Source organism: Tenrec ecaudatus, chromosome 11, assembly GCF_050624435.1.
Source record: "Tenrec ecaudatus isolate mTenEca1 chromosome 11, mTenEca1.hap1, whole genome shotgun sequence".
In the NCBI taxonomy this organism is placed as follows: Eukaryota; Metazoa; Chordata; class Mammalia; order Afrosoricida; family Tenrecidae; genus Tenrec; species Tenrec ecaudatus.
Window position 1 is genome coordinate 91,513,426 of NC_134540.1, and position 72,089 is coordinate 91,585,514.

Below are 72,089 nucleotides of genomic sequence, written 5' to 3' on the forward strand. Positions count from 1 at the left end.
GCTAGGGTGTCACTGCTGCTTCCTGGCTCTGCTAACTAGTTTCACCATCTCCCTAAGTATTTTGAGTTTGTTTTTACTCTCTGATAAGCTTATCTCCCTTTAGAAGAGCATTTTCTCTTTGGAGACTGCCTCGAATCTAAATAAGATTCACGAATATCCTTTTTACGTCTTCTCCTGGGAAGCCATACACAACAAGGAATTTCAAGTGTCTCCCTCAAGTGTATCTCATCCCAACCACACAAAAGCTGCTCTACAGTGATGGTATTCATTATTAATATTTCTCCCCGAGTGTGATGTTGATGTTTGTAAGAATGAAAGTGTTTCATTTAATTACTCTGGAGTATAGAGGCTGAGAGATCGTCAATGATAGTAATAACTACCATCATGTAAATGTTGGTTTTAATTCCTAACTGATTGGGTAGGTTATGTGTTGCAGATGATAATGAGGTTAAAGAAAAGTGAGGAGAGGGGCTGACTTCTCAAAGCAACCAAACCCATTGATGTTGAGTTATTTTCGACTCATGCTGTCACGCTTTATAGAGTAGAACTATGCCATTGGATTTTCTTAGCTGTAATTTTCATGGAAACAGATGGCTAGGTCTTCATTGCTTGTTTAGTTAATTCAACAGGCATATATTTTGATTATCACCTATGTCCCAAGACTCCACAGTAGGAGGAGAGATGAAACAAATGAGATTCTCCCCATATCTCAAACGAATGTAGGAGAAAAGAGTAAACAATGCTTCCTAAACGGTGGACAAAATTTGTGATAAAATAGGCTTATTAGCCAAGTGGTATGGAATCACAAAGGAGAAGCTAGTTTTATCTGAGGCGCTCTGGAAACTGACTAGAACAGCCACATTAATAACTTGCACTGATATCGGTCAATATAACTTAAGCAAATAAAGTGTCTGTGGCCTATTAGGTATTGGTCAATTTGTGGCCCTCCGGAGAGGGTCTAGTCTTTGAAATTTACACAGGGTTATATTCATAAGCACTTATCCTGAGAGAGGTTTTTAAGACTAAAGACCCAGCTAGCAGGAACAGACAGTGGCAGAGGAAGAAAGAGAAGAGCGCAGGAACAGACAGTGGCAGAGGAAGAACGAGAAGAGCAGGCAGAGAGAGGGGAAGCAAGGATCATTTGATAAAGAGCTAAAGCATGCGTTAAGGGCTATCGCATTGAAAACAACATCCCTGGAAGGGACCATGCAGCAGAGCCAACAGCAGAGTGCTTGGGCAGAACAGCCAGTTCTAAGGGAACTGAGTGAGCCCTGCCCTGAGGGGGTAGAGGCACTGAGAAAGCTATTCTTCACAGAAGGGAGACGGCCAGCATGCGCCCACATCCTGATCCTGACTGGTAGTCCATTGATCCCTACCCTGCATTGTACACTGCTCGTTAATAAAGCATGCAACCCTAATTATGGTTTGTGAGTTCTATGTGGCCATTAAAATTGATCACAAAACCCAGAATAGAAGTAAAAGGTGCCCTTGAAGAGATGGTTGGTGTTAGAATTAACGACAACTTTGGAGAGTGAGGTACGTCTGACCATCACTGTGTAGGATTCAGCTTTGGGTTGATGTGAGCTTTTATCCCCCAAGAAGATAGAAAGGTTCTTAGGTAACTAAAATACTATTACCATTTTATAGGACAATAGAGTGAAGAAATGCAAAATCAGATGGCACAAAGTTCTCTCCCAAGTCTGTTGCTTATGAATACTGTGTTACCCGATAGTTCCGAGCTTTGGTCTAAGTTTGAAGTAAAAATGTGTCATAGGAATATGATGAATTAAATACATAAATAGTCAGATGTCAATAACCAGTATCTATAAACTGTGAGCATTAGTTCGGTCAGTTTCAGTTTAGGGAATGAGGAAAGAATCAATCTGTATTGATAGGGTGGAGCCCATTTGAAGGGGATCTGTCCTAGTCGTCTAAAGAGAGTGGATGTTGAGGGACAAACACTAGGCAGACATCCTCATTTCTTTGAAAAAGGAGTTACCTAATGTTCTCTGTATTTTAAGTACATAACATACTGTATGTACTTGTGTATAAACTGAGTTTTTCAGCACATTTTAATGTATTTTTTGTGATAAAATTAGGTTCCTTGGCTGATATTCGGGTTGGCTTATACTCACGTATATACGGTAATTTGCAATATGGAAAATGGCTAAGGAAAGGATGAGATTGGAGGTAAGATCATTTTGGCAGATTTTATGATTGGCCACCTAAGAAAACTGGAAGGCGCTAATTAATTATTTCCCCCATATTCTTGTCTTTATACAATATAAAAAATTTGAAGATTAGGAAACAACGAGAGAGCGGTGGTGTAGGGGAAGAACCAGCCATGGTCTCACCACCAAAACACACACACACACACACACACAATATAACTACCTTTATATAATTTGGTCAAGCCTTCTTTTCTATGATCTTTGGAGTTTGTTCTACATAGTTCTGTCTATTTCTATGTACGTTATCACACAAAAACCCCTAATATTATATCACGAGTGTGCCTCTTTGTTAATAGAATCCCTCTTACGCTTTATTTTAAAAGATTAGTAACAGTGATTTTGAATCACTAATGAATTTTGTGCTTTGAATGTTTTCCATAATTAACTGCTTTTCTTAAAGATAGATATCCAGAACTGAGATTACCAGATTAAATTAAACACACACACACAAATTTCATTAACTAATTACATTGGAGAAGTTTGGGGTTCATTTGTATGCTAATATTTTGTATGCAAATTCCACATATTGATGTATTATTCTTAATTATTTTAAACAGTAATCATTTATATATATAGCAATAAAATAAGTTGTTTTAATTGAATTTCTTTGGGATTATTCTACCATGTTCTCTCTTGGACATTTATACTTTATTTTGTAAGTGAATAATAAATCAACAATTTTTCCAAAAGTGTCTTATTGATGAAGTCCTTGGGGGTGCAGATGGTTAACGTACTTGATTGGTAATGGAAAAGTTAGTTAAAAGGCCACCCAGAGGCCACCCAAAAGTAGACTTGGCAAACTACTTCTAAAAAAACCAGTTAGTGAAAAACTTAAGGTACTTTGAACACATGTGAGGTTGTCATAAATCAACTCCGCACAACTGGATTGATTTTAGGGTTATATTACTGTGTCAGTTATAGATAGAATCTGTTGTAAATTTGAAAGGACTAAGAGTGAAGGGGTGGAGTTTAGCTTATCAGGTCCAGGTCGCAGCTTGATGACATTTGGAGGTTCTATGGAGGTAAATAACTTGCTGGAGGCAGGACGCAGGCTCACTTCCTGGGAGATATTGCAGCTGACAAGACACATGGAGCTACACTAGTGCCTGAGCTGGAGGAGCCATGTGAATACTCCTGTCAGCGCAGAGATGTTTACAATGCCACTGGATCCACAAGACTCCCCCACCTCCACTGACCTGTGATCTTCCTGCATTCAGTGTCATTGCATGTGTTGCATGAGTTTGAAAAGGACTTTATAGGTTGTTATTGGACATGGGGGCTAATATCAGACTTATGGATCTGATCTGAATGTGTTGGGATGTTTTCTTAATGTACAATTATTCTTTTATATAAAGCTCTTTCTTACACACATATGAGTGTCTGTGGATTTGTTTCTCTAGTCTACCTGGACTAACACAATTACTGAAACAGAGTATCAGGGTCTTCCCGTTCATACATTATTTCTATTACCTGTCCATCCAATTATTTTCCTCATTCATTAAACATTTTTTGAGAACCTTCTGTATGTTTGAAATGAGAAGAAACTATGAATTCTTCCATAGGTCATTCTGGCTGCTTTAGCACTAGAACATTGATTTCAGGAACAGGTGTGTAAAATGATAAGTATGTGTGTACATATGAGGTGAAGTGAAATTTCTTAATATGACTCTTGTATAGATTTCTTTCCACACTTATCTGTCAATTTGCCATACTGTGGTAACTTGTATGTTGCTGTGATGCTGGACGTTTATGTCACTGGTTCAAGTGGCAGGAGGTTCACTCAAAGTGTGCAGGTTTCAGCGGAGCTTACAAACTAAAAAACAGAAAACAATAAAGGAAGTGGCTGTTTGCTTCAGCGGAATTAGCCGCTGAGAACCATATACATAGTATAGAAACATAACAACATGGTCTGAAATAGTGCCATAGGATGGGCCCATGGATTGGAAGACACTTGACTGTGGAATTGCTGCTCTTTCAGAGTGGAGTCCACCACAGTGACATACATTGGGTAGAGCCTGAAGGATGTGTGTCTCTAGGATCTTCCTTTGCTGATGGAGAAGGACTCAAGGTAAGGAAAAACAGCTGCAAAAATATGTTAGTGACGGGAATTTGGAATTTGAAAAGTATGACTCTAGGAATATTGGAAGTTGTCAAAAATGAAAAAGTCATCAAATATATATATACATACATACATACATACATATATATATATATATATATATATATATAACAGCGCCCCAAAAGAAAAAGAAATGGAATACAAAGAAATTCTGGCCATTAGTGAGCTGGAATGGACAGATAGTGGCCATTTTGAATCAGAAAATCATAGGCTTTCCTGTGCTGAGAATGACACAATTAAGAATAGTGTGGCATGTCATGTCCAAAAAGGACATTGTAAAATTAATCTTGAAGTACAGTGCTGTCAGTGAGTGGATTATATCCATCTATTGTTAAGCAAATCTAATCAACACAACTATTATTGAAATTTATGAACCAACCATAGAGGCTAGTGAGGAAGAAATGGAAAAATTCTACCAATGACTGCAGTTGGAATTTGATCAAACAGTCAAGATACACTGATAATTTTTGGCAATTGGAATGCAAAAGTTGGGTGAGAGTGGTGATACCAGGAGGGTGGGGTAGAAAGGGGGGACCAATTACAGGGATCTACATATAGCCTCCTCTTTTGGGGATGGACAACAAAAAAGTGGGTAAAGGGAGACGTTGGACAGTATATGATATAACAAAATAATAATTTATAAATTATCAAGGGTTCATGAGGGAGGAGCGAGCAGGAAAAAATGAGGAGCTGATGCCAGGGGCTTACGTGGAGAGCAAATTTTTTGAGAATGATGAGGGTAATGAATGTACAAATGTGCTTTATACAATTAATGTATGTATGAATGATGATTAGAGTTGTATTAACCCCCAATAAAATGATTTAAAAAAAGAGAATTCAAAAGTTGGAAACATAGAAGAATGAACCATAGTTGGAATGTGTGACTTGGCGATAGAATTGAAGCAGGAATTTTGCAAAACCAACCACTTGTTCATAGCAAATAGCTTTGTCAATGCCACAAACAGGGGCTATCTATATGGACTTCCACAGATGGAATATAAAAGTCAAAGTGACTACATCTGTGGGGAGAGGTGATAGAGAAGTTCAAGCTCAGTAAACAAAGCCAAGGCTCACTGTGTAACAGGCCATCATTGCTCACATGTAAGTCCTGGTTCAAGCTGAAGAAATTAAAACAAGTCCAAAATAGCCAAAATTTGACCTTGAGTCTATGCCACCTGAATTTTGAGAACATCTCAAGAACAGATTTGATACACTGAACACAAATGACAGAAAACCTGATGAGCTGTGGGAGTTTATCAAGATCACCAATGATGAAGAAAGCAAAGGGTCATTGAAAAGACAGGAAAGAAAGAAAAAATCAAAAAGAATATCAGAAGGGACTCTGAAACTTGTTCTTAATCATAGAAATGGAAGAAAGAGTGAAGTCAAAGAACTGAATAGAAAATCTCAGAGTAGCTTTTGAAGACCAAGTCTAATATGATAATGAGATGTGAAGAGACCTAGAAAACTGGAGGAAGAGCAAATCAGCATTTTTTAAAAAGAACTCAAGGAGAATTTCAAGCTTTGAGTTGCAGAAAGATTCTATGGCAAATTATTGAGTGATGCATCTAAACAAGATGGAAAGAATTCAGTCACAATACCAAAAGGAACTAGGAGACATTGTACCGTTTCAGGAGGCAGCATAGGTGTCAAAACCAATGGCGATGAAGGAAGAAGTTCAAGCTTCACTGAAAGCATAAGCCAAAAGCCAGGTTCCAGGAGTTGATGGGACAGCAACTGAAATGTTTCAACCAGGTGATGAAACACTGGAAGCACTTACTCATCTATGGCAGGAAATCTAGAAGACAGTTATTTAGCCAACTGATTGGAAGCAGTCCCTATTTCTACCCATTCCAAAGAAAGATGATCTAACGGAATGCTCAAACTGTAGAACACTATCACTCGGATCATATGCAAGCAGAACTTTGCTGAAGATCATCTAACAATAGCCACAGCAGTGTTATTGACGGGGAGTGGCCAGAGGTAGATGCCGGATTCAGAAAAGGACGTAGAATAATCTTGGCTGAAAGCAGAGAACACTACAAAGATGTTTAATTGAGTTTTATTGGCTGTACTAAGGTGTTCAACCCTGTGTATCATAACACACAAGGGATAACCTTGTGAAGAATGAGAATTACAGAACATTTGATTTTGCTCATTCGTACTTGTAAATGGATCAGTCAGTTGCGTGTATAAAACAAGGGAATACTGTGTATTTTAAAATCAGGAAAGTTGTATGTCAGGGTTGTGCCCTGTCACCATACTTATTCAATAGGAATGCTAAGCAAATCATCAGAAAAACTGGCTTATATGAAAAAGAATGTGGCATCAGGCTTGACACCGACTGCTTGCTGAATGAGGAGGACTTGAAGCACAGGCTGATGAAAGTCAATCATTGCAGCCTTTCATGGGGATTAAGACTCAAAATCCCCACAACTGGACCAAGAGGTAACATCATGGTAAATGGAGAAAAGACCAACAGTTTCAAGGATTTCACTTTGCTTGGATCCACAATCAATGCTCTGGAAGCAGCAATCAAGAGATCAAAAGCATTGCATTGGGTTAATCTGCAGCACAAGATCTCTTTAGAATGTGGAAAAGCAAGGATGTTACTTACAGGACCAAGGTACACCTGACTCAATCCATGATATTTTCCATTGCTTCATATACATGTGAACATTTTCATGGATGAAAGAAGACAGAAGAATTGATGCATTTGAATAGTGGTGCTGGGGATGGATATTGAAAATACTATATACTGCTAAAAGGACAGACAGATAGGTCTTGAAAGAAGTAAAGTCAGAGTGCTCCTCAGAGACAAGGATGGCAAGGTTTCATCTTACATGCTTTGGAGTATATCGTCTGGAGAGCTAAGTCCCTAGAGAAGGACACCCTGCTTGGTAAAGTGGAGGGACAGGGAAAAAGAGGAAGGCTTTCAATGAGATGGATTGACAGTGTCTGCAACCATGGACTCAAGCACAGGCACAATTACGACGATGGCATCAGAACAGGCAGAGTTTCCTTCTGTTGTGCAAATGGTCTCTCTGGGTCACAACAGACTTGATGGCACCCACCAACATCCATTTCTTTGTAATGCCCATGAGATGGGTGGGACCATGCAAATAAGGTGTACAAGGGTCTAACTCAGAGGTTGGTCAATTTTGCCTTTCCTCTGGGTATACGAGACCCATTTCAGAAGCAAGAACAGCATAATTACTGTAACTGCTAAGAAAGAAGAGCCCACTGCGGATCAGTAAAATCCCTGCCTGATGTGGCAAGGCAGCAAAAGTCATAACACAGGGGTCATAAGACAGAGCAAAGGAACCAGGCCACTGAGACAATGAAGCAGTGAGGCAGAGCATCAGTCAGGCTTCTTGGACCACAGATAAAGGAGCTAAGGTATTGTGTTAGTCTGAGTAGACTAGAGAAACAAGTTCAAAGACACTCATATGTATATAAGAAAGAGGTTTATATACAGAGCAATTGAATATTGAGAAAACGTCCCAGCCCAGCTGAGATCAAGTCCATAAGTCCAATATTTGCCCATACTTTGGATACCAATCTATAAAGTCCTCTTCAGACTCATGAAATACATGCAATGGTCCAAATGCAGAAGGATCACAGGCCAATAGGTTGGAAGTCATGTGGATCCAGTGACGTTATAAGCATCTCAGCACTGACAGGGGTCTTCAACGTGGCTCCTTCAGCTCCAGGGCTCTGGCTGCATCAGTGATGCTCTATCTGGCCTGTCATCTAGAATATGAAGAAGAGAGAGTATATTCCCCCACCTCCAGGAAGGATGACAAGAATTGCCAGAATCCTCAGAAGAAAGTCATGCCCACACAGAGACATGGTTGACTGTGACCTGATTGATAGGCTAGACTTCACCCCTTCACTCAATTTGACAGGAGACTATGCAACTGCTACAGGGAATGGTTCCAGTGTCCTCAACCTTCCTTCCTCCTTACATTATTCTTACTCCTTAGTATAATTTCGGCATCTAATACAATATTATAGCAAGGAACAGAGAAGACATAATGAAAGGCTGTGGTTGGGCGGGGGGAGTCAGGTCAGTTTGTGGGTTCTCTATCAATGGGAGTAAAGGGTGTCTGGTAGCAAAAGTAATCGCTTAGAGGCTAAACATTTCCTAATCATTAATGATGATGTGTGAGCCTCTCGCTGCAACTGGAACCCTATCCTGGCCCTGAAAAGGGCCTCTCTGTAAGTAGCGTATACAGTACTTCTGATCCGGAAGAGTTTCCACAATGAACACAGGAAGCATGGATGTGTTCGGCTGGGTTCTCTAGAGAAGGAAACCCAATGGCGTTTCGATATGCATAGAAGGAGAGAAATCTCGATCAAGAGAATGGCTCACACAGGTTTAGAAGTGGGTAAATCTAATCTGGTTTCAAGTCCATGGATTAGATGTTAACCTGGAGAGGGTCTCCTGCTGGTGACGCTGATGAACTCAAAAGCTCCGGGAAGACGACAGGCCACGAGGCAGATGAACCCAAGGTCAGCAGGCCAGCCTTGTGAGTTGAGAGGCAAATGAGTCCATGGGTCAGGTGGCAGGTCAGATGGAAGATCCTGGAATTAGCAGGCAATATGGTAGAACCCTGGCTCCAGTCCAAAGAACCAGTGGTTGATGAGCCAGAGGTAGAATCCAGACCCAGCACCGAGGAACCCAACTTCCCACAGCGACTGGTTATAGAAGACCTAGGTCAAAACATGAGGAACCTTTGTCAGTCGCATCAGGGCTGTGACCCGAGTAAGGGCGTTGCACAACGCCCTCCTCTCCTTCTTTCTAACTCTTGTCTGCTCACAAAAGATCCCCTCGGAAGTTGATTGCATTATGTGAGATCACATTGTGGGAGATTACTAGGACTCAACGGCCAAACCTCTGAGAATCCTGACCCAGCTAACTACCTCAGTGGCTGACTTCTGCTTACTTACTAATTTGTAGTCAACATTCTCACTTGTAACCTGTGTGAATTGTTCAATAAAAATTAGTAAGTAAACACCAATAAGCTCTTATTTGCTGAGGTCTCTAGCCCAGTCCACCCACCACTACTTACTGTTATTAAGAAAATTCTGATTCAGTCATTTCCGACTCAGGAATCCAGGTTGGGAACAGATAATCTCAACTTTCACCTGCAGATCCACATGTGGGTGTGAACCACCGACCTTGCCGTTAGCAGTCCCCAACACTTATCAGGCAGCACCTAAAGTGCAAAAAATTCCCTAGGAAGGCAAAGATTCTTTGGGAAGGTGTTGTGGGATTGGGAATGAAACAGATACCAGCTATCCTCAGAAGCAGAACCTTTGATGTGGTGATAAATCGGCATTGTTTACTATAGATTAATAAGTAAGCACAAGAAAAGCTACACGCACCTTCCATATTGGGTACTTAACACAACCTCTGATGCAGTTTAAAGTCCAGAATAGGCTAATGTTTACAGCAGCAAACAATTATCTAAATTAATTAACCTATTATGCTTTCACATAAACATTCATGTTCTGGGCTAATTGCTTATTTAGTTAAGGCCTTTAAATTTAATAAAGAATTACCTTACATGCAATCCCCACTTACTTAAAATACATCAATTGCTTTAATTGTTATGTGTTATTACAGAGACCAGTAATAAAAAATTATTTATGGGCATAGGATAAAATGGGAGCACAGTAAACTAACTAGTCAACAATTTTTCAAAACTAATTAGATTACTTTGGGAATGTTTTCTATTATAAGAAGTGCTGGTTGCTAATCATTGGACTAGTCATATCAAGGTCAGCAGTTCAAACTCACCAGACACTCCCTGGGAGAAAGATGAGGCTGTCAGCTCCAATAAAGATTTACAGTATTGGAAAATCTAAGGAGCTTTGTCCTATAGGGTAACTATGTGTGGGAATTGAGATTAATTTATAATTTTTTGAGATTAATAATTTTAATTATTATTTTTCTCTCAAATAATTCTCCGTGAGATTCTTTCTGGCTTTGAATTCTTTTTACATACATGCTTGTGAGAGGGTAATCTATGGATAAGGAACTCTGGTAGCACAATGGTTAAAAGCTTGACTGCTAGCCAAAGGGTCAGTTGTTTGAGCCCACCCAGGAGCTCCAGGCAACAAGAGCTGGGCCTCTCCTCCTGTCAAGGTTGCAACCTTGGAAAGTCCTACCCGTCACATGAGGTCACTTTCAAAGCTGACCTAATGGCAACTGAAAACAACATCAACCTTTCAGAGCTAAGCCTGGGACTGGATTATTAGGGTTGCAGTTGATAGTCACGTGGTCTAGGGCACTGTGCATTTCTGCGGGTTTTGAGTATTTCCTAGGCGGGATGAGGATCGGAAACACACTGAGGTGGCTGCTGTGGTGTGATTGCTAAGGCTGAGAGATCATACGCTTTCACCGTCATTCGAGATATCATTAGGCTAATGAGTTTGACTTTCCTTAAACTCTCACTGCCATGAGTCCATTCCCACCCATGCTGCCCTTATAGGACAGAGTAGAGCTTCTTCTGGGTATCTGAGTTCGAAACCTTTTGAATTCTTGTTTTTTAATCTCAGCAGTTTTATGAATATATAATTCACAGCTCACACAATTCAGTGGCTTAAATGTACTAAACGAGAGTTGTGCAATCACCGCCACAATGGATTTTGGAACATTTCTTCTTTCATATATTCATTATGATTAGCTCCCCACCTCCCCCAACCTCCTCTTCCATAACTCTAGAAACGATTAACCCAGTTACTGTGTCTGTAGATTTACCTGTCCTGGATTACATAGAAAGAAAAACATACAACAACGACAACAAAATAAGCCCAACAACAATCAGAAAATACAACACAGAAAAACCTAAATAGAAAAGAAAGAAGAAAAGCATAAAAACTGGTACTAATTTTAAAGGGGTCAAAAGGGAGAACCAATGATGAGGTGGTATGTATTAACCTAACTACATCTTCATTAGTCCACTTGCCACATGACTTTCTGAGAGCCAGGTTAGTCACATCCTGAGTCAAGGGTCAGAGGCGATTCGCAGGAGGCTTAATCCATGTGGGAACCCTGCAATGGATTTGGGATTTTTATTGCCATTCATAGTCTTCTTCAAAGTAGTTGCTCCCTCAGTCTTGGATTTTATTATTTGCCATTCTTGGATCACGCAGGCTAGAGTATTTGTTCCATATGAACTGAGCTGACACCTCACTTAGATGGCTGCTTGGTTTTAAAACAAGACTGTAATCTTTATGGGAACACAAAGCCTTATCTTTCTCCCTTGGAATGATTGGTATTTTCAAGCTGCTGACACCGTGGTCTGCAGCTTAATTCATAACCCACTACAACACCCTGGTTTCTAAATGAACTTTATCCAGAATTTTCAGAGATCAAGAAGGCATAATGAACTGGCTAAAAGGAGAAAACAAACTTATTGTCTCATATAATGAAAAAGTTTATAGGTAAAAGTAATGTCAAAACTGGTTACATTTAGCGCCGAAATCAAGGTCTCACTGCCTTGACGTTCCTTTTATTCACCACGTGCAGGCAAAATGACTACTGCCAGTTCACCTATGCTCTACTCCAACCGAAAACAGAATGGCCCTTTCTCAACATGCACAGTAAAAAGTCTCATTTGTTCTGAGTGGGCCATGACCATTGTGAATCTATCACTGTCCAAGGGGAACCAAACAAGTTTATCCAACAAGAATGAGTTTCAAGCTACCAGACTCCCAGGATCTGGAGTTGGGTTCAGCTCCACTGGAAAGCCTAGGTTGAGATTAAGAAATAGAAATTGTTACCTGGAGAAAAATTATGAAGTTTAAATGAATATAGGGCAGAAAAAAATAATTTTTTTCTAGCAATAAGAATGAGATGTGTCCTAGCTCAGAAGCAACAAAGCCCACATGAAAGAAGCACATCAGCCTGTGCGATCACGAGGTGCTAAAGGGACCAGGTATAAGACATCATGCAAAAAAAATATATATATATATATATATACATACCATAGTGAATGAAGGGGGAAGTGCAGAGTGGAGACCCAAAGCCCATTTGTCAACCACTGGAGATCCCCTCACAGAGGGGTTTAGGAAAGGAGATGGGTCAGTCAGGGTGCGATGTAGTACCGATGAAGAAGACAGCTTTCCCCCAGATCCTGGATGCTTCCTCCCCCCAACTACCATGATCCGAATTCTACCTTGCAGGACTGGATAGGGTAGAGGTTGTACACTGGTGCATATGGGAGCTGGAGGCACAGGGAATCCATGGTGGATGATGCCTCAGGACCAGGGGTGTGAAGGGTGATACTGGGAGAGTAGAGGGTGAGTGGGTTGGAAAGGGGGAACCCATTACAAGGATCCACATGTAATCTCCTCCCTGGGAGATGGACGGCAGAGAAGGAGGGGGAGGGAGAGTCCGGATAAGGCAAGATATGACAAAATAACAATCTATAAATTATCAAGGGCTCATGAGGGAGTGGGGAGTGGGGAGGGAGGGGGGGAAAAAGAGGACCTGATGCAAAGGGCTTAAGTGGAGAGCAAATGCTTTGAAATTGATTAGGGCAAAGAATATACGGATGTGCTTTGTACAATTGATGTATGTATATATATGAATTGTGATAAGTGTTGTATGAGCCCCTAATAAAATGTAAAAAAAAAAGAGCAAGGATAGTGAGACTTCATCTGATGTATGTTGGACATGTTATCAAGAGAGACCAATCTCTGGAGTGCTACATAATTCTTGGTAACAAACAGGAAGACCTCTGAGAAAATGGTGTGACACAGTGGCTGTGACAATGGGCTCCCACATAATTGTCCGGATGGCATAGGACCAGGCAGTGTATATTTTACATAGAGTTGTTCTGTTGTATATAGGGTCTCTCTGAGTCAAAACCCATTCAACTGCAGCTGATGCCAGGGGCTTAAGTGGAGAGCAAATGTTTTCAGAATGATGAGGGCAATAAATGTACAAATATGCTTTACGCAAATGATGTATGTTTGGATTGTGATAAGAGTTGTATGAGCCCCTAATAAAATGATTTAAAACACCCCCCCCAAAAAATGTTAAAAAAAAAGAATGAGATGTGTGGCAAACATTGTGTAAAATAAGCAATTCAGACATGACTTTAAGGAATGCATGGTAAGCAATTGAAGAGGGTACTTTGGAGTCTTCTCTTGGACCCAAAATGGTGATTGAGATTGGTGTTAGATATCCTTTGATCCTTGGGTGTCACAAATGCTTAAGAACTTGGCCACTAGCCAGAAGATTAGTGCTTCAATCCCAGTCAAAGGCTCCTATGAAGGAAGAACTGGCTATCTACTTTTAAAAGGTTACATCTTTGAAAACCTTATATAGCAGTTCTACGCTGCACAAACGAGTCAGAGCCAGTACAGCAGCAACCTGCTGTGTGTGCATTCTACCTGTAGCTGGGCACTTGAATCCTGTCTCCTACCAGTCCAAAGAACATGGAAACTCTTAGACTTCATTTTGAGAACTGTTATCTATCCTGCCAACTTCCCAGGAATCTTTGTTGAGTACCAAACAAGAAAGTGCCTTGCTTTGTTCATAGTACATCTTATGCTCAAACCAAACCAAAGTGGGGCTCTTGAACAAGGATGTTCCAAACTCCAGACATACTGTTTCTCAAATCGTCACAGTAACATGATTTCTATTTTCCAAAATGCACTAAGCCTGGGTGCTCTGATAAACTCTGTAGAGGTAATATCAGTCACCGAGATTTAAATTTCCGAAGAGCAGCAGCCTCATCCACATGGTAACATTTGTTCTTAGTACAAATGTGTGCACTCTCTCTCAAAGTTGTAATTAAGTGGTTTTTGTTTGTTTGTTTTAACAGAATCATTGTATTACAAATGGTTCTACTGCCTTTTTAAAAAAAATAGAGTTCGGCCTCATAGGGGGAATTTTCAGTAAATATAGGCAGAGATGCCCTCTTGCCTGAAATACATTGGGTAGCTTATTAGAGAAATAGTGTTCAGTAGGTAAAAAATTAGGTTATGAAAGTTAGGCTTAGCCCTTTATACGTTTGGAAGGACTTTATAGAGAATGCTTTGTGTGAAGAGCAGGGAAAAACTCCGTCAGGTGAACTTTACAGCAGTGACAAACTGATCAAAATTAAGGAAGGCAGACTCCAGATATGCCAAAGAGGATGGACCAGAAATACGCTAGAAATGGAAGAACCCTTTTGAGTGGTCCCTTCAAACTTTTGGAGTTGAAGAATTTTGTTTCTCTTGGTCTACACTTTTTTCCCCATTAAAAATGGGGGATTCCAATTTTTAAATTTTGTCCTGATGGCTGAGGGACTAGTTGAGAAGCTGAGACTTGTACTAGATGACTTGTCACTGTATGTAGAGTGATGTGGTCACATTTCTCAAGGGAACAGATGGGGTGAATAAAAGAGAAGTGGCTTTGGAGCTAGGCGCTGATTCCTACGTATACATTTTTGACAGCTGCCTCTTTTGCTCTATAGCTGGGGCTCATTCAATTATCTGCCATCTTCCATAGTGAACTCACCAAACATTTCTCCTTGTGAAGAATAAATTAAAATGTGAGGAGTCATCATTTGTGGCCCAGTGTTTCATGGATGTACCCCACAGCACAGAAAGTCTACCTGCAGCTACCAACACATGCTGTTGTCTCAATGTTTCTGAAATACAATGTGGAAAGGCAGATGAAATCTGGGAATTTTATCTACACAGGAAAGCCACATTGCACAAACCAGTGAGACTGGAGTGTAGAATTTTGACTGATAAAATCACCGAGTTGATTTGTTCAATATGTAATGTAATTTTCCCATGATATTGTCTATGAAAGGCATTATATTTGAACATGCAGGATATGTGGTTCACTTTCTATTGAGCTCTTCTCAGTTGCCTTTGAAAACAAACGGTAGAATTTTTATTGCAACGTTGAAATGGGCACATCATCTATCAAATTTCGTATCAAAATGCTGAAGCAGAAGTGACACCATAGAAACTTGCCTCAGGTTTTTCATAAAGTAAACCTCAATGAAAATTGGTTGAAAGGATAAGACTTCTGGCAAGATGGCGACAGAGTAACACATACCAGAGGGACTCAGCAGAATTCAGCCCAGAAGAGTTGCTTAGAGGGAAATTCAACACTGCTGGAATGCAGGAGGAGCATCATAAAGATAAGTAGGCACAGACCCATGGGGTTTTGAGGGGCTGGGGGCTTTTGGCTTACCTCAGTGGAGGCTGGCTGGGGCTTGACCTTGACCGCCAGAGTTGGGACCATTTGGAGCCTGTAGGGCGGCGTGGTCTCAACGCAGCCACAGTTTGCCACCACCCGCCTCAGGGAAGGGACTGGACCCTTGCAGCTCCTCTCTGTCCCCCCCTGGTCTTGGAGGGCTGCGCAGGGGCCTTTTCTCAACACAGCCACAGCTTGCCACTGCCTCCGCGGAGCAGGGACTAAACCCCTGCAGCTCCACTGGCAGAGATCTTGACTCAGCTACATTGTTGCTTTGTTTCCATCTCTTCACTATTTCCCCTCCTCCTCGCCCCCCCCCCCCCCCAGGCTCAGCGGGCTTGCGTTTTAACTTTTTTTTCTCCTCTTTCTATCTTTCTTGGTCTCTTACACTCTACTGCTAACCTCCGGACCACTCCCCTTAGCCAAGGGCATTTACGTATGCGCCACAGCCAGCTAGGTGAGCTCCACTCTGTGTAGCTAGCAAGGCTGAGAAAGGCCCTGCTGACCTCCACCAGGGGATACTCTGCTCAACTTCTTACTGGGGAATTCCTGCCTGTGTGCCTGGGGGAATAAGGCTGCTCAGCCAACACCCCTCAATGCTCCATGCTGCTGCAGGAACCTCTGCCTAACCTCCACAACACCAAAGCAGGCAACCCTTCTGGGTCACTCCCCTCAGAGGGAAGCCACATGAGGATAAAATGGTAGGTTAATTCCATAGTGAAATAAGCTATAAGCAGTTCGAAGAAGCACTCCTACAAGTCTCCCAGAGAGAGCCAGTGCTCTTCAACTCCCAGGAAAATGGCACCTGGCTCATCTAAAACAACACAAGGCAAACAGCCATCAGCCCCAACAACCTCAACAAAAAATGGGAGAAACAAAAGACAGTGGCAGAAGATGTCCTGAACATAATGACATGCATAGAAAAAGCAGACTGAGCTGGCACAGAAAGAAATGTTCAGAATGCGACTTGGAGTCATACAGGATATGAGGGCAACAATAGAGAAAAAGGATGAAATGATAGAAGAGGTAAAAGCCATAAATCTAAAAGAAGTACAGGAGCTTAGGGAGGAGATAACAAAAACCAGTAGCATACTCACGGACCTCGAGAAGTAACTGGAGGAATCAGAGAAACACATCAGTGACTTGGAGGACAGCCAATCAGACTTTAACAAAAGTGAACAAAAATCTAATAAGATCATCAGAGAAGCTGAAGAAAACTTAAGAGCTATGTCCGGTGCTATGAAGAGGAACAGCATTAGAATTATTGGCTTACTGGAGGAAGACACAACAAAGAAGTCATCTGCAACTGCAACAATAGTGAGAGAATTCTTGGAGGAAAACTTCCCCAGCTTAATGAATGAAAATCAGGAAACCATTCAGAAGGCTGAAAGAACACCAGCTAGATTGTATCCCAAGAAGTCACCAAGGCACATGATAGTTAAGTTATCCAACTTTGAGAAAAAGGAGAAAATTATGAGAGCAGCTAGGGAAAAACAAGCAATCACATATAAAGGTTCCCAAATAAGAATATGCTCAGACCTATCAGCAGAAACTATGAAGAATAGAAGTGGAGTAACAAAAATTGAAAAACCAACAACAATGTGAACCCAAGAATACACTACCCAGCCAAATATCTATCAAGATAGATGGAGAAGTAAGAGTCTTCCCAGACAAGGACAACCTAAAAGAATACGTTAGAAGAAACCCAGCCCCGCAAAAGGTCCTTGCCAGCTCAGTATGGGCAGAAGCATAAATAAGAGACCACTACATAGAACAAACTCACCCAGAGGGCAAAGAAGAGAAAACAGACCTCAAGATAGCATTGACTTAAAGATAGAAAGACTTGAAAGGCTGCTGAAGTAAGCTTTAAAAAAAAAAAAAAAAGGGCAAAAGGGGCATAGGGAAAAAGCTACTGCATCCAAATATCCCCAGAGTGAGGACCAAGTAATATGGCAGGGACCAGACCAAATACAGGGAGGAAAGGAAAAAAATAATAATAAAAATGAAAAGGGTAGCAGGAGCACAGGAGCCCAGGGGCACTAACCCACCCAAGGGGAGTGTATTGTTTCTGTGTCCACAGGAAAAGAGAGACCAGACTTCAACCCAATGCTCCAAGATGTGAATGCAACATGCCAGTGTGGAGTAGGGAGTCAGTGGAGAGTTCTGGGGGCCAGCCCCAACACCAAATACTAAGTGAATATCTGCCCCTCCCCATAGAAGAATTTATTTAAAAGGATGGCGCTGAATCTACAGCTCCAGAAGAGGGACATTTCTGATCTGGAGCACATGGGAGCAGGTGAAGGGGGAGAAGGAGAGAGTGGAGCACATCATGACCCACCAGACCAGGAGGTCAATGGTCTCAATTAGAGCATCCAGTCAACAGAGAGGCCAGCCCTATGAGACATGACGTCCCTCACTGACCCATAGCCCTACAGACAACAACATCGGAGACACAGTATGGGAATTGCTCCTGATCGAATCCCGCCACACCAAGGCAAAACATTAAAGGGGTGCAACAGAACAGCAAGAGAATGGAACGGCGAGGTCCCCAGGGAATGCTGAAGGTGTACTTTGGGGCCAGGGCACGATGCCCCAACAGACTGGACTGGAAAACACTCCTAAAGGCCAACAAAAGATCTTTGAACTAACTACAAGCTTTTCTTTCTTGTTGTGTTTTGCTTTGTTTTTGTTATTGGTTTGCTATTATTGTTTTGTTGTATATTGTTGATTGGTTGTGCTCTGTCTTGTTTTTGTGCGTGTTATTATCTCCACAGGTCTGTCTAAATAAGATCAGCTAGATGAACAATTGGAGGAGAAAACAATGGGACTGATAGTTCCATTGGGACATGGAAGACAGGGAGATAGTGGTGTTAATAAACCCCTGGACAAAGGAACAACAAGTGATCCAAATAAGTGGTGAGGAGGGTGTGGGAGGCCTGGTTGGGCATGATTAAGGGTAATGTAACTAAGAGGAATTGCTGAAACCCTGGTGGGGACTGAGCATGGTAGTGGGATAGGAGGGAAGTCAAAGGAAATTAGGAAAGAGCTGGGAGGCAGAGGGCATTTATTGAGGTCTAGATAGACATGTACATATGCAAATATATTTATACATGAGGATGGGGAAATAGATCTATGTACATATATTTATAGGGTTAGTATTAAGGTATCAGAGAGACACTGGGCCTCCACTCAAGTACTCCCTCAATGCAAGAACATTTTCTTCTATTAAATTGGCATTCTATGATGCTCACCTTCCCAACACAATCAATGAAGACAAAGTGGGTGAACAACTAAATGTGGTGAAGAATGCTGATGGTGCCCTGCTATCAAAAGATACAGTGTCTGGGGTCTTAAAGGCTTGAAGGTAAACAAGCGGCCATCTGGCTCAGAAGCAATAAAGCCCACATGGAAGAAGCACACCAGCCTGTGTGACCACAAGGTGCTGAAGGGATCAGTTATCAGCCATCAAAGAATAAACAATCATATCATTGTGTGCTCACCTCCATGATACCACTGCTGAAGACAAATGGGCTCATATGCAAATGTGGCGAAGAAAGCTGATGGTGCCTGGCTATCAAAAGATATAGCATAGGTATTGAAGGGATCGGGTATGAGGAATCATCAGAAAGAAAAATCTTACCATAGTGAAATGGGGGCGGGTGCGGAATGGAGACCCAACACCCATTTTTAGGCCACTGGAGATCCCCTTGCAGAGGGGTCTTGGGGAGGAGATGAGCCAGACAGTGTGATATAGCAACGATGAAAAATATAACTTTCCTCTAGTTCCTAAATGCTTCCTCTCCCCCACTCCCACTGTCATGATCCGAATCCTACTTTGGAAGTCTGACTAGACCAGAGCATGTGCACTGATACAGATAGGAACTGGAAACACAGGGAATCCCCTCAGGACCAGTAGTGTGAGTGGAGATACTGGGAGGGTAGAGGGAAGGTGAGTTGGAAAGGGGGACTTGATTACAAGGATCTACATATGACCTCCTCCTTGGGGGACAGACAAAAGAAAAGTGGGGGAAGGGAGACATGGGACAGAGCAAATATGACAAAATAATAATTTATAAATTATCAAGGGTTCATGATGGAAGGGGGTGTGGGGAGTGAGGGGAAAAAATGAGGACCTGATGCCAGGAGCTTGGGTGGAGAGCAAATGTTTTGAGAATGATGAAGGTAATGAATGTACAAATGTGCTTTACACAATTCATGTATGTATGGATTGTGATAGGAGTTGTATGAGCCTCTAATAAAGTGAGTTAAAAAAAAGAGAATAACATGGGGGGGGGGAAAGTTAATCAAGCATTGGAAAATGAAAATAAATATTATACAGAACCAAAAAAAGAAAATTGGTTGAAAGAATGAAGAACAAATTTACTGAAGATGCCAGTTGCCCCTAATTAATACTAAATGATGAAACGCTTGACACTTTCAAATTTGTTACTAGCTTATCTGGAAAGACTCCAGTTAAAGCAGGGTGTGCTTTCTGTCTAAGTGGAAATACCAACAGCACTTCAAGGTAATTTCACAGGATCAAATCGATTGGTTACTTTACATTCCTTCCATCTATACACACAAAAATTAGCATTCATTTGATCATTTAATAAATAGCCTCTGTCAGACACCACCGTACAATCTTGTGGAAAGACTGTGGGCTTCTCAGATTGATAGACAACACTGTGTTTTCATCTACTTCTGCAGGTACTAGCTGTTTGGTCTTTAGGCCTGTTTCATCTGAGAAATGGTCAAACAGGTTTAGATGGGAGGATAAGTTAAACCACCTGTGGAATTGAGAGACTCAATTAAAATTCCTTTCCATTCCCTTTGAAATCTAGCCAGATCTCAAAAACAGTTCTAAGAAAACTCTAATGCTTAGCACCATTGAGTTGATTCCAGTTCACATAGTGATCATATAGTGATTCCCCTAGTGATCCCATGTGACGGAGTAGCATTCACCCTTAGGGTTTTCTCAGGTGAAATCTTTACAGAATCAGATCCTCAGGTCTTCTATAGAGTAGCTGAGTGGGTTTGAACTGCCACCTTTCTGTTAACAGCCAAACAAATGTTTAACCACTGTATCAAGAGTGTTCCTTTAAGAACAGTCTCAAGATACGTTAGTTCCTTTGTGTACTCCTCCTTGCTGTCTCAGTGTGTTGAGGTTGCTCACAAATCTTTCCTTTTTTCCTCTAGTGAAAAGTTAACAATTTGTAGTGCAACCCAAGAAGTGTTTTTTTTTTTTAGTATCCTTACCTCAAGAGGGTGTGTCAGGGTTGTATCATCTCACCATACTTACATGTTCATTCTATATGTTGAGCGATTCATCAGAGAAGGTGGAGTATATGAAGAAGAGTATGGCATCAGGATTGCAGGAAGGTTTATTAAAAATCTCTGGTATGCAGATGACACAACCTGTGTATTAGTCTGGGTAGTTTAGAGAACCAATCCACAGGAACTCATGTATAAGGGAGAGTTTTATATAAAGGTTAAGTGCAAAGCAAGGAAACATCCTAACCCAGTGCTGCCCAAACCCACAAGTCCAACATTTACCCATTAATCCATATGTACACCAGACCACAAAGTCATTCTCCATCTCACAAAACACATACTATGATGCCAACTGCAGGAGGAAAGCCAAGTCAGTGAATGTGTAAACATATCAGCACTGGCAGGGGTCTCCACACGGCTGCTCCAGCACCCAGGGCTGCATCAGGGTAGGTCCATGTGGCTTCTCCTCTGTGATCTCTTGAAAATTGAAGCAGAGAACTGGCTAAGGCAGCTGCACCCTGGTCTGACCATTAGAAAGCAAGAGACCTGAGAACTTGAAAGGCGAGGCTTACTGAGCCATTTATCCCTACGCGCTTCAATTAACCCCACCTGTGTTTATCGGCCAGGTTGGCACAATAAACTAACTACCTCAACCTGCTTGCTGAAAGTAAGGAGGAACTGACATCCTTGCTGATGAAGTTCAAAGACTGTAGCCTTCAGTATGGATTACTACGCAATGAAAGGAAGACCAAAATCCTCACACCTGGACCAATAGGAAACATTAGGATCAATGGAGGAAAGGTTTAAATTGTCAAGGATTTTGTCTTACTTAGATTCACAATCAAAGCTCACAAAAGCAGCAGACAAGATGTCGAAAGACATATTGCTTTTTCTTTATCTGCTGCACAAAATCTCTTTAGAGTATTGAAGAGCAAGGATGCTACTTTGAGGATTAAGGTGCACCTGACCCAAGTATTCTCCATCACATCATTTGCGTGTGAAAATTAGACATTGAATCAAGTAGACCGTAGAAGCATAGGCACACGTGAGTTGTGCTGAAGTGGAATACTGCAAGTCCCACGGACTGCTCAAAGGACAAACCAATCTGGATTGGAAGAAGTAAGGTCAGTGTGCTTCTTAGAGGCAAGGATGGTGGGAGTCCGCTCTACAAACTTTGGACCTATTGTCAGCAGAGACCAGTCCCTGGAGAAGGACATCATGTTTGGTAAAGTGGAGGGGTGGTGAAAAAGGGGAAGCCCGCAATGAGGTAGATCGACATAGCGGCTGCAACAATGGGCTTCGGCATAGGATCAATGGTGAGGATAGTGCGGGATCTTCCAGAGCTTCGTTCGGTTGTGCATAGGGTCGTTAGGGGTCAAAGCTGGCTTGATGGTAACTACCATAGCAACAGCCTCTAGAAGATGCGTCAGCACTGGGCCCAGACGTCTGCAGATTTTCGTCAGCAGAGAAAGCGTTGGAAAGGATGTGCTGTGATGAATCTCTTTCTGAGTAAATAACGAAGTCATGGAATCCCCCCACCACCAATTAATCCATTCTCATCAACCATTTGCCCTCTTCTCTGTTGGCTGTCTGTCCTGGTGGAATTCTCAGCAATGCTCTAAGCTGTGTGCTGGCACTTAAAGTGACGGACTGTGAACGTCTGGGAAGAGGCAGGCGTCGTTGTCAAAGCAAATTAGTTATTAATGTGTACAGTTTTCCTGTCGTAAGGCTTCCAGCATCCCAGCTGTTCAATGTTGAGTGTGTAATGACTGCAACTGTATTTACTCGGTGAATGGGGAAGGCAGTATGCTCCACTGAAGAAGGAAGCCTATAGGCAGCCTGATAGGCAACTGATGAGCCCAGATCCTTAAGGAGAAGCAAGTGGGACCGTTATTTTGGAAGCCATACAATTTAATAGAGCTGAGGGAGACTGGCGAAGGAAGGTGAGGATTACACTATCGCTCTACAAAGAAGGACATCTCCCAAACCACCCAACACTTTGTGTTGGGAAAAGACCCAAAGTGCTTCATGATAGCTCTTGGGAAGTGGTCATTTGAAACTCAGCTCTTTAACACCACCAACAGTGTGGGCAATGAGGAGGCTATTCGAGAGAGGAAATAGTCTAAAACTCCCAAACTTACTGCCCATTCTGACTCAGATGGCACAACAGAGCGGCCCCTGCAGTTTTCTGTGATTGTAACTCTTAATGGTGTAGAAAGCCTAATCTTTTCTCCCATGGCGTGAGTGGCTGATGGTTTCAAACTGCTAACCTTGTCCTTATCAGCCCAATGTCCAACCTACCACACCACCTGGGATCCTTGAGGAACTACTAGGGGACTATAACCTGTATTTGAGTGGATATACTTACAACTCAGTGATCATGAGTCTCCGTACAGGTATCTAAGTAAATATCTGGAGTAACGAGATTTTCTCCGTGTTATTGAGAAGGCCTATTTTAAGTGTTTTGATAAATTAAAAAGAAAAACTGCAACCGTGGTGTCCATCCTGCTTCCTGGTGACCTATAGGACAGAGGAGGACGGCTACCTCGGGTTTCTGCGATGTAAATGTTATGAAGGCACTCAGTCTCCTCTCTCCTGTGGATGGGCTAGTGGGTCAGAACTGCGGACGTTTTGGTGAGCAGCCCAAGGCTTAACATGGCCCCAGGCTCCTCAGTGCTTTAATATTCCTTCGCTACCATCCAGTTGAATCTGATTCTTAGCAGGCCCTGAAGGACCGGGTAGAGCTGCCCTTTTGAGTTTCTGAGACTGTATCTGTATACCAGGGTAGAAAGCCTCCTTTTTCTCCTGCAGCATGGCTGATGGTTTTGAACTGTTGACCTTGTAATTGACCCACCACAAAGCCACCAGGACTCACTGAGGTTTTAATAGGCAATGCCTTATTACTCTCCTAAAAGTGACATTGGGTTAATTTCTTTTTATTTTAAATTTACATTTTCTTTCTGGGATACATATATTCAATTGATTTTTAATCATTTTCATAACTTTAATGTCTACGAAAAGACCATTCCTACAATCTTTTCACAGAATATATGGAATCTGAACTGCCTCACAGAAAAGATAGCAACTAAAATAACCTGAAAAGAAAAGAGAAAAAAAGAAAGTAGAAGAAATTTTTAAAAGGTGACGGGGAAAAGTATCCATACAGCCAAATGTGCACACACAAAGAAAAGGAATCCGCCCGGGACCCTGCTGGGTCAGTGGTTAGGCACTGGGCTGTGACTAGAAGGCCAGCAGTTCCAAACCACCAGCTGCTCCAATGGAGAAAAAAGAGGCTTTCTACTCTCACAAAGAGCACAGGATCACTCTACAATAGCATTGACCTTACGACAGTGGCAGTGATGCCCCAGGGGGATGATAGATAGAGCTCTCTAAGATAACATGACAGTGATTTTCTAAAGTGAACCGGATACATACATAAACCACAGATGCATGAGTGGATTTTGAGTTTCCACTTAATTCTAGCCCCAATCTAAGAATAACTGGTTCTTATGTCATGGCCCTGGTTGGTTTTTGCCATCATGAAGATATGGATGCTATAGCAAAGCATAGTGAAGAAACTAGATGGTGTCCAGCTATCAGAAAGAATAGTGTCTGGGGTCTTAAAGTCTTGTTTTCCAAAGAGCAGCCACCTATGTGAGCTGTCAACTAAGTCCTCATGGAAGAGGAATACCAGTTTGTGTGAACCAAGGATTGTAATTAATGTGATCCAAATTTCAAGGAGGGAATGGAATCAGAGCTTAAATTATGAACGCCTGGCTTGCAGAAGCATCTAGATGACAGTAGAAACCCCCAAATCCATTTCATATCAGGCCTCCTATAAATCCCCTCTGACCAGAGTTGAGGGAAGTGAACAGACAGAGAGCATTGGAAAGTCGATAATTTAGTTAGTGTTACATTTTTGGTATCCGGATGATCAATTCCAGGTGATATACTATTGCAATATTCATTTTCTTTTTTTAACAAATGTAAATACTTGACAGTGTGCTGGCACGTTGGTTGACAAGACTGCAGCCGTTGCTGAATGGAGGAGTCCTTGATCATTTGAATTCATGTAGCTCCTTAAATTGTTAATGTTCATGTTTGCTGAATATATTTGCAGAGATATTAACAACTTTGAATATTCCTGGAATGGAGATGAATACTTGTAGCAGAGCAATTTAAACCATTTGCATAAAACTTTTTTTTTGGGGGGGGCAAAAGAAACATGTATTTTACCCACTTGGAGGAAATCCCCAGCTTTTTTTATAAGTGATGTCAATTCAGCTCAAGTGTCGAGGATGTGAGAACAAGCCACCATTCTTTTCTCAGTTGTTTTAGTTTTTTCTGTCATTTGACTGTGGTTAGGGACGTGCCTTCCTTGTATTTCTCTTCCTTTGGAGCACCTGCTTAGGATATTTGGAGCATCGTAGCAAATATTTCTTATTTGTCCTGCTTGCCTGTCAGTGTGAAATATAAAGTTTCTGTTCCTTTCTAATGGTTATAGAGAATTGAGAAGAAATATGTCAAAAGAATAAATAAAATCTAGACTAAATGGGAACGCTCGCCTTCATGAATGGCGTCCAGGACATGAACAATAAGATCCTGGGGAAATATCAATATGTCTTAAAGAAACTATCACGGAGGGCTCTTTTCACAGCCTTCTTTCTGATAATGTGCTGAAAAGTACGGCGTTCTACATGCTGGATGGAGTTGAGTTTAGGACAGTCAGATGCATAAGGCACATTTAAATCAGGTCTGATTTAGACACAGCTCTTATTTAAGGAAATTGTCATAATTTATTAAAAAATTGTGGCTAAATGATTTTTATGATTTTCAAAACCATGTTGAAGTTTTGACAAGCTTTTGGCCTATTCCCACGATTCTCCATCTGGGCACTCGTAATGATTTCTTACTTCATTTAGCACTGGCTCTCAGACACCATTCGCTTACACGACCCACTGTGGGTTGGGAGGGATAAGACAGCATTTTGTTTTATGCTAGCAAAAGCATTATGAAAGTGAGTTTTAATCTTCCAAAGAGCATAATTAAAGACTTCAGTAACCTTAAAATTCGTTTCTCATATTCTTTGCATACATTTATTTGAGTTCTCTTTATATGATCTCTTTGGAACCATGGTACCAGTTAAAGAAGCGTGGTTTGTTGAATGCCTTTTATTGAATACTTTGAAAACAAAACAAAACAGAAAACCTTTAAAAACCAAAACTAAACCAAACCCAAGAAACCAAACTCACTGCTATTGAATTTATTCCAACTCATAGGAACCCTATGGGACTGCATAGAGCGGTCCTCTCTCCCCAGAGCAGCTGGTGGCTTCCCAGTGCTAACCTGGAGGTTTGCAGCCGGGCACTTGGCCACAACTACGAAGCCAGTGCTCCTCTATCACATACTTGGCAGGTGCCGATTGGTGGGCTAAGGCAGACAGCATTGTTGGATTCAATCTTTATAAAAACCCTCTGAGATTGGTTAGTCTTATCAGATGGAGAAACTGAGGCTCAGAAAAAGTTCCGCGAATGGTTTGGGGGTCATTGGCATAAACGTTCACAGTCTTAGTTTGCTCATTTGCCACACAAACCAAAATAAAAACGCACCACCAACAAAAAGAGGTTAATGAAAGGAAAACTGATCGTGTTGGTATGATGTTCAAATGAGACAATGGATGAAAAGCAGATAGCCTAAAGATTGGTATAGGTTACATTCAGAATAACTTTAGTGATCATGTATGCTAATGATACCTCCTGGTTTTCGTTTCAAGTGACAAAAATGTGCATAGGTCTCAGAGTCTGACGATCACGTGTCACCGATGGAGGAATACTTCAGAGGGAGGCAGCTACACCTGACCGGGGTTCGTGGCCAGTACATGAGCTCCAGCAAGCACATCCTTTGGCATATTTAGATGTCAATTAAAGGACCTTATAAACCAGCCAGGAGTCCCTGAGTGGCACAAAGAGTTATCTCCTGGCTTATTCCAAAGTTTGCCAGTTCGAATCCACTCTGGTGTGTTGCCGAAAAATGGCTTGGTGATCCAAAGGCCACAGGCACTAGAAGCCTTCAGTCCCATTTGAATCCGACACACGGGGCCACCACGAGGCACAATCATTTCAGTAGCAGCTGGTTTGCTGTTTTATTTTGTCTGACCCCAGGAAAGGAAGTGGTGATATCACCAGTTCTGGAACTATTAAAGGCATAATTACGTCTCATCTGATGGGAATAATTCACGGGTGATTTTACTGGAAGGCAAAGTAAAATCAAATGACTTCCAGGTGTCTTTGTATGTCTGACTCAGGTTCAACCTTCGATTAAAGGTGGTTTTGTACCGCTAAATAGTTGGGATTTTGACATACTAGCCATGATCTTTTTCAACGAGACAAAACATGTGCTCTTCAATCCCTCCTGCGGATTGTCCTACCTTTCAGTTGCGCTGTCAAGAATGAAGGTTGCTTCAAACACTTCCTCTTCTCACTGGTGCTTAAGTGCTAACTGGTGGTTTGGATTCACAGAGAGATTTCACTACCTATGAGCAGGTAACGAAGCGCTTTCACAATGTTAACATTTGTGCTCTGCGACTTTGTAGACTGTGCTGAAAGAGAAAGATAGCAACATAACCTGAATGTCTTGACACAACTCAGTAAGTTTCCTTGCTTCAGATGCATGCCACGATTTGTGAGTCTGAACTCTGGTGGATAGGACAAAACCCTATGAACCTATGAATACTGAGTATCAAAATAATAGCCGTCAGGATGGACGTGGTGAAATCCAAGGGAAATGATTCACTATAAATGTATAAGTGAGCACAAGAAGTACTGTGTTTACTTTGCTTATTGGGTAATCCATCCCTTCAGAACCAGGGGTGTGAGTGGAAATACTGGGAGGGTAGAAGGAGGGTGGGTTGGAAAGGGGGAACCGATTACAAGAATCTACATGTGCCCTCTTCCTTGGGGGATGGACAACAGACAAGTGGGTGAAGGGAGACGTCGGATAAGGCAAGATATGACAAAATAATAATTTATAAATTATCAAGGGTTTGTGAGGGAGGGGGAGCAGGGAGGGAGGGGAAAATGAGCTGATGCCAGGGGCTTAGGTGGAGAGCAAATGTTTTGAGAATGATGAGGGAAATGAATGAATAAATATGCTTTACACAACTGATGTATGTATGGATTGTGATAAGAGTTCTATGAGCCCCTAACAAAACAATTAAAAACAAACAGACAAAAATAATGTATGATATTTCATTGTAAAAAAAAAAAAATTGAAAAACCCCTGACTATGGGCAAAGAGACACCTGATTGGTAGTGGTGCTCTTATATCAGTCAGGGGCAGAGCAGACTGGCAGCCCTTTGTTCATCCTAGCTTGATGCCTAGATCGTGGCCAGAGCTGTTTCATGCCTAGGGCACATTAAAAAAAAAAGACAATTGTGTAGCACATCGAAGCAATTGGTAAGTCAATTGTGTAAAAAAAAAAAATTGAAAACTCATAAAAAAAAAGCTCACAGAGAAATGGAATAGAAAGATAATGGAATTTTTCCATACAATTTTGATGCCCTGGTATCTGATATTCTAAACTTAATTTTAATTATTTTTTTGACATGAGAATGCATTTTTATAAAAGAAACATTTTTTATTTTGAAATAATTTCAGATACTGAAAATCTTTGCAAAAACAGTAGAGATTGAGATTCCCCCAGTACTCTTCACTGAACTTTCCTGAGGACGTTGGGTACATTTATCAGAACCAAGACATCAGCTCTGAAGCCAGACCTGTCAAATAGGCTCAAACTCACTGCCATCGAGTCCACTTCAACTCTGAGTGAGCCCTGGGGGAGCGGGCAGGTAAGGGGCTACGAACTGCAAGGTCAGCCTTTGGAAACCACTATGCCATCTGTGGGAGAAAAATGAGGCTTTCTACGCCAGGGGAGATCTCGCCCATCTTCTAGCTTGGCTGTGGGTTGGATTTGTTCAGATGTCGCCCTTTCACCGCGAAGGTCCAGGATTTCCCCAATCAGTTCTGTCCCCTTTTTGTCCTATCATCCCTGAGTGCTTCCTGGTCTGTCCTTGGTCTCCTTAGGTCATTTGTGGAGTGTCCTTCAGCATGGGCATCTTTAAAGCTTTTTACGATTAGACTGAGGTTACAGATTGGGGGAGAAACAGACAAAGGTTGTATGTATGCTCGTCTTACTCTATCACATAGTGGGTATTGGATAATAACATAAGTCGCTATCAAGGTAGTGTTCTGATGATAGTTTGTTTAATTTCCCTCTTCCTTTACAATTATTACCTGGAATTGCTTTGTAAGGACGAGTTTTGTCTTTTCCTCAGTCATATATTTCCTCCTTTATTTATAACAATATAGTCTTGACAATTCTTTCTTTACTTCTTTGTTTTTTTTTAAATCAACTTGGTCCTCCTTACCATCACCATAAGAGTTACTCAAGGTTCTCCCAGCCTTCCCTAGGAGTGCCTGTGTGGTGGGGGTGGGGACGGTGTCACAGTGGAGAAGCTTGTCTGAGGATGCAGACACTCCTATGTCGTTAACCCTCAGGGGCTTCACACCTGGGCTGGTTTAGAGATTGCTTACATTTTTTATAGTGAACCTTCTTACTGGTTAATCGATCCAGCAGCATCTGTTTCAGGTAAGCAAATGCTCGGCCCCCTTTCTCCTAGCAAGTGCCCATCTCCAGATGCAAACAAGGTTGTTTGTCCAGCAGCCCTGGTTCTCTGAAAGACTCTAGAAAAGTCATTAGTTTTCCATGTGTCCCGAAACGATTATCTTGCAAGAGGGAGAGCAACACTCTTTCCAGCTCTCTCCCTCCCAGAGCCAAAACTCAGAAGTCCCCAAATATTTATTTGAAACATTGCAATGGTTCAGGTTTCTTCGCCCCCCACCCCCTGGAAATAAATGATAGTTTAATTATGGGCAGCACATGCTGTATATGTAAATTTTTAAAAAATCATTTTATTGGTGCTCATACAACTCATCACAATCCATACATACATCAATTGTGTAAAGCATACTTATACATTAATTGCCCTCATCATTCTCAAAATTCACTTTCCGCTTGGGTTCCTGGAATCAGCTCCTCATTTTTCTGTTTTGCCTTCCCCTCCCTTCCTGCTCCCCCCCTTTCCTCATGAACCCTTAATCATTGATAAATTATTATTTTATCTTATCTTACACTGCCCAGCGTCTCCCTTCACCCACTTTTCTGTTGCCCACCCCCCAGAGAGGAGGTTATAAGTAGATCCCTGTGATCAGTTCCCCTTTCTATCCCCCCCCCCCCCCGCTTCTCTCCCAGTATTGCCACTCTCACCGTTGGTCCTGAGGGGAGGGGTTCATCTGTCCTAGATTCCCTGTGTTTCCAGATCCCATCTGTTCTGCTGTGCATCCTCTGGTCTAACCAGGTTTGCAAGGTAGAATTGGGATCGTGATAGTTGGGGGGAGGAAGCATTTAAGAACTAGAGGAAGATTGTGAGTTTCATTGTTGCTACACTGAACCCTGAGTGATTCATCTCCTCCCCACTACCCCTCTGCAAAGGATGACCAGTTGTCTACAGATGGGCATTGGGTCCCCATGACGCGCTCCTCTCATTCATGATAATATGATTCCCCCTGCCCCCACCCCCCGACTGCCTTTTTTGTTTGAAACCTGGTCCCCTGAGCCCTTCATGATCACACATGTTGGTGTGCTGCTTCCATGTGGGCTTTGTTGCTTCTGGGCTAGATGGCCGCTTGTTTACTTTCAAGCCTTTAAGTCCCCAGATGCTATAATCTTCTTCACCATACTTACTTATGCACACATTCGTCTTCAGTGTTTATGTGGAGAAGGTGATTCCACAATAATGATTTTTATTCCTTGGTGTCTGCTCCCTGATCCCTTCAACACCTTATATTCACACAGGCTTGTGTGCTTCTTTTCTGTGGGCTTTGTTGCTTCTGAGCGAGATGCTGCTTGTTTGCCTTCAAGCCTTTAAGACCCCAGACTCTATGTCTTTTGATAGCTGAACACCATCAGCTTTCTTCACCACGTTTGCTTATGCACATGTCTGTCTGTCTTCAGCGTTCATGTCGGGAAGGTGGGTATTATGAAATGACCGTTTAGCTTATCAAGGTGCTCTTCTATTGAGGAAATGCGTGTGGGGAGGCCCAATGTCCACCTGTTAGCCTACAACTAAGCCTATAAATATATGCATGTAGGTCTATTTCCCCCATAATCATAAATATATTCACATATGTACATGTCTGTATTTAGGTTTTTATGTATGCCCTTTGCCTCCTACTCCTTTCCTCTCTTTGCTTACGCTTTCCTCCTGTCCCATTACCATATTCAGCCTTCATTCTGTTTTGAGTAATTCCTCTCAGTTACCTCGCTCTTGGTCACTCCCTACCAGTCCTCCCATCCCCCACCCTCCACTGGTATTGAACCACTCGTTCCCTTGTCCCTGGGTTTGCCTACACCTCCTCCCTTCCCCTACCTCCCACACTCACATGTCCCTCCAGGACCACTGGTCCCATTCTTTTCTTCTCCCATTGTTTGTCCAGCCTATCTTATCTAGGTGGACCTGCAGATATAGTAATAGGTGCATAAAATGTGGATGGCTTTGACAGCACCAAAGTGGCACATAAGAACATGGCGTCGACAGCAGCAACACCAACATGCTACCAAACAAAAAAGCCACTGACATACAAAATTTAAAAGAAGAGAAAAAGAGAAAATAAAAAGAGAGCAAAAAAAAATCCTGTTAGTAGCTCAAGATGTTTGTTGACCTTTAGGGGTGTTTTCCGGACAAATCTGATGGGGTGCCACATCCTGGCCCCAAAGTCCATACTTAAACTCCCTCAGGACCTCCTTGCTCTGCTTCCCCCGCCACTCCATTGCACACCCCCAGTGTTTTGCCTCAGTGTGGTGGGGTCAGCTCAGTCGCACATCCCCCACTGTGTCTCCAGTGTTGTCCGTGTAGGGACATGGGTCAGTGCAGGACGTTGCATCTCGCCGTGGGGCCGGCTATATGATCCTCTCTGTACATTGGGCCCTTTGAGCAGGGCTATCGTCCTCTGAGCTTGGTGGACCCAGGTGTGCTCCGCTCCATTCTTCCTCCTTCCTTTGCTTCAGCTTCCTTCTGGGTGTGGTGTGGTAGGTCAGTTCCTTTCCCATACCAGACGATCTATTTTCATTTTTCATGGTACTCCCTTTGATGGTGGGGGTCGGGCAAATTCTGGTTGGAGCCGGCGTATGGTCCAGTCTCTTTGTGTATTCCTCTATGCGTTATGTTGTCCTCCTGGTTTGGCATGTCATAGTGGGGTCTGTATGCATGGTCCAGTTCCGTGGAGACACAACCAATACTCTCCTGGGTGAGTTAGTGCCCTGCCCCCACCACGTGCATTCCACTCGGTTTTTCCTCACCCTGCTTCTCCCTCCACCTGCCCCTCTTCCGCTTCTTTATGTTGGACTCTCATGTACCTCCCTAAGTGTGACCTGCCCTCCCTCCAACTAACTATGCTTCCACCTGTTTATTGAGAGATAGGTGTTTATTCTTCTATTCCTGGCATGCTGATTGTACTTACCTCAGGGGAGTCATGTTATACCTGTCCTTTTGAGTTTGGTTTACTTCGCTTAACATGATTCCTTCCAGCTTTTCCCACGAAACGATGTCTTTCATGTGATCATCCATGCTTTTCAGTGCTGCATAGTATTCCATTGTATGTATGTGCCAGAGTTTACTAATCCACTCATTTATTGATGGAAACTTAGGCTGTTTCCAAGTCTTTGCGATTGTCAATTGTGCTGCAATAAACATTGGAGCGCAGATGACTGGTTGTGTTTTATTTGCTGTTTCCACCGGGTATATGCCCAGTAGAGGGATGGCTGGGTCATAAGGTAGATCAATTTCCATTTTCTTTAAGTATCGCCACATTGTTTTCCACAGTGGCTGTACAAATCTGCATGACCACCAGCAGTGGAGGACGGTTCCTACTTCACCACAGCTCCTCCAGCACTTGTTGCTCTCTGATTTGTGGATCTGGGCTAGCCTCAGGGGTGCTTGGTGGTATCTCATGGTTGTTTTGTTTTGAATTTCTCTTATGGCTAATGACCTGGAACACTTTCTCATATGCTTATTGGCCATATGGGTCTCCTCCCTAGTGAAAGTTCTTTTCAGTTCTTTTGCCCACTTCCTTAGGGGTCTATTTTCCTCTTTTTGCAGGTCATGATGGTGTTGTACATTTTAGTAATGAGCCCTTTGTCCGATGTGTCATTACTAAAAATCCTCTCCCAGTCTGTGGGTTGTATTGTCACCCTCTTGGTGAAGTCTTTCGAGGTGCACAGGTGCTTGATTCTCATTAAATCCTATTTGTTGATTTCCAGTTCACCTGTGTGTGTACCCTTCCCTATTACAGTGAGCCTATGAGTTCCCTAGACCAGTGCTCTGAGGTTAGTCCCAATTCCCTCCTTGATGGTCCTGATGGTTTGGGGTTTAACTTCTAGGTCTGTGATCCACCTTGGGTTTATTCTTGTGCATGGGGTGAGGTAAATGTCTTGTTTCATCTTTCTACATGTGGATATCCATTGTTTCCACCACCACTTGTTAAAAAGGACATCCTCTTCCCACTTGATGGTTTTGGGACCCTTGTCGAAGATCAGTTGTCTATATGTTGATGGTTTTATTCTTAGGATTTCTATTCTTTTCCACTGGTCTGAGAGTCTGTCGTTGTTTTGACCACTATAGCTGTGTAATGGGCATTAAAATCAGGTAAGGAGAGTCCTCCAACTGTGTCCTTCTTCTTGAGGAGTTCTCTGCTAATTCTGGGTTTCTTCCCTCTCCGTATGAAATTGGAGATCAGTTTTTCCAATTCTTTGAAGAATGTTGATGGAATTTGAATTGGTATAGCATTGAACTTGTAAAGTGCTTTAGGTAAGATGGTCATCTTTACTATGTTGAGCCTTCCAATCCATGAGCAGGGAATATTCTTCCATTTGTGGAGGTCACTTTTGTAGTAGGGTCTTATAATTTTCCTTGTATAGGTCTTTAGTATTTTTTTTTTGTTAAATATATTCCTAGGTATTTCAGTTTGTTCTTAGCTACTGTGAAGGGTACTTCCTTCTTAATCCCCTCTTCCATGGTCCTGTCCGATGTGTACAGAAAACCTACCGACTTCTGTTTATTGATCTTGTGTCCTGCTACTCTTCCATATTCCTCTATCGCTGTAAGTACTCCAGCTGTGGAACTTTTGGGGTTTTCAATGTATGGGATCATGTCGTCTGCAGATAGTGATAGTTTCACCCCCTCTTCTCCCGTTTGGATCACTTTGATGTCCTTCCGCTGTCTTATGTTGTTAGCCAGAACCTCCAAAACAATATTGAATAGAAGTGGGGACAGGGGCATCCCTGTCTTGTACCCTTTTTCAGTGGGATTGTTTTTATCTTTTCTCCATTGATTATGATGTTGACCGTTGGTCTTTCATAGATAGCTTGTATCGGGCTGAGGAACTTAGCTTCCAATCCTAACTTCATGAGTGTCTTGATTAGGAATGGGTGTTGAATGTTGTCAAATGCTTTTTCTGCATCTATGGATATTATTATATGGTTTTTATCATTTTTCTTCTCGATGTGGTATATAATATCAATGGATTTTTTGGATGTTAAACCATCCTTGAATCCCTGGGATGAATCCTAACTAGTCGTGGTGGTTGATATGTGTTATATACTTTTGTATTCTATTGGCCAATATTTTGTTCAGGATTTTTGCATCGATGTTCATTAGAGATATTGTTCTGTAATTCTCTATGCCTGTGGGGTCTTTGCCCTGTTTGGGTATCAAAGTAATGCTGGCTTCGTACAATGAGTTTGGGAGTTTGCCATCCTCTTCTATCTTATGGTATGCTTTGTGGAGGATCGGTGTCAACTCTTCCCTGAATGCTTGGTAGAATTCTGCTGTGAAGCCATCTGGCCCTGTGGCTTTTTCTGTTGGTAGGTTTTTGATGACCCTCTCTATTTCTTCTTTAGTTATGGGTTTGTTGAGGTTCTTGATCTCTGTCAGAGATAATCTAGGGAGAGACTATTTTTCCAAATATTTATCCATGTTTTCCATGTTTCGGAATTCATTAGAATACAGACCTTCATAGTACTTTGTGATTATCCTTTTAATCTCATTGGGGTCTGTTGTTATTGCCCCTGATTCATCCCTCATCCTGGCTATTGATGGCAAACTCAGATTTCTAAATCTCTTCCCCGGTAAGAGATAGGTAATCAAAAAGTTAAAAAGCAAAAAAAGAAAAGAAAGAAAACAAATATAAAATGTCCTACTTATAAAGAATGAAAGAAAAGCTAAGACACGGACAACATCATATACATCATTGCTTTTTGCATAATGGTTCAAAACTTCTAATATGTATACCAATACGTCATTTTTGTTTGCATTAATCAGAAATGTGTTCCTGGCCAGAGTTGAGAGAATATGATGAACTAAGTCCCTGGGTCACAGAGAAATTATCAATGACTCAAGTCAACTTCTTTTAAATAAAATATTTAATAATTTATCAAATCTTCATCTTTAATGTGTATATAAAATAATTTTATTTCCCTCCATGATGTGTTCATACTATCTATGTCATCTGAATGCATCAATTAGTTTATATGGTGCCGTATCATAAAATGTGTTAGAATTCTGTTCTGTTGGTAATCAAATATCTGCTCATTTTACCATTTTATTTTGAAGCCTAAATGTCAGCTCAAAAGTCTGAGCAACATTTCCTGGTTCTTTGCGTTTATTAGGTCCACTGAAACATGGTTAAGAAAATAAGATTAACAAGTCAAAAATAACCTTAACATTCAAATGCTCCTACTTTAAAACTGCACAGAACTCTGTCATTTGAAAAGAAGAGTGAATTCTGTCAGAGCTGAAGCCTGCAGCTCCTGTACCCAGAGAGCATTTAGGGCAGAGGCACTTTAAAGCCACTGGGTGAGAAACAACATGGTAGCCTGTCTTCCGGGCCTGCCGTTTTGAGCCATGTCAAGGGACCCAACTGTTCTTTATGGTTAATGAGCAACTCAGGCATTTTGACACTAGGAAGATGTGTTTCTGCTTGCTGCTTCTTTTTCAAGAGAAGTATTTTCTGCTTACAACCCTTCACCCATCATTCCCAGAAGAATTGTTCCTGGAAGAATGGTTTCCAACGTCTCCAAGAAATGTTTAGTTGCCCAAAGGAGATGAGAACTGATTTCCTGCTGCAATGAGTGCGGGACTGGGGGTTTCAGGCTCTCGGTGGCGAATAGTTGCTTTCTGAGAGCCAAAGGGTTTATGCCGGGCAACGAGAAGTTATGCTCTTTTGTTTAATGTGATTACTTGCTTACTTTCTCAGGGGCGCATTTATAATTTGTATAATTTATCATTTTAAAGAGACCTGAGAAGTCAAATCTCTTGGCTTAAACATGTTTGAGACACCGTGCCAGTCAGTCACAGTGACTGCTCTACTTAACTTTCATACGGAGTTACAACTTTGGCCTATTTTCTGCTCGGCCTGAAGCCAATGAATGCTTGCTAATTTGCATGGTTGAACTAAGCTTAAAATAGGAGTATCGTCTGAGTATCCTCCTTCCAGAAGGTGGAAAGAAACCAGTGACAACACTTTCGCAAACCCTCACACACACACGAGCCCCGACGGTGGAGTAGTAAAACTCTAAGGACTCTGAGTCCTGGAGGCTGCCTGTAAAATAAATACATAAAAATGGAAGATCCCTGGTGGCATAATGGTTACATGCTCAACTACAGGCAGGCAGGTTGGCTGTTTGAACCCACCGGCCAACACAAGAGAGAAAGGTGAGGCAGCTTGCTTCCAGAGAGAAGTACAGCAGCACCGGAAGCCCTACGAGGCAGTTTTCCCCAGTCCTCTAGGGGTGTTCTGTGTCAGAATCCACTTGATGGTAAAGGGTAGGTTTGGCTTTTGGTTTTATACTAAAAGTGTTATCTTCACTCAAGTTAATCTATTTTCCTTCAGAAAATCCTCCTTGTACCCAGTGATCATGTTGCTGTCCCTTTAACACTTGGAACATACTTGGGAAAAGGAGGAGATTTTAATCACAATACTAAAATTATCATCTTAATTCATTTCCCAATAAATATCTTTAGCATTTTGAAATTAGATTGAGCTCACCCTCCCTGCCATCTCTCTAAACCCTGGGGAAAGAAAAACAAACACACTTCACTCACTTTTACTAAAAATACTATCAGAAAAGAGAGACTGTGAAAACTGTTCCAAATCAAGGAAGATATTCCTTCATGCCCTATATTCAGTTTCCCCGAGTCCCACCCAGCCCCGACCTCACTGAAAAGCAATAGATCTTGTTTATGTGCTTGCTTGCTTACGCTTACATTCCCTGTGCTTCTGTGAAGCAAGCCTGGGGGCACAGGTGCTTAAGTGTTGGGCTGCTAACGGTCAGGCCAACTGTTCAAACTCCCCAGCTGATCTGAGGGCAAAGAGTGAGGCTGTGTGTTCCCATGAAGACTGACAGTTTCGGATACCAAAAGGAGCACTTTTACTCTGTTCTATAAACCAGACTCATTGCCATGACTCATAGCCACCCTGTAAGACAGGGTAGAATGGCCTCTGTGTGTTTCTGAGAGGGTAACTCTTTACAGGAGTGGAAAGCCTCGTTTTTTTTCTTTCGGGGAGCCGCTGCTAGTTTCAAACTGCTGACCTTGTGGTTAGCAGCCCAATATGTAACCACTATATCTCCAGGACTCCTACTCTGTTATATAGGATCTCTATAAGTCAGAATTGACTCTATGACAGTGAGTTCATACTTCTGCGAGAAGGGGTTAGGTGGTGGAAATGCTGATATACCTTTTGGTTTGCAGTCCAAATACACAAAGAACTTCCTTGTAAGGTTAGGCCGGCAATCTGGTTCTGCTAAGCGATGACTTTGACAGGTCTTTGGAGCAACTGTACTCTGCACAGAAGGGGCCAACATGACTTGGGTTGAACTCTAGAGCAACTAGCAGCAATGCTTCTGGGGCATACAGGATTTTAGTACTGCAAATACCCTCATACCGCAGAGACACAGCGGGTTCGGTCCCAGAGCAAGGAAGCAATGCTATGCTTACCTGATACTGTGTCTGTTAAATATATAAAAGCATTAGGGAAATATTTGAACTCTTCCGAGTCACCCCCATGCAATCCAAAGACACAAAGGGAGCACACGTTGGAAAAATGGTACCCATAGTCTTCTGGATGCCAGCTTGCCACAGACCTTCCACTTGTAACACACACACATACACAATCGTTGAAGCACAATCCAATGAGGTATTCCTGTAGCTTATGCTTTTAACCCGTTTGGAAATCCTTTCTCTGCCTTCAGGCAAGGCCTCTTCTGGAACCTTTGATACTGGACTGGTCTTACTGGGCTTGGTCCTATTTGGTATACATTGAGGGATGGTAGGAAGGACTGTCTATTGAGAAATATTAGTCTGGCCAGTTTCCATGTGTGTTCTTATAAATGTCTGAGCTGTCATCACTCTTATTTAAATTTGACATCAGAGGGTTCTGCTAACAAAGAGAAAGGAGTGAAGACCTCATGTAAATTGTTGTTGTTGTTGCCTTAGAGTCAGCCCCCACCCATAGCGACCTTATTATGCACGACAGAAGGAAACACTGTCTGGTCCCAGTCCCACCCTCATAAGTCTTCGTATTGTTGCAGCCACGGTGTCAATCCGGCTCCTTCAGGGTCTTCTTCTTCTTCGTTGCCCTCTACTTTACCCAGCATGATAGCCTTCTTCCAAGACTGGTCTCTCCTGACAGCATGTCTAAAGTACATGCAACTAAGCATCATCATCCTTGCCTCTAGGGAACAGTCTGGCTGTACTTCTTTCTTCCAAGATAAATCTGTTAGTCACTTGAGCAGTCCATGGTAATTTCAATGTTCTTCTCCAATACCATAATTCAAATACATGGTTTCTTCGTCAGTGCTTCTTATTCAATGTCCAATTTTCACATGCATACGAAGCAATTGAAAATACCATGGCGTGGGTCAGGAGCACTTTAGCCCTCAAAGGAACATGCATGCTTTTCAATACTTCAGAGAGGTCTAACGCAGCACATTTACATGATACAACACATTTTTTGATTTCCTGGCTGCTGCTTCCATGAGCGTTGATTGTGAACCTAAATAAGCAAACTATTAAAATCCTTGATAACTTCAATCTTTTCTTCCTTTTACCATAGTGTTACCGATCAGTCCAGTTGTGAGGATTTGGGTCTTCATTACAGTGAGTTGTAATTCACACTGTCATCAGCAAGTACTTCAAGTCCCCCTCACTTTCAGCAAGAAAAGTTGTGTCACCTGCATGTGACAGGTTGTGAACAGGCCTTCCTCCAATCCTGAGGCCACATCCTTCTTCATACAATCCGACTTCTTTGATGATTTGCTCAGCATACATATTAAAAAGTATGGTGAGAGGATACAACCCTGACACACCCCTTTCTTGATTTTTAAGCCGTGCAATATTCCCTTGCTCTGTTTGCACAACTAATTCTTGATTCGTGGACAAGCTCCATATGAGTACAAGCAAGTGCTCTGGCATCCTCATTCCTCTCAAGGGTACCCATAGTTTGTTATGAGCGACACAGTCGAATACCTGGGTGTGGTCAATAAAGCACAAATAAACATGGTTCTGATGCTCTCTGCTTTCAGACAAGGTACCTCTGGCACCAGCAATGGTAGCTCTTGCTCCGTGTCCTCTTCTGAATCTGACCTGAAATTCTGAGAGCTTCCCTGCAATGCTAATTTTTAAAATGTGTTATTGGCATGTAATTCATATCCCATATAGTTCAATAGTTCAATCACCTCAAGAAGAGTTGTGTAGTCACCACCCTAATTTCTATAACATTTTTTTCATTAAATGTCCATTTCAAGTGTATTTAACAACAAATTTGACTTTGGTAATAAGGGCTTTCAACAGAGGGGTGGAGAGATTTGATTGGAGCAGCTGACTGAGGCACTCTGGGTACTTAGGGAAGCAACCTGGGTAGTGAGTGATTGAAATGGGTGAATTAAAAAGAGGGCACAGTAAAAATAAATGACAGGGTGCCCAAGATTAACACTGGCACAGTCTGTATCTAGAAAGTAATCTGTGATGGAATGAAATTTCTCAATATGGCTTTTCTACCCACGTCTCCCTCGCAACAAAAGCCGTACTCACAGTCATGGAGACGATTCTGCTTTACAGTGACGCTCTAGGAGAGGGTAGCTCCCACCAAGTGATTGGTGAGACTGTGCTACTAGACAGGCTTAGTGAGTTTCTATGACCAGCCCCTGGCTGTAAGGATAAGCCATCTTTGCAGCTGCAGCCGAGAGAGAAACCAGAGGGCCCCGAAAGAACATGCCCAAGAGCTCTGTCTAAAGCGGGGCAGGCTGCCCCAGACCACCTGCAGCCGAGTCTGTGGCACAGGAACTCAGAGGAGCTGCCCTGAGACTGTGGGGTGCCTTTCCTCATATGGCTCATGACTATAGAACTATAGGACAGACAGAGCGACAGGTGGAATGGCTTCCTGGCAAAGGGACTATGTGGATGAGAGACTGAGGACAGGAGAGTTGGCTGCTCACCGAGGAGAGGTGTTGCTGTGAACCAGTAACTCTCTACTGATCCTGACTTGTGGGAACTTCTTAACTTCCTTCATACACCCTCTGACTTGTGAGCATCTTCTGTGAGTTGTGTGTGGCCATTGCAACAAATGGAGGAACCGGCTTAGACACAGAGTGGTGTGGGAGGAACGGTTGGTGCCAGAACAAGTAAAGGATGGAGTGGGGCGCGTGTCTGACACCTGCCTCATGGCAATCAGGAAGCCAGAGGTGGGCAGATATGTCCATCTTGGTCCCAATTTACTGTCTAATCTAGTGTCTGTATTATTGCTTCCTGCGTTTCCTACCACCTTGCTGAGAGCATCAGCAACTCCCAGAATATAGAGATGATACTCTTGGAGCCAGACTCCGGGAGAGGAGTGGAGGTTGGCAAGGTGTGGGGATGCTCTTCTCTCTACTTGTAACCCACCCCTCCCCCCATCTATTTATCAGTCTCGAGCTAGGGTTCTAATTTCAGTCACACTTTCCCAGATTTGGACCTTATTTTTTTTTATCGCAGTCGGTGAATGTGGCCTCTGCCTCCTGCTGGTTTCTTGTTCATTATGCAATAGACAGGAGGCCTGAGATCTCACCCTCCAGGAGAACCCTGCTCTCCTTTTTGATTGGAAGTCATCAGGTTGAGGTCCCTGTGTGGTGGTCCTGTAATGGACCACCCAAGCCACCTTAGCTGGGCATACTGCTGGGAGGGATTTCTGTGGGTAAGAGAGCCCTTATTTGTCTAGTTGGGAGTTTGCTTTAGCTACAAGCAGCTGCCTGGCCCAAGGCCATCTTCTTGTTGGAGCAAGCCACATGCAACAGTTGATTCTGACAAGCATATAAAAGTGCATCCGTTTTAGCTCAATGCTCCAAGGCCAGTCTTGCTCCAGAGGGTCCCCTTCCCTGGGGCCAGCCGAGGCTGTCACTGAACCTGAGTACTTGGCTCAACGACTCCCCTCCCAACTCCAGTTTCTGTCTTGTCCCTCCCAGAGACGTGACTTACAAACACTCTATGCAGCACACTTTACCTTAAGGCTTTACTTCTAGTGACACCCCGCTCCCTTCAATTTAAATATTCTGAGATAGATATATATTAATGGTCATTGGGAATGTTTAGATTTTTCCAATCTGTCACTTAAAGAGAAAACAAGAGTTTCCATATACAAATAAAATCACATCTGGGAGCCAGCAATGTCCTCTGCCTATCCAGTAATAATGGCGGTATGGTCTGGGACAGGAGGTAGCGGTCAGATGCCCTGTGTGTCCTTCATGAGGACTCTGGGAGGCACGGTGCTAGGAGGCACGTGATGCTCAGAGACGTTTATCTCTCCTCTAGCAGAAGCCCCACGAGTCTCAAACCTCATCCTGTATGAGTCCAAGGTTCACTCCGCACACGGCTGTTTCAGAGACAAGGCTCCAGCAGAAAGAAGAAGATGAACGGTGTTTAGAAAGTATACTCTATGGCTTCCACTCTGGCTGGAGCTGTCTTAGATCCATGGAGCTTGCTTCTCCTGATTATTATCAATGACTTTGTGTTGAAATTGACAGGAGGGACCCCAGAGGAGACAAGCACAGTTCCTCGAAGACCTCCGAAGAGAGATTTAGGAGGGTTGTCCTCTGGGCATTGGGATAGGCCAATGGTTGTACATTATTTGAACCTTTTGACAATAAAGCTCAATTGCTGGGGTCACAGTAGAAGATCCTAAAGTAATACTAAGCCTTGCCGTCACTTACTACTGTTTTGTAATGTGGATGCAGAGATGGTAAAGAGGTGCTCCAGTTCACAGAGACCCCAGTGTCCTGTGCCATCCTAACAATTGCTGTATCTGAGCCCATTGTAGCAGCCACTGTGCCAACAGAACAAGGATCTTCCCCTCTTCACTGACGTGTCATCTTGTCAAGAACGATGCCCTTTTAAAGGGCTCTTGCCTGATAACATGTCCGAAGTATGTGAGATAAAGTTCTGCCATCTTAGCTTCTAAGGAGCATTCTGGCAGGACTGCCTTCAAGATAGCTCCCAGGAGTAATCAGGCACAAAATGCTCCATTAAAGTATTTAAACTGCTAAACCAGGTAACCTTATGGTAGGACTGAAATCAGGTACTTACAATCACATGTCAACTCCAAGATTGAAAGTCCATTCATCAAAATAGGACTGAGAGACCCCAGGAAAAACTCTCGAGTGTGGTCCCCTGTTGCTAAGGAGCTTTCTGTTCTTGTTATTCATTGCCATAGAGGCATCTTGAACTCATGGTAAGCCAACATCCAACAGAACAAAATGATACCCAGGCCCAAGCTAACATCATAATCACCGGCAGGCTTGAGTCCATCGAAGCTGATGTTGTCATCTTCGGGTACTGTGCCTAACAAGGTTTTGTGGTGACGTAGGCTCAGTTTCAGATGCAGTTTGCCAGGCTTTCCTTCTCACTCTCTCTTAGTCTGAAAGTTTCACTGAAATCTGTCGACCGTAGTTGATCTTGCTATTTGGTATAACGAGTGATTCAATAAAGACAAACAGCTCCTACAGTCACAGCAAGTCACAAGCCACTAATGAGTTGTCACACAGAAGGGAGTGGGGAGCCCACTGTTACTTTTGTGGTGTGTCAGTCCATTGATTTCAACTCAGAGAGACCCTGGAGAACTATCTCTGAGGATTTCCTAGGTTGTAAACTTTATGGGTGAAAATTACCAGATCACTTCTCCCTTGGAAGAGCTGGTAGATTTGAACTTCCAAACTTCCAGTTAGAAATTGAGTGCTACCTCCCTCTCAAAATGATTGAATGTTGACTAATACTTTTGGAGGGGTACAATGTCTGTGTATTCCTTCCATCTCCTTTTAAGGCTTCCTGCATTGCTCAGTATTCTGCCCACAGACTCCTTCAGTGTTGCAACTCTAGGCTTGCATTTTTTCCGTCAACTCTTTTGACTTGAGATCTGCCAAGTATGTCCATTATTAAGACTCTGAAAAACAAACAAATGCAAATCAGTCTCTAAAACAAGGAGAGAGTGAAGATTGATATAGTTTGGGAAGGGACCCTGGAGAGACACTAAAATGCAGTCCTAGGACTTGAAATGAGTCATTGATGCCAAATCAGTGAATCTAGGCTTCCAAGAGAATGTGATTCAGCTCACTCAGAAACCCAGAGGACAACAAAGAAGGAATGGAAAGCAAGTCACTGATACGGTTGACCTGTAACTTACCCTCCCAGGAACACGCACTTATATGGCTGATGTAGATGTGCTACAGGATTCTGGAAGAATCATAAAGGGAGGAAATAACGAGAATGCTACTCAAAGAGTGGATAAGCCCTGGAATCCAATCAAAGAGTGTCCACACTTTGGAATCAACGTTTGCCATTTTCTCTGCTTGATCAAATCACGCTCAGACTGATACCTAATCCTGGCATTGGGAAAGGAAAGTTGACCCAACTGATATAATTGTAGATGTATCCGGTCTGGAAGTAACAACCAGGCAGGAGAAAGCAGAATGGGCTATATTCAGTCTAGAAACAGTTTAGAGAAGTTTTTCTTGGTGTAGCTCTACAGTAATGGGAAGTCGTTCGCCATGAATGAAGACTACATCAGAGCGCGTAGAACAGTTCCATATCTGTCTGAGTAGAACTGGGCTTCAGTGGGCGATCTCTCACAAGCAGATCACTAGGCCTTCTCGGGTGACTCCGGGAGGTTTCAAATCTCAGAACATTAGGCTAGCAGATGATAACATTAACCAGTTACATTTCCCAGTGACAGAATGAAGAATAGGCACTCTCAATGGGTCCGACAAGGAGATGGGATAGGGAATAGGGATGGGTTAAAACTCCCTATTTAGGTGGGTGATGGTGCATGCTATGTCTATCTCTGTAAAACAAAAACTGTACTGTTTTCTTTTTCTTTTTTATTTACTTATTACATTTTCTTACATTTTATTAGGGGCGCATACAACCCTTATCACAATCCATACATATACATACATCAATTGTATAAAGCACATCTGTACATTCTTTGCCCTAATCATTTTCAAAGAATTTGCTCTCCACTTAAGCCATTTGCATCAGGTCCTCTTTTTTTTCCCCCTCCTTCCCCCCGCCCCCCTCCCTCATGAGCCCTTGATAATTTATAGATTGTTATTTTGTCATATCTTGCCCTATCCGGAGTCTCCCTTCCCCGCTTTCTCTGCCGTCTGTCTCTCAGGGAGGAGGTCACATGTGGATCCTTGTAATCGGTTCCCCCTTTCCAACCCACTCACCCTCTACTCTCCCAGTATCGCCCCTCACACCCCTGGTCCTGAAGGTATCATCCACCCTGGATTCCCTGTGCCTCCAGCTCCCATCTGCACCAGTGTGCAACCTCTGCCCTATCCAGTCCTGCAAGGTAGAATTCGGATCATGGTAGTTGGGGGGAGGAAGCATCCAGGATCTGGGGGAAAGCTGTGTTCTTCATCGATACTACATTGCACCCTGACTGACCCATCTCCTCTCCTAAACAACCTCTGTGAGGGGATCTCCAGTGGCCGACAAATGGGCTTTGGGTCTCCACTCTGCACTTTCCCCTTCATTCACTATGGTGTGTGTCTTTGTGTGTGTATATATATATATATATATATATATATATATATATATATATATATACATACATATATATTTTTTGCATGATGCCTTATACCGTTTGTCTTCGGTGATCGCATCATGGAGGTGTGCAGCCAATGATATGATTTTTTGTTCTTTGATGCCTGATAACTGATTCCTTTGGGACCATGTGATCACACAGGCTTGTGTGCTTCTTCCATGTGGGCTTTGTTGCTTCTAATCTAGATGGCCGCTTGTTTATCTTCAAGCCTTCAAGACCCCAGACACTATCTCTTTTGATAGCCGGCACCATCAGCTTTCTTCACCACATTTACTTGTTTACCCGCTTTGGCTTCAGCAGTTGTGTCAGGAGGGTGAGCATTGTAGAGTACCAATTTAATAAAAGAAAGTATTCATGCATTCAGGGAGTGCTTGAGTAGAGTCCCAAGGTCTTCCCGCCACCTTAATACTAAACCTATAAATATAGACACATAGATCTATTTCCCCATCCATATATATATATATTTGCATGTACATGTACATGTCTTTGTCTAGACCTCTATAAATGCCCTTTGACTCCCAGCTCCTTCCTCCATCTCCCTTGACTTTCCTCCTGCCCTACTACCATGCTCCGTCCCCACCTGGGTTACACCTATACCTCTTCTTTACGTAACCTTACTGTTTTCATCATGCAAAAATAGAAACCATTATCAATACAATATTTGTTTTAGGTAATGTGCATTATGCAAGTAGGCCTCAATATTTCATCCATCTTCTACAAACTAGGAGTCTTCTCTCTAAAGAGGAGTTTATTTTTCTTTTTAATATGACTGATCTATGGAAGTGTATGATGTATGAACCATGTCAATAAAACTATATTTATAAAATGTGTATATTTTTGACTGAAATTAAAGCTTACATTGTTTTCAACTTTGATTAAGAAAAAGAAGGCCACAGACATTTTAATATTTAATCAAAAGAAACACGAGTTTTAAATATTTTTAAATGCTTTATGAAGAGGGAAATCTTGAGTTGCATTTCCCAGAGTTGATTTGTTGGTCCCAGAATGGCCTCATTAATTAATAAGTCAGATGGAAATAGATAATAGCAGCTATAAATATCCATAGTATTCCCTGTGTTATAAAGCACATTTCCCCTCGCATAAACCAGGCTTGTTTAATTTGTGAATAGCACAAAGCTTGGGGGTAAAGGAGGTTAAATTAGGATGCCAAAAGATCTTAATGTGTTGAAATGCAAGTCAATTCTCACAAGATGAAATTCAATCATGCTAAGTGCATTCACTAAGAAAAATCCCAATTGCATTTCAGGCAGAGGGAAATCGTGGCTTAACTAAAAAGGCATGTGAAATGTATCCTGGAAGTTATAGTAGACTAAACATTAAGGAGGTTAGTAATGTGATGTGATTGCCAGAAAAGCGAATGTAACCTTACCTGTGTTAATAGAAGTACTAACCCTAAAACTAGGGAGGTGTTCAACTTTCATTCTTGGCTCAAGAGACAGTTGTGCGGATAGAAGGAGAGAATACTGCATGGTTTAAAATCAGGAAAGGTGTGCGTCTATACATTAGAGTTGTAGCCTCTCATTACGCTTATTCAATCTGTATGTTGAGCAAATAATCAGAGAAGTTGGATTATATGAAGAAGAAGGCGACTGCAGGATCGGAAAAAGGCTTACTAACAACCTGCGATAAGCTGATGACACAACCTTGCTCGCTGAAAGTGAGGAGGACTTGAAGAATTTTCTAATGAAGTACAACTCAGCGAAAAGAAGAACAAAATTCTCACAACTGTCTCCATAAGTAACATCATGATAAATTGAGGAAAGGCTGATGTTGCCAAGGAATGTTGTCTTCCATGGATCGACAATCAATGCTTATGGTAGCAGCTCTCAGAAGAACAATAGACTCATTATATTAGGTACATGTGCACAAGATTTCTTTTGAGTATTGAAAAGCAAGGATGTTACTTTGAGGACTACTGTGTAATTGACTCAAGTCTTGGAAAATTCATTTGCCTCATCTGCATGTGAAAGTTGGACATTGAATAATGAAGACCAAAGAAAAATCAGTGCACTTGAACTGTGGTTCTGGAGGAGAATATTGAAAGTTTCCATGGACAGCTAGCAGGACACACCAACCTTCCTTGGCAGAAATATGGGCCGAGTGTTCCTTAGAGGCAAGGATGGCAAGACTTTGTCTTACATAGTATGGACATACTGTTAGGAAACATCAGTTCCTGGAGAAAGACATCGTGCTTGGTCAAGTTGGGGGGAGTGAAAAAGAGGAAGACTCTCAACGAAATGAGTTGACACAGTGGCTGCAGCAATGGGCTCAGGCGCGACAACAAGGGTGAGGGTGGCGCAGGACCCGGCAGTGTTTCGTTCTAGCTTGCAGAGGGTCACTGTGGGTTCAAAGTGACTTGATGTCACCCATCAACAACAGACAGATATTGTTGAGACATACGATATGTAACGTGGAGCTTAAGGGAGTGCTTTTTCAGCCCAGCTGTGTGGGTTCAAACCAGATCTACTATTTCCTGTCTGTGTGAAGACAAAAGAGTAATGAAACTGTCTATTCCCCAACTTGCCCCTCTGTCAAATGGGTTGTGTCACAATCACGTTGGAGGATGGCTGTAAGGAGCAATGGGGTAAAAGAAAGTTAAGGCATTCACTCACAGAAAGCGCTCCTTGCATTATTGTTGCCATTCTCCACATTTTCTCCTTCTGACCTGTGCACCACTTTCATGGGGGCACAAAGTGGGTGGGAAACCATTTCATCTGAGGAATGTTTAAACAATGTGAAATATTTAGACAAGAAGATAAAACTTAGGGGAGATGTGATAGCTGTCTCAAATATTTGCAGGGCTGTCAGGTTGAAGAGCTATGAGATTTGTTCTAGTTGGCTGCTAGTGTTTGAGTCGGAAACAATGGGGAATTTTACAGGGAGGCATTTAAGTTCAATACAAGGAACCTTAGGATTAGCTGCCTGACATTAAGTGTATGTTGAGATTTTATTTTAAAAGGAAAATCTAATGATATAAAATTTTAAAGTCTTAAAACTATGTGTGCCTATTGACCCAGTGGTTTTGCTTTGAGAAAAATTGTGAAGGGAAATAGTCACATGTGTGTGCATGCAGAAGTTATTTGTAGCATTATTTGTGCTAAAATAAATCCATATAAACAACCCAAATATCTCCAAATAGGGAACTGGGTATATAAATTTGTAGTACATGAATAAAAGAGAATGTTATGTAGGAACTTCAAAATAATTGTATGTTTTCAGATATATGATTAACATTTTGAATATAGAGAAGAGCATATGAAATAATTGTATGTTTCCAAATATATTCAAGTTATGTTGATAAGTGAGAAATGCAAGGCCCAGAAGAGTATGTTGGGGAAAAGGTAACATGCATATATGTCTGCTCCCACACTCTCTGTCAGAAGGATGTCCAGAAGGTGCCCTTGATATATCGACAGTGGTTTCAACGAGATAAGGGGGTTGGGTTAGTCTGGGTACATTAGAGATATAAATCCAAAGAAACTCATGTATAAGAGAGAGTTTTATATAAAGGGTAAGTGCACATCAAGAAAACATCCCAACCCAGTGCTGCCCAAGTCCACAAGTCCAACATTAACCCATATGTCCAACACCAATCCACAAAGTCCTCCTCCATCTCACAAAACACACACTATGAAGCTGACTACAGGAGGAAAGCCGAGTCAGTGAAAGGGTAATCATCTCAGCGCTGGCAGGGGTCTCCACACGGCTGCTCCAGCACCCAGAGCTGCATCGGGGTAGGTTCATGTGGCTTCTCCTCGGGGATTTCTTGCAGGAAGTGAGCCTTGCCAGATGAAGCAGGGAACTGGCTAAGGCAGTGCGACCATCAGAAAGCAAGAGACCCAAGAACTAGAAAGGCGAGGCTCACAGAGCCATTTATCTCTCCACCCTTCAATAAACCCCACATGTGTGTATTGGCCAGATTGGCACAATAAACTAATTACCTCAGGGGTCATAGCTGCTTTGCCCTTTTCTCTCTCTGTATATCCCATGTTTTGGTAGATATCACAGACTATTGTGGGTGATGGCCATTGAGTCAGTCCCAGCTCTTTATGCCTCATAATTGGTGACAGATGGGACAGTGTTCTGTTGTAATCCATGGAGTTTTCATTGGCTGGTTTTCAGGAGTAGATCTCCCTGGTCCACTTAACTCTGGATGCACTACTGAAACCAGTTCAACATCACAGTGGCCTGCAAGCCCCTATGGATAGATGGTTGGCAGCTGTGTGTAAGGTGCAAAATAGAGTCTGCTTGGAAGGCAAGAATCAAAGCATTGAACCACCGCTGTCTCAACCATGGACTACTTACATAAAATTGCATATATACTTTAAAAAATAAATGAATATTTTTGCATGGGAGTCCACAGACCCATTCATATTTAAATATTAAACAATTGTCAGGATTTTGGAGACTATGATCCCTAATTTTAGGGAGAACACTGATACTCAGGGCAATAAGCAGTGATGGGATTCAAATAATTTAATAACCAATTCACTGCCCTAATGGCCATTTTAAGTATAAAAATGACATACCAAAAGGTAGTTGATTATTTCCTACAAGTAATACTTAAACAAGAGATATTTAAGTATCAAAGAGTTATGGGTTTTTAAATATGAATGAAAAAATAAATAAGACCTGACAAAAGCAATGAAACTGTTATCTAATATATTTCCATATTGCTTCTTGATTAGCATGCTCACTTGTGATATTCTTCACTTTTACGAAGCATCTTCTGCTGTGTGATTTAGTCTCAACCACTGAAGGATGAGGATCCCACTCTTTGAGAGATGGGCCAATTAGACCAGAGTCCTTGCACTGGATCGATTAGAAACAGATGGCTTCTCTTCTCTGAACATATCATGTTAATCTTTGAAAATCCCTCTCTGCTTCTGCTGAACCTACAGTACTTGTTATGATCATATTTTTAGCACTTTGAACACTTTCAGGAATTGGAAAATTCACTCCGATTAGCTCCCAGGAACTTGGGGCTGAACCTAAAGTTGAAAGGAATGACAGTGTGTCACCCTCTGGTTATTTGGCCCCTTTCTTCTTTCCATTATATTTTTGTTGACTGAAGTCACAAGCGCAAAGGAATAAAAAGGTAGTAGTTCATCAAAGGGATAAGAGCTTTAGGAAATGAATAAATTCATATTAGTAGCATAGTTCTAGCTCACTTTTATACCTGTGGCAGAGTGAACATGGATACTGGTGCTTCGTAATACTTAGCAATGGACTTTGCTGTGTATGTCATGCAGAGGAGCATTACAAACGAGTAAACCTTGTCAATCTGTGATTTCCACATTTTCCTTACAGAGAACCCTGAATACACGTGCCATTTTAAGAACCAGTTTGCCGAACACAACAAAACATTAAGTAATGGTTCTGTCAAACTGGTGCCAACTGGTTGAATTCCACCAATGGAGATCTGTATTCCTGCCAAGCCTACCGTAGCTTGAGGAGAAGAATACTATTTCCCTGACTCAGGCTTTTCCTTAGAAGCTACTGGCTCCATGTGAGCTTAGGTTTATATAATTCATTTGTGCAAATATCTGACTATCTAGTCACCATGGGTAGCCCAAAACATAGTATAGGACAGCCAGATTGATTGACAGGCCTAGATTTCCCCCCAGCCCCGGACACATTGTCCACCCAATTCTTGGGACCCCTTGGGACTTATGAGGGTGGGCAATAGGGAAGTGACAGCAGTAGGAGAAACTATGATTGTGGAAGAAGAGATGTCTGCCATGTGACTGCTTAGCATCTGAGTCTTTGAAACATCTTTTCCTTTACAATTATGATTCACAGTTGGGGAGTTTTGGGTATATATTCTCTCTCCCATGATTTCCATTGGAATCACCATGACCCACCTGTGGCCATTTACATGAAATGTAAAGAAAGGGTAACATTTAGTTTTGCAGTAACTCTCTCCACATCCCAGGTGGTGAGCAGCCACGTGTTATCGTATTGGGCAGTGAAGAACCATTGGGACGATGGCAGAGGTTTCTGTTGGGCAGTGCTAACTTCCATGGCTGCGGGAAGCAGTGGCATGAAGGAGCAGGCCTCTTCCAGCAAACTGACCACACTTCATGAGCACTGCCACTCATGAGCACACGAGGCTTCCAGCCCACTCAGGACAGGATTGCGTTGCTGACTCATCTTAAAGGAAAAGTAGACCCTGAAGAGCGGTTGGTGGTGCAGGGGTTTACCACTCTGTTGCTGGCTGAGAAATTGCCAGTTAAAACCCATCCAGTGGCTTCACAGGAGAAAAATGAAGCATCTGATCCAATCAGTGTTACAGCTTAGGAAACCCTATGGAGACAGGCTATTCCATCGCAGAGGCCACCATGAGTTGAGACCAACTGGAGGATATCCAACAATAGTAACAGCATCGCAGACAGACTGCCAATCTTCTACAACTGATTTGATAATATATACACAGATCCGACACACAGGAGGCATTTAATCAATCATAGCCAGCAGTTGGATGAAGGTAGTCCAAGATGTCGCCTCCAGCCCCCTGCTTTTCTCAATGTAGTTTAGGTAATTGATTATGAGACTGTCGGTGGAGCCTGCTCTAATAAATAGCTCAAGGAAGAGGTGACTCACCAAACTCAGACATTCATGATATTGTTAAATGCTTGCTGCCATGAGATATTTGTCAAGAACCTATCTGTCACCGAGCATGAGGAGTATTCTAATAGGTGAGTCAAATCATCTAATCTCTTTTCTGCACGATCTGAACAGGATGCTCAGCTCTGTCTGTTCAGCAAGGCAAGATGGGAGGGGTGTCTTCAACATGAATAATCCTTGCTAGGACCTTGTCACATCTTCAGAATTCTGACTCTGTCGCAGACAATGCAAGATTGCAGGAGAGAGTAACACGTGCTTAGCAGAAATAAGACGCCTGATGTCCCAGGACCTGCCTGGGAGACTTGCAGCTTTTGAGACAATATAGTCATAGACAGATTCAATTACTCCCTCTTTTGATGTTCCTCTTTTCATTTGGCATATCTTGCGTTTTAGGTTTGAGTCCCTCATTTGAATTCTTCTGAGGCCACTTGCTTTGTACAGCTACATCCCGGTTTCATCGTGTGTATCTGTCACCCCTTTCACACATCCATTTTCATTGTCCCACTTTGGCCACAATGGTTGGCACCAGGGTTCTTTGTGACAGGGCCCAGGGAATAGTCTTTTGTTTCTGATGAAATCTGCTAGATTTCCCCACCCCTGGCCCCTTAATCGGTTGTTTTAATTTCCTCTTCTTGTTTATTACTTTCCTTGCCATTACTATTCCTCGAGTCACTATCATGAACGTGCTTTTAATTACTTGCAAATGTACATGCATGAAGAAAAAAGAGAGCGTTTGGAAAAACAATGCTAACTTTCTAGAAGCATTATGTCCGTCTTGGACTTAATTCCTGTCGTGCTGAAACATAGCAGGGACATTTACATTTGGGTCTGATTTTTAGCACAACTATGGAAAATAGAGCTTTTGAGGGGAGTAATGGAAGCTAATAAAACACTGAGGTACAAGAAGTTGACTTAATTTATCATTTTATAAAAAGTATCTTTTTAAGAAAAAACCTAATTGTCCACTGAGGTGGTGGGCAAAGGACCTGAACAGATGTTTCACAGGGAACGAAATCTGAATGGCCAATAATCATAAGAGAAAATGTTCCAAATCTTTGGCCATAAGAGAAATGCAAATTAAAACAACAATGAGATATCACCCAACACCCTCAAAGTTAGCCCAATTAAAAAAATCAGAAAGCAACAAGTGTTGGAGGGGCTATGGGGAGATAAGAACTCTCATCCACTGCTGGTGGACCTGTAGGTATGTACACTATGGAAATCGATCTGGCAATATTTAAAACAGATGGAAATCAAGATACCATATGATCCAGCAATCCCCCTACTGGACACATACCCAGAAGAGGCAAGAAACAAACCATGGTCAGTCATCTTTGCCCAATGTTCACCACGGCACAGTTCACAATTGCAGAGTTGGAAACAATCCAAGTTTCCATCAACTGACCAGTGGATCAAAAAGCTGTGGTCCATACATACACTGGAGTACTACGCATCGCTAAACAAGAGTGATGAATATATGAAGCACATCACCACACGGGAAGAACTGGAGTAAATCATGCTAAGCAAAGTAAGTCAAGTACAAAAGGAATGTACAACATGAGTCCACTGAGGTAAGCTTAAAAAAATGCAAAAGGGGCAAAGGGAAAAAGCTACTGTATACAAACATTCCTGGGGCAAGGATCAGGTAGTATGATAGGGGCAAGACCAAATCCAGAGATACATATGTTAACCAATTCAAAAGGAGGGGGGAAAGGAAGAAAAAAGAATGAAATAAGTAGCAGGGGAACAGGACACTAACCTACCCAAGGGGAGGGTATTGTTTATATCTCTAAAGAGAAAGAGGGGCCAGACCTCAATCCAGTGCTCTGAGATGTGAATGCAACATGCTGGCATGGAGTAGGGAACCAGTGGAGAGATCTGAGGGGCCAGCCCCAATCCCAACTACATGGACAACTGCCCCTCCCACCAGAAGAATTTATTTCAGAGGACAGCACTGAAGCTGTAGCTCAGGGAGAGGGACATGTTTGATCAGAGCACACGGGAGCAAATGAAGGGGGAGGAAGACAGTGTGGAGCACATCCTGGTCCACAAAGCCTTGAGGACGATATTCCCGCTCAGAGCAGCCAATCTGCAGAGAAGACCCCGGCCCCACTATGAGACATGCCATCCCTCACTGACCCATAGCCCTACAGGGGACAACACTGGAAACACAGTGTGGGATTTGGGCCCGATCTGAGCCCACCACACCGAGGCAAAATGCTAAGGGAGTGGAACAGAACAGCAAGGGGAACAGAGCAACAAAGTTCCCAGGGAATACCAAAAATAGACTTTGGGGCCAGGGCTTGGCACCCCATCAGACTTGACCGGAAAACACTCCTAAAGGCCAACAAACAGTCTTGAACTAACTACAAGATTTTCTTTGTTGTTGTTGTTGTGTTGTGTTTTGTTTTTATCATTGCCTTTGCCTTTTCCTTGTTGTTGTTTTGTTTTGTTTTTGTTGCTTGGGTTTGCTCTGTCATGTTTTTGTGCATGTTATTATCTCCACAGGTCTGTCTAAATAAGATAGGCTGGATGAACAATCTGGAGGAGAAAACAATGGGACCAACAGTTCCTGGGGTACATTGGAGAGAAGGAGGTGGGGGGGGGGAGGAAGGAAGTGGTATTAACAAATCCAGGGACAAGGGAACAACAAGTGATCCAAGTCGGTGGTAAGAATGGTGTAGGAGGCCTGGTAGGGTGTGATCAAGGGTAATGTAACCAAGAGGAATTACTGAAACTGAAATGAAGGCAGAGAATGATGGTGGGACAAGAGGAAAGTCAAAGGAAATAGAGAAAAGAACTAGGAGGCAAAAGGCATTTATAGAGGTCTAAATAAAGGCATGTACATATGTAAATATATTTATACATGAGGATGGGGAAATAGATCTATGTGCATATATTTATAGATTTAGTATTAACGTAGCAGATGGACATTGGACCTCCCCTCAAGGACTCTCTCAATGCAAGAGCACTTTGTTCTATTAAACTGGCATTCCATGATGCTCACCTTCCTGACACAATCACTGCAGACAAAGTGGGTGCATAAGCAAATGTGGTGAAGAAAGCTGATGGGGTATAGCTTTCAAAAGATATAGCATATATAGCAAAGATATAGCATATATAGAAAGGCTTGAAGGTAAACAAGCAGCCATCTAGCTGAGAAGCAACAAAACCTACATGGAAGAAGCACACCAGCCTGTGCGATCATGAGGTGTCGAAGGAATCAAGCATCAGGCATCAAAGAACAAAAATCATATCATTGTGAATAAGGGGGAGTGCGGAGTGGGGACCCAATGCCCATCTGTAGGCAACTGGACATCCCCTTACAGAAGGGTCTGAGGGAGGGGACAAGCCAATCAGGGTGCAGTTTAGCAAAGATGAAACATACAACTTTCTTCTAGTTCCTAAATGCTTCCTCCTCCCCCACTATCATGATCCCAATTCTATCTTACAAATCTGGCTAGAGCAGAGGGTGTACACTGGTATAGATAGGAACTGGAAACACAGGGAATCCAGGACAGGTGATCCCTTCAGGACAAGTGGTGAGAGTGGCAATACTGGGAGGGTTGAGGGAGGGTGGGTTGGAAAGGAGGAACCGATTACAAGGATCTACATGTGACCTCCTCCCTGGGGGACGGACAACAGAAAAGTGGGAGAAGGGAGACTTTAGATAGGGAAAGATATGACAAAATAATAATTTATAAATTATCAAGGGTTCACGAGGGAGCTGGGAGGGAGGGGGAAAACGAGGAGGTGATGATGCCAGCAGCTTAACTGCAGAGCAAATGTTTTGAAGATGATGAGGGTAATGAATGTACAAATGTGTTTTATACAATTGATGCATGTATCGATTGTGATGAGCTGTATGAGCCCCCAATAAAATGATTTTTAAAATTATCTTTTTAATGCCCTCTTGGTACCTTTATTATACCAGGTCACAGCGATGCATGCTTTCTTGGCCTCATTTTCTTTACCTTATAGATAGTATCCTTCTTTCTTCTCAATGGATGAGACACATCTCATGTTCTAGACATCCTGATGTATATTTCCTTTAAAGAGACAAATGCTTTTTCTCTATTGAAATTTTTCACATCTTAAGAAGACACATGACACAAGATTTAATCATAGTTAATTCAGTTAGCATGCATGATATGGAGGGATTATTTTCAGACAGTTTTCTCCACTCTTACCTATTGGGGAGCCATCAACTCTGTTAACATGTCAAAAGCAGGATGACTGCAAGACAGCTAAAACTAAGAGATGGGCACCAAGTAGAAACTGAGCCGCCATGATACCTAAGACCATGATTGCTTCAGAATCATCAGAGTGTTTGACTCACTCACTCACTGACTCACACAGTTACTCAGTCACTCACTCTCTGCTTTGAGTTGATTCCAACTCATAGCGACCCTCAAGGTTAGAGTAGAATTACCCTGTGTATTTCTGAGTCTGTAACGCTTTATGTAAGTAGAAAGTCTCATCTTTCTTCTGAGAAGTTGCTGGTATTTGGGATTGTAGACTGTGTGGACAGCAGTTCAATGCATAACCCATAACACCTCTTTAGATGGCCACAGTGTATCAAATTAACACATATGATATCAGATATTTTATGTCTGATTCATTTCCTTAGAAGAAAGGTACATCTGCTGGCTTTAGAATCTGGCATTGACATTGTAGAACTCTGACTCACTTTCTTTCTTCACATCTTTTTCTTTATTTTTCTTGGTCTGTCTTTAATACCTTGACTTTTTTGCCACTCTATTGATATCATCCTTACCCAGATGGTTCTAGCTATTGTTCATTTACACCCAAGCTTTTCACAGGTTTAGAGACGATGACATGACCATATCATGTGGTCTCATTTTGAATTCATGATCACAAATTGCAAATGGACAGTCAGTAAGTCCCCATGTTTCAGGATGCATATTAGAAGTCTTCTTTTTCAATTCTTAAACCTCTAGCATCCTATTTTCTGTCTCCTGTTCTAATTCTAATTGGTCTCCTTATTTTATCCTTCACCAAAAAATAAGAAGCCATCAAGTGGAATGCTTTCATTGTTACTTCTACACCTTTATACAATTAACAACATCTGCACCCATTGTCCTTACTCTCTGTTTCTCTTTATACTTCTATCAGACCACTCCACTGAAACTTCTCTTGTCAAGACCACCAAGTGGCTCAGCAATGATTATTCCAAACAATACTTTATGTCCTATTTTTTCCTTGCCTTTCAGATTCATCTGATGCACTTAACTAATTATGCATTCCGGAAACATCCATTTCCCTAGAAGATAAGTTCTAAGAGACCTAGAACTTTATGTGTTCACCTTTTGGCTTTCTCCTGAGATCCAGGTTTTTTTTTTTCCAAGACAAAATTTCATTTATTTGTAATTATAAATAAATATTTCACAATATATAATCACATGTTGTTTTTGTGATTAATCACTATGTTTTCATTATGTTCAATTTGTAGCAATGAAAATACGTCCTGCGTATCAGGTATTTTCTTTTTTTAAAACATTTTATTAGGGACTCATACAACTCTTATCACAATCCATACATACATCAATTGTGTGACGCATATCTGTACATTCTTTGCCCTCATCATTTTCAAAGCATTTGCTCTCCACTTAAGCCCTTTGCATCAGGCCCTCTTTTTAGCCCCTCCCTCCCCACTCCCCACTCCCTCATGTGTCCTTGATCATTTATAAATTATTATTTTGTCATATCTTGCCCTGTCCGATGTCTCCCTTCACCCCCTTTTCTGTTGTCCGTCCCCCAGAGAGGAGGTCACATGTAGATCCTTATAATCGCTTCCCTCTTTGCGTCCCGCTCACCCCCCACCCTCCCAGTATTGCCCCTCACACCCCTGGTCCTCCTGAAGGGATCTTCCAGATTTATAGTCAAATTCCTAGTGTGTTTCTTCAGTTGGATTGCACACAGGTCTCACACTTATTCAAAATGGATCTCTTAATTCTATTCTCTCGCTCAAAGGCATCCTTTGATGTGCCGTTGTGTTATGTGTTGATATGACAACCAAGAGGTGGGCAATTCCAAACCTAGTTGGGAACTGGTTACGAGTTGAGCTGTGATCCTCATGGTTGGCAGTTCAAAACCACTTCTACTCCCATAAACAGTTACACTTTCAGACACGCACAGTGGGTCGCTATGAGTCAGCAGTGACTCAATGGCAGCCAGTCAGCGAGCTACTCTGAGGGCAGGGAGAAAGATGAAGCAGTTTCCTTTTTAAAAGATTGACACCTTCAGAAGCCCCACCAAGCAGATGAGCTCTCAGCCAGGGTAGCCATGCGCCAGAATCAACTCGATGGTGGCAGGTTTTGTTTCTTTTCATTTAGTTCTCCTACAATTCTACCTCTCCTCTCTTTTTCTTCACTTACATAAATGGCATTCCCAGTACCAGGCTAAATAGTCTTTGTTCCTTCCATTCCTTCCCTCGCTGCCATTATCTGTTTCATTAGCAAACTCTATCAAATCTTCCCACAAGGTTTATGCCATAGCCCACCACGACCACAACCACAACCACTTACTCTCTGTCAGCACGTGAAGACAGACGTCTCTTTCCCGTGGACACTATGCCAAGATCTTCCTAGCTAGTTCACGACTCCCGCCTTCCCATTCCTGTTGCTTCGCTGCTGTGAGCTTCAACGCTGATGGGACCCTCTCATTCCTCTGCCTCCCATTCCTTAGTGGGGTCCAATCACGTTCCTTTCTGCTGCTTCCCAGGTCCCGGGTGCCCTGACTTCTGGCTTTCTCTCCCCCTTTATCAGCAGCCACACTGCTTGCTCCCGTGCCCGGCTCCAGGTCTCTTATCATTTTACCCAAACCCTTTCTCGCATCAGAAGTTTAGTAGGTGCTGCTTTTATCTTCTTAAATGGTTTTCCTTCTCTCTTTCCATGGCTGGAGCCTGTTACGCCTCTGCCTCTTAGCTTAACTCTCCTTGCTCGAAAGGCCCTGCTGGCTGTTGTTAAGAAGAGGCTTTCTCTTCCCCTTCATTTCCCTCATCATGGCCATTCCTTGTCTCTCTCACAGGGTACTTGTTACACAATTTCTCTTTTCAAATGTATTTACTTTGTTGCGGTTAGTTGCCATTGAGTTGATTTTAACAGAATGAAATGGCATCTGGGGTCTTAAAGGCTTGAAGTTAAACAAGCGACCAGATAGCAGGGAAGCCCACGTGGAAAAAGCCGGTGTGAGCATGAGGTGCTGATGGGATCAGGGATCAGAAGACCCCCAAAACAAACAAGCATATAGATGTGAACAAGTGGGGTCAAAGCCCATCTGTAGACACTTGGACATCTCCTCACAGAAGGGTTACAAGGAAGGGATGAGCCAGCCAGGGTGCAGTATAGCACCAAGGAAACACACAACCTTCCTTTAGCTCTTTAATGCTTCTCTCCCCTCCCCCACTATCATGACCCTAGTTCTTCCTTACAAACCCTGCTGGAAGGGAGCATGTTACACTGGTACAGATAAGAGCTCTCAACACACGCAATCCAGGACAGATAATCCCCCCAGGAACAGTAATGGGAGTAGTGATACCATGAGAGTGGGGGGTGGTGGGGGAGAAAGGGGGAACTGATAACAATAAACCACATATACCCCACCCCCCACCGCCAGGGGATGGACAACAGAAATGTGGGTGAAAGGAAACAGTGGATAGTGTAAGATATGAAAATAATAATAATTTATAATTTATCAAGGTTTCATGGCCATGGGAGCGGGGAGGGAAAAGTAGAGGAGCTGATACCAAAGGGTCAAGTAGAAAAAAATGTTTTGAAAAGGATGATGGCAACATTATGTATGAGTTGATGTATGGATTGTTATGAGAGCTGTAAGAGGCATCCATAAAATGATTTATTAAAAAGAAGGGAAAAAAAAGAAATGGTACCTACCTGTTCTTAAACATTTTCTCGTGATTATTGGTAGACTCCAGCCCATGTTTGCAGTCCCTGTATATTTTGAAGAAGACCTGGTAGCATAGTGATTATGCGTTGGGCTGCCCTCCAGAAACTCAGTAGTTCAAATCCACTGCTACTCCTTGGGAGAAAGATGGGACTATCTCTGCCCATATTGAGTTAACAGTATTGGAAATTCAAGGGGGCAGTTCTACCTTGTCCTCTAGGATCATGATGCGTTGACATCCACTAGGTAGCAGTGGGTTTTGTTTGACTTGGTGGATTTTGAATGCCTGAAAATGCGGGGAGTTCATCTTCAAGCATTCTTTTGGAAAATACTCTGTTTTGATCTGTAAGGTTTACATTGGTTAATTATCCACCTCTTACTTGTCTGTCATCTTCTCTAAACTGTGAAATTCATATGGGCCGGGGGCCATATTTGACTTAATTGTTTCCAGATTCTCAGAAAAAATATGAAGAAGAAATATTTGATAAACAATGAGCCACATTAGAATGTAGCCCATCTTCATTGCTTGATTTCTGTTACGGAGTGAGAGATCCTGCCATTGTTCATGTCACCTCCACAACCTGAATGAAGAAGTCAGTGAGAAAGAGCACACACGAGGGTGGGCGGCAGAGTTTCTAACAGGCAACTCATATTTCATTCTTTTTAACCTCAAGCATTTGTAGGATCCAAAAATGTGGACCTCTACTTATTTGAGGTGTCATATATTCTGGGTTTGATGTGTCCCCCACAAAATAGTGTCCTGCATCCTAACCTCTCTGGCTCTGGTTACAGCCCCATTTGGAAATGGGTTTCTTTGAGACGTTAATGAAGTAGGACTAGTGTGGGGTGTGTCTGGCATCAAGTTTTTTTAAGATATAAAAGAGATTAAAACAAGTAAGCAAGCAGGGATGGGGGAAGGGAGAAGCCAGGGGAGGTTGCTCAGGGGAAGACACTCGGAAGAGACCAGGACATTTCTCCAGAGCTCACGGAGACATTAAGCCTCTCCTTAAAGCCAGTGCCTTGAATTCACACTTCTAGCTACCTAAATCACCAGAAAATAAATTTCTGTTTGTTTAAACCATCTACTTGCGCATTTCTGTCATAGCTCCACTAGATCACTAAGACGCCATGTGATTAATCACCCCCCCCCACAATATTTATTGATATTCATTTATAATGTTAATGTTTATTCATCAGCCGTGAGACCTCTTTCAAGTTGGCTGTGGATCTAAACTGCCAGATGCTCTGATTTCCTTGAAGCCATTAGGCTGTCTGGGGCTGGACGCTGTCTGTCTGCTAAGATTGGATTTAAAGAGTATATTCCATAGATGTCTGGGCAATTCAAGGGGCAAAGCCTCTACTTTGTAAGCACTGGATTCCTTTTCCATTCTTATATAAAAGTAAAACAAATAATGTTTCTTACTGACCTTTTAAAACAGCAGTATCCCATGGCTGTAATGTGTAGTTTTGTAAAGCTCTAGAGAGATGTCATTTGAAACCTATAGAAGCGAAGCATTATTTTTATTCACAACCCATTCCACATTGTTTTATCCTAGCATAAATATTTAAACATTCCCTAAAGTCATAAATTGACCATTAAAAAAAAGAGGAAGAAGAGATTTTTACAGGCTGGTCACAATGGCAAACAAATAAAACAAAACAACTTCAAGCTGTCAAGCTAGTGACAGGATGAAAATCCACCACTGCCCTCTAGTTTGATGCATGGCAACCCAGATACGATTCCCAAGACTGTGAATCTTAATAGGAGCAGACAGCCTCGTCTTTCTCCTCCCACGCGGCTGAGGGTTTTGAACCACCCAAAGCAGCAGCACTGTGGGACAGCACCCCCATGTTGACCCCGCAGAGCCCCTCAGGGACCACAGACAAGATCTGGAGGTAGGAGATGAGAGTGCAAAAAGAACGGATGGATCCCTTAGACATCATGGATGCTGGCCAGCCAGCCTCCACCACTCCCTACCATCCTGGAAAGGAAGATGTGTCCTGGCTGTAAGATTGCTTTTCCTCAGTGGAAAATAAGGACAATAGTGATAGCCTCACCTAGGAACGTTGGCAGCATTAAAGGACACTTCCTGGAGAGCTTCTGCTGCCCAGGTGTTCTTGTTAACTTTATTATGTAAGCATCAATTCTACCCAACACTGCATCACCATACACCGCTGTGTCTCTCCCGTAGATTGATTGTGTGTACAGTGCTTACAAGGCTTACTCCAGATCCCAGATTGAAACAAAACTATTGTAGCTAAAGCTGCTGGGATAAAAAACTCAAGTCTAATTCTTGCTTTAGAATATAGCAGGCATCAGAGAACAAAAAAAAGTCATATAATTGTAAAGGAGGGGGCGTGCAGAGTAGAGACGCAAAGCCCATCTGTAGGCAACTGGACACCCCCTCACAGAAGGGTCGCGGGGAGGAGACGAGACAGTCAGGGTGCAATGTAGCAATGATGAAACATAAAACTTTCCTCTAGTTCTTAAATGCTTCCTCCCCCAACTATCATGATCCCAATTCCACCTTATAAATCTGGCTAGACCAGAGGATGTACACTGGTACAGATAGAAACTGGAGGTGCAGGGAATCCAGGACAGATGATCCCTTCAGGACCAGTGGTGAGAGTGGTGATACCTGGAGGGTGAAGGGAAGGTGGGGTAGAAAGGGGGAACTGATTACTGGGATCTACAAATAACCTCCTCCCTGGGGGATGGACAACCAAAAAGCGGGTGAAGGGAGACATCAGACAGTGTAAGACATGATAAAAGAGTAATAACTTATAAATTATCAAGGGTTCGTGAGGGAGGGGTGAGTGGGGAGGTAGGAGGAAAACAAGGAGCTGATATCAAGGGCTCAAGTAGAAAGCAAATGTTTTGAGAATGATGATGACAACAAATGTACAAATGTGCTTGACACAATGGATGTATGGATTGTGATAAGAATTGTATGAGCCCCCAATAAAATGATTTTAAAAAATGAACTATCTCTAGACATCTCCTACTTTAGGGTGCTTGTTCCCAACTCAGGGTCATTTTGCCTTATTTCTCCAAGGGAAATAAGAGAGTTTGGGTTTCCAGTCTGAGGGGAAAGATTGGGGGAGAAGGTGGGTTTGACTGGCATCTAGTGGGCAGAGTCCAGGGTACTTCTGACCATCCTACAGTGCACAAAACAACAGCTACACTAAGAATTGTCGAACTGCAAATGTCAATCGTTCCAGGGCTGAGATTGTTGCAGGGTCTTGTATGTTTAAGGGACGTTTCCTTTTTGCTCTTTCCTTCTGAGTTGACTAACAAAATGCGAGACATCTCTGGGTCATTTATAAAGTTACAACCTGAGAAACAAAGGGATAGAGAAGAGGACTGTGCTTTGAGTATGTAGATTGTACAAATAGATCAAGGCTCTCAAAGGATTCATTTTGGAATGTTACAACCTGTTTTAAATTCATGCATTGTAAAAAAAAAGCTATCCCCTCTGATCACTTGCTTAAAATGCAACAATAAGAACAACCAGTCCAGATCATTAGGTAGATTGCTAGTGTAGGAATAAATTGATAGCCATTCCATGTATTCAGAATTTTCGGAGGACGCAAAATATTTTAAAATCAAGGGATCCTAAAACAAGAGACTCCCACATTCCATTCAAGCAATAAAAGGGGTGGGCATGGATTTTCAGGCAAGTAAATTAGAAACCACGATTTTCTAAGGTTTTTGTACTCATATATATATTTTTAAGTCCATGGTCAATTTCTGTACTCTCCTAGGTCTCCGTCTTCCCCATGGATACAGGAGGGCTTTGACCTAGCGCATCTCCACAGGCCTTGTCAGCGCTGAATTCCCAGGGTTAATCTGGTATTCCATTGTTCTCAAAGGAGCGTAGTGGATTTGTATAGGCATCCCCCCACTGACTTATTCTTGATTTTGCCCCCAGCCCTAAAACAAAATGTTTTACCCCCTACAGATGAAACTCTCTTGACTGGTTATGTCTGTCTCCTTGATCTCTGCTAGACTCTGCTGTCTTTAAAATGCCCCTGGAAACAGATGTTTTAATGCACTTTCATTTCAAAACTTGATGCTTTCATCTTTGATGAAATAGAGAATGACACGTATGGAGAAAAGCACATTTCCTCAGCTGGTTGACACCGTTGCAAAATGACTTTCGGAATTTTATCGTCCTGTGATTTGAAATGTCAGATGTGTCAGCAGGGCCAGGGTAAAGCCCTTGGACTTCTGTTTTGATGGTAACTCAAATATTCCAGTAAGCTGGATGAAATTATACTTTGACAAAACACAGGCCTGAGCGCCTTGCTGCAGAGGAAATGCATTTTGGCCACTGGGTTAGCCCTGGCAAGTCAGTAGGAGGCTGCCCTGAGAATAAGCTAAAGTGATTTTTGCAATGTCCCCTAGTGTCCGAAGTGCTTTTCCTCTAGTGGTAGAATGACCCCCGAATCCCAGAAGCCCAGATGGTTCTGCATCCTGCTATTGACCGGGGCTTCCCCGGGCTTGTCTTCCTTAGCTGCAGGAAGCTGAATACTCCATTCTGTTGTAAACGATGTAAAATTACAAGTGGAATGGATTTGTCTGCTTTGCAAGTGTGATGTAGCCTTATGTGTGCAACACACCAGGTGTCAAGGTCTCATTCATATTTTGGGGAACAATTAGGATGTTTCCTTTGACGTCAGAGGAACCTGGTGGCCTCAGGATAAAGCACTCAGATCTTCACCTAACGGCCTGCTTCTGGGCAGATTCTAGTTGAGAAAGCCCTATGGCCAGTTCTAGTCTGTCAGCTGGAGACACAGCCAAGTGTGAACCCCGGCTCTTTGGCACCCAACATCCACAAAGTAGCACGACAGTGCTTTTTTGAGTACCAGTCTCTTTTGTGTCCTCCCTTTTTTTTTTAAATCATTTTATTGGGGGCTCGTACAACTCTTAGCACAATCCATACATCCATCCATTGTGTCAAGCACATTTGTACATTTGTTGCCGTCATCATTTTCAAAACATTTGTGTTCTACTTGAGCCCTTGGTATATAAAATGCCCACTCATTAATTCCCATCGTCTCCGGTCCTTTCCCTTTCCTGCCTGCAGTTCTGAGGGAGCAGTGAGCTGTGCCCCCACCAGAGAGAAGCTACCTGATAAGCCTGGAGAGGGCCCTCAGGGGTGAGGGAGGAGGGGTGAGGGAGGAGGGGGAGGAGGGGGTAGGGGTGCAGAATGGGCTTTCCCTCTCCCTGAGGCCCCCTGGGAGTGCCTCTCCTTCCCACTTCTTCCTTTCCACACCCCCTGCCCAGATGCATTTTATAAGTATCCTTTGTCTAGTAAGGAGCCCTGATGGTTTAGTGGGTTCTCAAGTGGGCTGCTCACTACAAAGGATCTCAAAGCCTCTGGGAGATTTAAAAAACTCCCTCAGAGTTCAGCGGTAGCAAGATGAGGCTGTCCCCTTCAGTACAGACTTAGTGTCTTAAACCACATAGGGTGTCTATGGGGAGAATTGTCTCCATGCCAGTGGGTATGTATCGATAGTGGAAGGACCGTGAAAAAGAGGAAGACTCTCAGCAAGATGGTTTGACGAAGTGGCGACACCAATGGGCTCTAACATAGCGATGGAGGGGGGGGGGCAGACAGGGCAGTATTTCCTCCCTTTTGTTAAACAGAGGATGGGACCCGGCTTCACAGGAGTCAAAATCAACTGAAAGGCACCGAGCAGCAACATGCAGTGACCCTGTTCCTCCCATAAATGCACAGCAATAAGGTTTCCCAAATAAGTGAAATGATTATTAACTCCAGATCAATGCAGAGAAAAATCAGAGATCAATAAGTCACAATCCCATTCCTCATCTGTTCTAAATATTTAAAATAGAGCTCTCCTCACTGCTTCAAACACTCCACCACTGCCTACATTCCCTAAAGGGGCATAATCTATCTTTAGTTCCACACGCACTATCTTCTGGATGACCTCAGCCTAGAATTCCAAATCGGTATGCAGGCCTGGCAGGTAACCTTATGCAGAGTCGATCACCGTATGTTGAATGTAAAGAATGTCTGAGCACATGCATTTGATAACCAGGGAGTTTGGTGATACTTTAACAAATGGTGACAGCCTAGACACGTGTAACGTCCTTTGAAGGAGAAAAGCAGCGTTGGATGATGCAGCCGTGAGTGGAGATCAGCCGCCCGGCAGCCCACGCTTCTCCCTGGAGCTGTAAAATATTAGAGGATATTTTCCCACCTTTGGCCACGTTGCTCTGCTTCCAGCACTGGCTTCAAAAGCAAAAAACAAAACCGGAAGGTCTCCAATTCTTTCCATTCATCATCCGCCCCTAATGGTCAGGAGTGCCGTGAGCTAAGGCTCTCTTATCTGGATCATTTAGAAGGAAAAATAAAAACCTTCTTTGCTTTGAATTACCCAGATCATTTTGGAGCAAGGGAAGGTGTGGTCTGAAATAGCCAGGAAATGGACACGTCTTTCCTTCTCTCCTTTGCCAGTAAAGATCCGGCGAGACGGGCCCCTACAGTCAGTTTTCATCCAGGCTGAAAATAGAACAAATGGACAACCGTCTGGGCATGAAGGAAGATGCTGTCTTCTTTGAAGCTGATGGAAAGAAGAGTTCGATAATTGAAACCGACAGGGAGCTAAGTTACAGACACAAGGGGGTTGTCTCCACCAAATGCATATGCTAAACGAAAATTAGCTGCCCATGTAACAGAAAAAGGCTTGCCAAAAAAGCCGGCACCCATTAGACACCTGTGGGAAAAGCCAAAGCTGGGCCTGCTCAGACCCAAGTCAAAAGTCACCTAGATGCAGGTGAAGGGAAACCTGGGCCACACACAACGCAGGTACACTAAACTCAACCAGTAAGATCAGCCAATACCCTCAACCAGGCCTCCCCGGCCAGCTAGACTAAGAGGGGTAAATAACACAGGCTGAGGGCAGGGGTGCTCTCTTAGAAGGCAGGGGTGCGCACGTGCCTCACCAGCGCCCTCTGCGGGCTCAGCGTGAGCGGTCCTCTTTCAGGCGCTCTCGTGGGATTTCCTGCCTTTGGTTCCACACGTGGCTCCTGTTTTGAGTTCCTTTCAGGTGGTTTGTCGCGCTCTCTTGACGTGGCCATCTTCAGTTGCAAACTCCCTCAGGTCATGCGTTTTCTAGAGGGAGCGTGGGCTTTGGAGACCGTAAGACCTGAACCTTCCCTGTCCCTCAGAAAAGACCCTTGGGTTTACAGAAGTGCACCTGCCGCTTGAATTCTTTCAGCTGTGAGAAGGGAGGACCGAGATAAAGCACCCCAGAAACCCAACAAAACTCATCAACCGCTAAGAATAATCGAACACGGTGTAAATACTAGTTTCCAACCGTCCTGTTGTACAGCGAGCCACACCACGGAGAGTGCGTCTATCACAGCCTTACACAATGCCAGACGCGTGAGTGAGAGAACGTCTTCACCGCCAAGACGCTCCTCCCCTAGGCAAGCTCCCCCGGCACTTTTAAGATAAATCTTTAACACAAGACAGGGACAAATCCACCATTAGGGTTTTCCCCTCTTTGTTTCTCCTTACAACTATACAACCCCACGATAAAGAATGCCTGCTGTCAAGATATGGAACGCGGCATAACCTACTGAAGCTTAAAATGTCCAGAAGGGAGGCAAGCTGTGTGGATTTAGGAGAAGATATTACGATGAATCTGACGGTAAATCACTTGAAGAGGCTTTCTGACTTCTTCACTCAAGTTCTCACATAGAATGGATTTGCCGCATTGTTTCCATTTGAAAGCCGGCTACGTGTGGCCACCCCACGTGACAGAATGGAACCGCCCCATTCGGTGGCCGTGTTTCCAGGAGCTGCTCGCTGGGCCTTTCCACTGCAAGCCCCCCGGGGAGGCTTGAACCACCAACAGGTTGGTTAGCAGCTGAGACCTCACGGGGCACTACCAGGGGCCACTTGTAGTCAAATCGTCGGTGAAGTTTGTTCACAGATGTATCAAGTCGGCAGTAGGGTTACTCATGCACAGGAGCCTACCACGTGGCATTTGTGTTGGGCCTCGGGGCAGAGTGTCACAGGAATTCTTGTCATATCCCAAAGAAATCTCCACTTAAATAGAAATATCATAACAAATGATACGGAGAATCCTTATGGCTCAGAGGAGAACTGCTGCCCAGGCTTCTGAGGCCATCAATATTGATGGTAGCAAACAACCTCATCTCTCTCCTGCAGAGAGGCTGGTCAATTTGAACTCCGGGCCTTAGCGCAGCCCAACATGTAACCCGCTATCGCACGAGGGAAGGAGATTTTATATATATATATATATATATATATATATATATATATATATATATATATATATATATATATATATACACACACACATACACATACACACCCACACCACACAAACTCATAGTCATAGTCATTTCTGACTCCTAGTGACTATATATGCATGTATACATGTGATATCTAGATGCCTGTGTGTAGTGTGTAGATTTCCTGAGTTCCATCATAGAAAGATAAAACCAGTACTTCTATATTTCCTTTAATTGTTATTAAATATAGTGAGCTGATATTAAGGAGTTTAAGAAGAAAGAATGTACTGAAACTGATTGTGGTAGCAATTGTACAATACTGCTTGATGTGATTGAACTATGGATTGTTATAATATTTGTAAGAATTCCCAATAAAATAAAATGATTAATTTTTTTTAAAAAAACCATACATATATCCAGTATTTTAATAATTTACTAATGCAGAAAAGCAAATAGTTGTTCAAAAAAATCATAAGCCTTTGGGGCAGATGCCAAGCAGGTGGACATAGCAATGGTGGAGATGGAAAGAGAATCAAAGAAAAAGGACCGTCACTCTCCTTTCATGGACCGCGCCTCCTCACGCACCATTCCTTCCTCTCACACCCCTGGGCGCTGAATTTGGAGGCAGAATGTGTGGGCGAAGTAAAGGCAGCTGCTCTAAGCTTTCATCTGGGGGCCATTCTCTTTGATAGGATGCATCCGTTTACTCATGGCAGGGTGTTTTTATGAGTAGTCTCCTCCTCTGAGTATCTCCATGCACCAAAAGCAGCACCTCGTTGCCTACTTTCCTGGAACACTTAGGTCTAATTCCCATAGGTCGTCAGAAGCACAGAACTTAGACAATGTGGGTTCTGGGAAGAAGAGGCTGCCATTGAGGACAAATGAGAGGGAGCGATCATGCTGAGAGATAGATTGGAAAAGCTGGGTAGCACTTATGTCTATGGAGGGTCATTTGGAAAATAAGATGGGAGTGGAGGAAATGAGTGATCTAGCATGTGGTTTTCCAAAAGATAGTTACTGTACGTTCTCCAGAAGGAAATGAGGATTGACTTTTCTCTCAGTGTCCTGAGGGCTAGGCCACTAAATAGAATCCACTACCCTGCCCCTCCCTTCACAACTCCTTAGAAATTGATTCCAAGAGCCCAAGGGGGAAAACGCATCACATAAAACAGAAGCACATGAATAGCGACATATTGGAATAAGAGCAATGTTGTTGTTAGGGGTTGTGGAACCGGTTCTGACTCATAGAAACCCTCTGTACAGAAGGTAACTGGGGGTGGGAGGGGGTAACTGGATCCCAGTAGTCAGACAGGTCTGCAGGAGTGACTTTGCCTTTACAGAAAATAATACAGATACTCAGATAGGCATGGGGGTTCCCCCTGATGTCAGGATCAAGAGAGTTCCCGTCTTTTCCAATGGAGATCTATAATCATGGGCCTTAACAAATTTCTCAACAGGCATGCACATAGTAGTGAACATGTAATAGAAGGCATGGGTCACGTAATAAGTGGGTAGTAAAATGAGTCAGCGTGTTGTCCTTGGCCTAGCATGTCTCTGTGCTAGCTCGACCTAGGGTGTCATGGAGCCCTCCCCAGAGGAACAATATGTGATCAATATTAGAAAAAGGCGTCAGACAAGCGTTTGCTACACTTTATGGTGGCACGGCATTAGAATTTGATTTCTCTATCTACAGACAATCTCCAGGTATAGTGACTGGTCACACGTAGGTATGAAACATCTATTATGCTGCTCCTTCATGGGGCGTTATTAGAGGCACTCTGTTCAGTCATGAGAAAGTGTATTTCTTTTTCTCTCATAACTATGAGGACCCTCCCCATAGTCATCGGCTTTCCAGACGCCATCATGATGAGTATAGAAAATTTGGCTGCGACCATTCTCATCCGGTCCTTCAGTGGACCCCGGGGACCACTCCCTGGGCTACCCCAGGACTGTTGCCATGCTCAGTCCACACTTGCAGTCATGGCATCAGTCTTTCATCCTCTTCTGTTCTGACCCTCCATTTATCAAGCATAATATTCTTCTCCAGGGACTAATTCCTTCTGATCAAATGTCTGAAGTAAGTGAGGCAATGTCTTGCCATCCTTGTTTCTCAGAAACCCTCTGACTATACTGCTTCTGAAACAGATTGTTTCTTGTTTTGTTTTGGCAGTTCCTGGTCTATTTAGCATTCTTTACCAAGACCATAATTCAAAAACATTAATTTTCATTCCTTATTTATTGTCCAGCTTTCACATGCAGATGAACTCATTGCAAATTCCATGAAGGTGACCGGGTACACCTTCGTCTTCAAAGTTACATCTTTGCAAAGCAAATGTTTTGAGAATGATGATGGCAACAAATGTACAAGTGTGCTTGACACAATGGATGGATGTATTGTGATAAGAGTCGTATGAGCCCCCGATACACTGTTTTTTTAGTTGGTTCAAGGGTCGTTTGTTGGCCTTTTAGGAGTGTTTTCCAGTCCAGTCTGTTGGGGCACCACTCCCTGCACCCAAGGTCCACTTTCAGCATTCCCTGGGGACCTTGCTGCTCCATTCCCTTGCTGTTCCGCTGCACTCCCCAGTGCTTTGCTTCAGTGTGGTGGGATCAGGTCAGGCACAGAGCCCCCAATAAGCTTTAAAATGTTCCATCTTTGCTTGCTGGAAAAAAATCGGGGTGGGGAGCTGGAAAAAATTTGGAACCATGAAGAAAACTCCCCTCTAGGACTGAATGCTAAAGGGAGCCTGAGAGCAGGCTGAAATGCTTGCTAGGTGACCACCTGGATCCACTTGTTGAGTGGAAGTGGGAGAAATGCAGCAATAAAGAGACAGGTTAAGTATAGCCACTGACACCTGTGGGCTTGGTTTACAGGAAAAAGAGAAGACAAGAGTGGGTTGAGTGGTCTAAAGTTCATGACCTAGCAGGAGAGGGCTAGACTTGTTGAGTATTGATGAGAGCCCATGGTCTAAAGGTCTAAAGGTCTAGAGGCTGAGTGAGGCAGCCCATATTGAGTTGACCAGAAGCTGACCAGATGCAGAAATTTTTGAACCTGTGAACTGGTGCATATTTTTGCTGAATTTATGGATGGCCTGTCTGGATTTTACTTTGCTTATGGATGCAGACTTCACAAGGTTCCAACTGGACTGAAGACTCTTCATGTCAAAAAATATGATTGTCTTCTCAGAGAACTGAGTTGATGTAAGTGGGCAGTATATAAATTGGGTACCCAAAATTGGGGGAGATAAAGGCATGAAGTAGTTGGTTTACAAACTTCATAGGTGGTGGGGGGGGGGAAATTCACAGGATTAAAGGGTTAAGATGTAGGTGTTACATAATTGCAATTGTGAAGCTAAATAATTATGTACAGGTGCTGGGTTGGCAAGGGGTGAATTGAGTTAGTTAGTTTATTGTGCCAACCTGGGCGATAAACACATGTGGGATTAATTGAAGGACAGAGGGATAATTAGCTCAGTGAACCTCGCCTTTCAAGTTCTCGGTCTCTTGCTTTGTGATGGTCGGACCAGGTTGTCAGAGTGCCAGCCCCTAACACATCATTATGGGTCTGGTAGGCGCAATTGTACAGTGATAATAAGTAAAGATCATAGTAAAGTTATAGAGAACATGAGAGATAGAAGAGAAATACTGAAATAAATGGAGTCAGACACAATTCATGGTAGCATGCTCACCTCAGCCCCGCTTGGTGGTCCACGTGGAGGGAGGGAGAGATCTTTAATGCTAGCCCAGGCTTTTATCTTCTCTGGGGACATACAAGTCCCCTAATTACGGGTGAGGACCCACGTCACAGGAAGGGGCTGTGCTATAGGTAATACAGTAATGGGAGGGGTGTTCTAAGGGTGTCCACGCAATAGGAAGAGGAGGGTTTGGGGGGTACACATGTGGCAGGATGGGTGGATCCTAGATACAGGATGGCAGCCTAACTTTGGATGTCACAGAGCCGGTTTGGTCTGTTCCCTGGCTCAACTGATAGAGACCATTATTGGTGGGGTGTGAACTCCACCTACAGGAACCAAGCTTATGGTCACAGGCCCCCACCCCTGTGATGTGGGGAGACAGCAGTCTGGCAGGGACTGCCTTCAGGGAAGATGTCTGTGAGCATCTGACCTCCTCCCACACCAGGGTGCA

General features: G+C 42.8%; 1 non-coding gene across 1 annotated transcript; it reads left to right on the plus strand.

Annotated features, from left to right (window-relative positions):
• The first annotated feature begins 28,109 nt into the window (after nt 1–28,109).
• Nucleotides 28,110–28,253, plus strand: LOC142462061 (small nucleolar RNA SNORA48). The gene has a single exon (XR_012787206.1). It is a non-coding gene; the product is annotated as a small nucleolar RNA SNORA48 (small nucleolar RNA).
• Nucleotides 28,254–72,089: the final 43,836 nt, after the last annotated feature.